We start from the raw sequence: 72,089 nt of genomic DNA, 5'->3' as shown, positions 1-72,089 counted from the left end.
CTGATGTACTATCATCTCTTCTTTTTCACACAGTGATAACTCATTTTTGATTTTCTAATTTTTTTATGTTTTTGATTTTTCAATTTTTTTATTTTTGATTTTTAAGAAAAGCAGTAAACTATTTACAAAATTCTTATGAAAAACCAGTTATTCAGGATTCCTCATCCCGTTGAGTTCGACTAAATGTTCAAAGCGAGCCTTGTCAAATGTTTTAGTATAAAGATCTGCCAGGTTATCTTCAATGTCGACTCGATGTAATTCAATTAGTCTCTTTTCAGCACAATCCCGTATAAAATGATGACGTATGTCAATATGTTTTGTACGACTGTGTTTCACGGGATTATTAGTTATTGAAATAGTGTCATTATTGTCTATCATAATAGGAGTACGAGTGAAATCCAAACTGTAATCACGCATCTGCTGTTGTATCCAGAGAACCTGGGAGCAGCAGCTACCCGCAGCAATATATTCAGCTTCACACGTAGAGGTAGACACACAAGATTGCTTCTTGCATTGCAAGACACAATCCTGCCTCCTAAGAACTGACAACCACCTGTTATAGACTTTCTGTTCGACTTGCATCCTCCAAAGTCTGAATCAGTGTAAGCAACAAAATTCAGATCACTATCAGCTGGATACCACAACCCAAGTTTAGGTTTCCCCTTCAAGTAACGAAGAATCCGCTTCACTGCTTTCATGTGTGACTCTTTTGGATTAGCCTGATATCTGGCACACAACCATACGGCAAACATGATGTCGGGTCTTGAAGCAGTCAAGTACATTAGAGAACCAATCATTGCCCTGTATTGAGTTGGATCAACGTCTTCAGTACTTTCATGATCTGGGCCAAGATTGTGATTTTCGCAAATGGGTGTGTTGAAAGTAGAGCAATCATTCATTTTGAACCGACTCAAAATGTCATACACATACTTTGTTTGATGAATAAACATCCCATCCTCCTTCTGTTCAACTTGTAATCCCAGAAAGTAAGACAGCTCACCCATAGCACTCATTTCGAACTTGCTCTTCATCACCTGCTCGAATTCTTTACACATGTTTTCATCTGATGACCCAAAGATGATGTCATCCACGTATAGCTGTACCAGCAGAAAATCTTCCTTCTTCCTCTTGATGAAAAGTGTACTGTCAATCTGACCTCTTTCAAAACCATTCTTGAGCAGATGTGTTGACAGTGTCTCGTACCACGCCCTGGGAGCTTGATGTAATCCATACAAAGCCTTATCAAGTTTGTACACCCGATCTGGATAATCTAGATCAGCGAACCCATCTGGTTGTGAGACATACACCACTTCTTGGACTTTCCCGTAAAGAAATGCACTCTTCACGTCTAGTTGGTAAACTTTGAAGCCCTTGAATGTTGCGAAAGCTAGAAACAAACGAATTGCCTCCAACCTTGCCACTGGTGCAAACATTTCATTGTAATCAATCCCTTCTTGCTGAGTGAAACCTTTGACCACCAATCGAGCCTTGTTTCGCGTGACTATTCTTCTTTCATCCTTCTTGCACCTAAAAACCCATTTAGTGCCAATTTCTCTTTCACCTTTAGGAAGGTCAACCAACTCCCAAACCTTCAACTTCGCAAACTGGGCCAATTCCTCTTGCATTGCTTCAACCCATGAATTGTCTTTAAGAGCCATATGAATGTTCTGCGGCTCCTCTTGGGAAATAAAGCAACTATACAAGCACTCGTTCACAATCCCAGTCTTCTCAATCGACACAAATAAACCTGTATTCGCTGCTATGCTTCTTCTCGTCTGAACACCTGCAGTAGGATCTCCAAGTATCATATGAACTGGATGATCTCTATTTGCTCGTGTAGTAGCAACAGCATCGACTTCTAAGTTGTCACCCAGGTTAGATCCAACCTCCCCCTGAATGTTCTGATTAGCAAACGGATTAATGAAGTCCTCCCCCTGATTTGGTTCAGGTTCACTATCGCTTGAATCAGTATAAGCAGCACCTTGGGAAGATTCCGGAGCGTCTGTCATATCAACATTCGATTTAGGCATGAACTCGCCTTCATTGTCTTCACCAATCACTGTTTGAATCAGCTGAGACTCATCTGCAACAGAAAACTCAGGAATATTAAATGATTTAAAAGTGCTTTCATAATCATATAATATAGCTGGTCCATTCGTTGATTGTTGAGGTTTGTAAGAAGTAATTTCCACATTAAACACAACCTCAATTTTACCAGTTTTTAGATTAAAAACCCTTTTATTTGGTGCGCCAGGTACGTAACCTAGAAAGTAGCCTTCGTCAGCCACCTCACCGAATTTTTGTTTATCTTTATTTCGCACAATGGTGCAGGGTAATCCAAATGGTTCAAAGCCTTTTAAGTTTGGTTTCTTGTTAAACATCAACTCATGAAAAGTTTTGTTAAAACGTTTAACAGTTAAAACTTTGTTTAGGACGTAGCAAGCTGTATTCACAGCTTCTCCCCAGAAAAGAACTAGTAGCTTAGAATCTGAAAGCATCGTCCTAGCGGCTTCAATCAAGGTCCTGTTTTTCCTCTCAGCGACTCTATTCTGTTGAGGCGTATAAGGAGCAGAATATTGATGTTCAATTCCCTTGCGAAGACAATAGAGATCCAGAATACGATTCTTGAACTCCGTGCCATTATCACTCCTTATCCTCTTGATCTTTGCATCATGGACATTTTCCAATTTTGTAAAAAGATCTATCAACATCTCTGCTGTCTCATCTTTTGTACCTAAAAAGAAAACCCATGAATAACGTGAGTAATCATCAGTGACAACTAAACAATAGTATTTTCCACCTATGCTCCTCACGTTCACTGGACCGAATAAATCCATGTGAAGTAATTCATAAGGGGCATCTATGGAATTTACTGTTTTTGATTTGTGAGGTTTCTTGTGTTGTTTTCCCTTTTGACATGGAAGACATTTGTCTTCTACTTGAAACCTCTGCATTGGAACCCCTTTCACTAGCTCATGTTTAACAAGGTAATTCATTTTTCGATAGTGAATATGGGCCATGCGTCTGTGCCACAACATTGATTCGGCTTCAGATGCTTTTGATAGTAAACACGCCACCACCGCAGTCGGATCCTTAGCACCCATGTCCATGGCATAAGTGTCATTTCTCCTTGGCGCTCGCATCACTATCCAATCATCTGGTATCTCCAAACCTGGTTTCAACACTAATGCTTCACTCTTGGTAAAATGGACCGAGTGTCCCTTGTCGCAGACTTGTGACACGCTCATAAGATTGTGTTTAAGCTGCTCCACATAGTTCACTTTATCCAGTGTGATCTTCCCATTGGTCACTTTTCCTCGTCCTGTAATTCTACCACCTTTAGCACCCGCAAAATTCACATATCCACCATCATAATCTTCAAACTCAGTCAACAATCTCGCATCCCCCGTCATGTGCCTGGAGCAGCCACTATCAACATACCATAAGTTGATAATCCTCCTTAGCAGCTCCTTCACACACCAACCAGAAAATTAGTTAGATTGGGGGACCCAAGCCTTAATGGTCTTGGGTCGTCCAAATTCACCAACTATTGGAACATCCATTCAATATCCATTACTCCTAACTGGAGTCTTGGATCTCAGACCTGTTGATGGAATTTGATTTTGATTTCCACTAGGTCTTTGGTCCTGAGGGTTCCTATATGTGTTTGGACTATTTGACCTTTGAAAATTTTGATTTTGATACCTTGAATTTTGATTCCAAGAAGCATTATTATTGTAATTTCTAAAGCCATTGTTATAAAAAGTTCGATCGCCATTATTTTGGTATTGATTTTGATATTGACCTTGACTTCTGAAATTATTTGAATTATTATTGTTCATTCTTGGTGAACAGCTTCTAGGTCTCTCAAATCTGCCTGGTGGAGATCTAGGCTGAAATCTTGGTTGATTTCTTTGAAAACGATGAACTTGAGGAGTTCCTTTTTCAACCTTATCTACACCAACAGCAACATCCCTCTGGTTGCTTGGGAGCAGCTTTCTTTGGAGAATTTGCAACTTTCTCCTCATTGTCACCTTTCTTCTCAGGTGACTTCTCTCTCTTCTTTTCACTCACTTGTGCTTCATTCTTTTTATTAGGACAGCAGCTAGCTACATGTCCCTTGGTGTGACATTTTGTAAGTGCCGTTTAACGGATCTTTCAATGATATCAAACAATCACCAAGTTTGTGCGGAATCCAAACTTAGTGAGATTCAAGAAATAAAACGAAAACCAACAAGAAATATGAACAACGAAGAACAAACCAGAATCACTTTCAAACTTGCACACGATTCTATTACTATTAACTAGCAAAACCGTCTGGTACAAGTTCCTACTCCACCAATCTCCTCTCTCTCTCTAGAGGAATTTTGTGACTATCAAGATCCAACCCAAAAACAAGTAGAAATCTTGTTTATATACCTAGGCAAGCCCACTTCCCACATGGGCTCCCCTTGGGCCTGCTTGGCCCACATGGCCTAAAGCTTGGCCCAAGTGACCTTTAAAGGTTCAAAACCTAATACTGACTAACCCTGTAAAGCCCAGTTCGTAACCATAGTCCGTTGTATTAATTTGATGCGTCAGTCTCACACTTTAGGGCCTAACAATCTCCCCCTAGACTGATGCCATCAAATTGACTTCATAACTTGAATTCAGCAACGTCTTCAACGAAATCTATGGTTGCCTCTAAGCTGCAGATGTTGTGGAAGTTCTTGACTTCTGAACTCTCAGCACTGGGTCTCTTTCTTCAGATTCTGTGGTTAGCTTCATATCAGGATCACGATCAGCATTTGCTTGAAATATCTTTGTCAAAAAGAATGTGAGAGGAGGATTCTCAGCAGCTCTTTTCTTCTTCAATCTTTGTCTTTCAAGCAGGTTCACGGTACTTCTTCAAATGCACTTTCACTGTCAGACGGCGTTCCGTATCTGGTTCTTCTGACTCAGGTACATCTTGTTGTTGTGATGCTTTGGACTTCTTCAGCAACTAACAGCATCTCATTCTTCATCAACCCCTGTTCTTGATTGAAACCAAGTTCTGCACATGCTCACAAACTCATAAGCAAACATTTCTTATGCAACAGGGAGAGTACCACATGAACACTTGGTACATGAAATTTCACAATTTAAATTCTTTTAACTTTTGATGATCAGTCAAATCTTCAAGAACGGTTACATTTTTAATTTTTAAGAGAAACAAATAAACACACTATTTTTGGATTTTTGAATTTTTCTATTTTTTTTTAATTTTTAATTTCAAGAACTAAAACAAATAAAAACTCAAAATATAAACAACTACCAAAATATACAATTACAATTGCAATGGGATCAAAATTCGTTCTCAGGCAGACTAAGGAACACTTTTCAGTACGAGCCTAATCAAACTGGTCTATGCGATTGCCAATATGTTTGTCCACTTAAACTTTAACGCTCAACTTTTAATTTTCAACTTCGTGATATGCTTAAGGTGATATTATACTATTATACCCGTGTGTCCCATTCCAAGGCATACCCCCGCGATCAAGGTAAGCACAACGATTCATCGTAACAGGTGAGTATACTGATGTCATCCTTTAAGATATCCTGACTGTGCAGTCTGCATGTAATCTGATTTATCATGTTTTGACTTCTTAACAATGAACACCCAAATAAATACTAATCAAATCCCGGAAATATAAACAGCACACACTATCATGCAAGTATCTTCCCTACCACATATTTCACAAGTCCAATCCAGATTTCTGAAATCTTAACTGGGAATAGGTTGAGAAGAGAACAGAATAGATCTTAAGCAGAGATGGTATAATATACAGATCAAATGATTTTTTCTCAATTTGATATAGGTTTCTTGGGGTTTCTTTTGGGCACTAGAGGGCCTCTTTCGGGTGTATTAGATCTATAGCGCGACAACGTACAGCTAGGTCAGCATGTATCTGGATGCAGCAGAAGCTGTCGTTGCCTAGCACCTCCAGGTCAGCATATATCTGGATGCAGCAGAGGAGGTACACGACTTTTTCAGAGAAGATTTCAGAATTAGATCAAAATTGTGTGTATCGGGAAACATACAGACATTCAAATAGATATGAGCTAATTCCAAGTGACTTTCTTTCCTGGGGTCATGTACAATTTTAGTTCTAAGCAGAAGGACAACCAAGATATCCCCGGATGATTCAACAATATAAAGACCCGAAACCTCAGATGTTGGCTATCTATCAATGCAAGATTTAAGACCATAAAATCATACACCGTTGGTATGTTACCCACATGGTACATAGTTCGTTATGTTTATATCACTTAGTATCTTTTATCATGTTGAGCGTCAAGCCTATCAACATATCGCAGTAGATCCTAGTCTTTTCAGCTATGGCACCTTACATGTGTTAGTCAAACCCTTTAACACGAACATTTATTTCACTTCCCATATCATGCAATTTTTCTTTTTGGCTTTTTCATTTTTCTAATGTTTTTGTATTTTTCTCATTTTCTCCCCCTAAACTGTATATATGTCTCTCTCTCCCCCTAAATTTGTGCATAAATCTTGGATTTTTGCGCAAATTTACCCTTTACAAGAGAAAGGACACTCTATATACAAGGTATATAAACTAAGAAAAAGAGAGAAAAATATTTTTGTTTAACCGTTCTGTCATCAGATTGAAGACTAATCAAAATCAAATCAAAGTACTGAATTTAAACGGTACCTTTTGCTGATCATTTCTTACTTCTCTAATCTCCTCCAAAGGAAACATATCATCTGTAAAAAAAAAAAAAAAATTGAACTTTTTGCAACAGTGAAATGTTACCCGTTTTATCTCTGGAACAACCGCTATCAACATTCCAGAGATTGTCAACAGCTCCTCCTTGGTTGTTCCTGAAAATTAAGGAGATTAGTAAGACATGGGTACCCAGGCCATCGTGGTCCTGGGATTTCCTGAAGCATCAAAATAAGATACTTCTTTTAAACACAAGTCCCCTTTTGTTTCAAGGATTGGAGACGTTGCTGCTTTGAATTTGGGTTTCCAAATTTGTTTCGGCTTAACAAACGTGTTTGTTGCCTTCGGTTGAGCAACTTTAACTGGTTCAGGTTTGTGAGTTTTGAAAACAGATTTTTGTTCCTGAACAGCTTTGCGTTTGTTTTTAGCAGCGTTCCAATCCCCATCAGAAGGTTTAACCTTGGGATTCACATTCTTCATTGCCTTAGGTGAAGATACCTTCATTGGCTTAGAATGGTAGTTGCCCTTTGGTGTAACCCTCTGATTTTGCATATAGTAGGGTACGTAGGGACGATTTGTGCAGTTCCGAGCAATGTGACCAGCAATGCCACAATTGAAACATGTCTGTCTCTTCACGTAGAAAGCATTCTGATCAGCTCGTGTAGCTCTTGCAGGCCCTGAAGGATGAACCGATCCTTTTTGTGCTTGTTTTTGTTGCACATTTCTTGCAGACGACGATGAATTTGGATGCCTATACTTGTCGTTTGCCGGGGCCTTCTGTGGTGGAGATTTCTTTTGATTCTTCTTGTTTTGATGAGACTGCAAGTTTTGTTCAGAAATCTCACCAGCCTTTCCAAAAACTTTGTTAGCACAGTCAAATGCATATTTTTCACATTTGCCATTAGTGACTGGCTTAACAAAAGTATTTTTCACATTGCGGGCCTTTTGAGGACTATTGCTGCCCGTTGAGGACTGTGGAGAGCCTGCTTGTCTTTGATGTTTAGGCTTCTTCTTTCCGCGTCCTTTACTTGCTTGCTTCGGCTCTTGTTGCTTGATCTGAGCCTTTTCGTCACTAACAGAAGGTTTAGACTGTTCAGCTTGCGCATTTGGAGCCTTAGTCACGTCAATCTTCACTTCTTCCTTCATGTCATCAGCTTTGACAGAGTCGGAGAATTCTGGTTTATCAGATGAAACACCAGAAACTTTAGTAGAAACTTCAGCTGAATCATTAGACAAATTATCAGCACAAGACGGTTCTGCACATGACACCCTTGAGCTGAATTCACTAGAATTAACTGATTCCAATTTCTCAGAATCAGCTGCTTCAGGTGATTCGCATTTGGAATCTGATGCTTCAGCTGGCTCATCCGTTTCGGTTGCCGATTCAGTCTCTGTTACGCAAGCATCAACGTTTTCGCCCAAATCATTAGACCTGAAATTAATCATAGAGTGAAAAAATGAGCCAAAAATGTCATATGAAAACTCCTGTTTAACCGAATCTTCTGGGGAACTTGATGCTTGTTCATCTCCAACAACACCTTCAACTTTAACTTCATCTGCAGGGGAAGACGAAGCATTAGGATCAAAAGTATCCTTTGAAACAAGATTTACCGAAGGAGTCGCTCCTTTATCAACAGGTCTGCTGTTGATTGATGACTTATCAGTTTTAGGACCGTAAGCCATCTTGTTCTCATTCATCAATTCCTCCTCAGTCATGGGTAAGTATGTGTAATTGTCATTGTAAGGAGGAGGAACTTGATTAAAACCCAAACCACGCCCTTTATTTTCCTTGTATGCAAGTTGCTGATCACACAAGTTCTTGACCAGTTTGCTGAAAGAATCAAATTTCTTAATGTTAAGTTCGTTAATCTGGTATCTTTCTCTGATATCTTCCAGTTCTTTAGTCAAGATGCATACTTTCTCCTGTGCCTCCAAGAAATGGGCTGTTTTTACACTCACATCATCCTTTAGTTTGATGATGTCTTTTCGCTGAGCTTCAATCTTTTCTTTATAAAGTTTTTCGTTTTTTGATAAAGAAAAGTTTTTATTTTTGATATCCTGATAATCTTGAATTAGCTCAGCGTTGTGTATTCTATAAACTTCAACTCTTTGTCTACACTCAGGAGTACAGAAAACCGAAAGTGTATCTTCAACAGTCATTTCTTGAAACCACGGGTTTGTGAAATACGAATGCCATGATTTCAGCGGGTGGTTGATACGTTTGTTCTTCTCCTCAAAACACAAACCAAACAAGAATCCGTGTACTCGCCGACACAAACCTTTGCACACGAATGAATCTGCTTTCTAAACCGCGTCTCAAAAACCTGTCAAACCGAATTCACCACCAAACAAACAAAAATTTTTTTTTTTAATTAATATATAATTTTTTATTTATTTATTATTATTATTTTTAAAGAATACCAATTTTTTAATAAAGTACACTAATAACAATTATTATTATTATTATTATTATTATTATTATTATTATTATTATTATTATTATTATAATCCAATGATTATGTAATGATGATTTAATGATTATCAATAATATTATAATTAATATATTAATAATGAAACCTAACAGAAGTTTGGTATGTCTTCTTCTTCGTCCAACAGTCACCGAAACCAAAACCAAAACCAGTTCCAAATAAACAGTCGACTGTATTCTTCTTCGTTACTCAATGACAGAATGAAGATGGCGAAGGTTGTTCCGTTGGTCGCCGGAGGTGAAGAATATGACCTTGTTCCGTTGGATGTGATGACGATGGTGGCGGATGACGATGACGGTGCGGTGGTGCGGTTCAAGAAGAACGGATGATGATGATAATGAACAGAAACGACGGATGATAATGATGTCTAACACACGACTCAAAAACTCGAAAACAGATGATGATAATGAACAAGATCTGATGATGTGTAGGTTGCGACTCGGAATGGTGAGTCGGAACGGTGTTTGCGAGTCGTTATTGGAGTTGGTGCGATGATGAAGGTGATGGTTATGGTTGTGATTATGGTGAACAATGATGGTGAACAATGATGACCGGTTCAAATGGAGTTTGATCGGAGACGTTGAGATGTTCGGTTATTGTCTCGAAACAATCAGAGGGTTGCGTGTTCGTTTCACGTCAGGTTCACCAGAGATGTTTGATGATGATGATATAGAGCAGTTGATGAAGACGGTGGTAGATCGGAGTACGGTGTCGGTGTGCGGGATCGGTTGCGGAGTGGTGTTGATTGATGATGCTGCCGGAGATGATGATCAGTGATGATGCGTCACGGTGGTGAACGGAGATGATATATCGTGGCCGTTGATGGTGACTGTTATCGTGAAGGTAACCGATGATGATGAAACTTTTGGTAGTTCAGGTGATGAAGTGGTGAGCAGACGATGATGAGAGGTGGTGGTTCAGTGTTTGTTGATGGTGATGATAACCGGAGATGATTTCGAAACTGAGTTGCAAATAGAAACGCGGTTGCGACTCGAGATTGCGAGTCGGAAACGGCTCGAGTCCAGACAAAAGCTGAAGAAGCCTGAAGTGGTTTGACGATGATGATCGGAGATGAGGTGCAGGTTTTGACGGTTGCGACTCGGAATGACGGTTGCGACTCGAGATGAACGATGATAATGAAGTTGGTGGTTGCGACTCGGAGCAGTGTTTGTCGAAACCGTGGAAGATGAATTGAGGTTGCGACTTGTGGTTGCGACTCACTGCTGAGAAGATGACCGTTGAATGTGATCTTGTGGTTGCGACTCAGAACGTGATAACTCGAAATCGGAGGAGTTGTATTTTATAACAATAATATATGGAAAGCTCAATCAACTCAATAACTACCCACTGAAACTTAGGGAATTTTTGAAAAATCAGAATATTTTTAGAGTAAATAAAAGATTACACCTAATCTTTTAACAACTTTTTCAAAAATCAAGGTACCAAAATATACTAAATTTTGATAAATTTTCAAAGAACACAACGAAGAACACGAAGAACGCGATGAACGAAAATTCGAAATCTTGAATATTTGATATCACACCGAGCCTAGAAATAGGTTCTAAAGGCTCTAATACCACTTGTAAGTCCCGTTTAACGGATCTTTCAGTGATATCAAACAATCACCAAGTTTGTGCGGAATCCAAACTTAGTGAGATTCAAGAAATAAAACGAAAACCAACAAGAAATATGAACAACGAAGAACAAACCGGAATCACTTTCAAACTTGCACACGATTCTATTACTATTAACTAGCAAAACCGTCTGGTACAAGTTCCTACTCCACCAATCGCCTCTCTCTCTCTAGAGGAATTTTGTGACTATCAAGATCCAACCCTAAAACAAGTAGAAATCTTGTTTATATACCTAGGCAAGCCCACTTCCCACATGGGCTCCCCTTGGGCCTGCTTGGCCCACATGGCCTAAAGCTTGGCCCAAGTGACCTGTAAAGGTTCAAAACCTAATACTGACTAACCCTGTAAAGCCCAGTTCGTAACCATAGTCCGTTGTATTAATTTGATGCGTCAGTCTCACACTTTAGGGCCTAACACATTTGAACCACGATCTCTTTTCGAAGACCTCTTATCTGAAGCCTTTGAACTAGATTCGGGTTGTGATGATGATGCCTTAGAAGGATTTGGCTCAGTTTGCTTAATTTCAAAATTTTCTTTGTTTTTGTGTTTAGCAAACTCTACATTCGATTCATTTTCAATAACAGCTGTTTCGTTTTTCATGTCACTTCCTTGAATAAAATTAATCCTTTTAACAAAAGTTGAATTTTTATTCTTAGGATGTGAAGTTTTCTTTTTCAAAATAGGTTTGCTGTTATTATCCTTCTTAGCATCTTCATTCTCAGACTCATCACCTTGACTTGCTGTGGAACTACTTGGTGCTGTTGACATAAATTTGGTTAGCTCATCTTCATCAGGTAGGAATAAATAATCATGACTAAGAGGAGGTGGGACTTCATTAAATCCCTTGAATCCCAAACTACTCTTGTCATTACTCTTCTTTAACCCACCCATCATGTGTTTCATAACAAAAGTAGAGTCCCTGAATTGACCTAATTTCTTTTCAAGTTCAACAATTTTGAGTTGTGCATCTGACAACTCTTTGCACTTTTCAGAAATCTCTTTTGTTTTCTCAGCCATCATTTCATGAGCTAAGTCTATGACTTGAAGTTTTTCATTTAATTTGCAAGTTACGGCTTCAATTTCACTTTCATAACCTTTTATCTTCTTCAAGTATGACGTTTCATTTCTTTTAGCAAAAAAAATTTGATTCTTTAATGTTAGACATCTCACTTACCAAACTTTTGTTTTGTGTGGACAACCTGTCAACTTCACCCTGTAGTTCACGACATTTTAAACACACAGAATTAGTTTTTACCTCTCCTGTTTGTTTATCAAGGTTGGCCATTAGAGCCGCAAGCTGAGCTTCCATTCTCTTGTATTTTGCATCCTTTTCTTCAGCTTCCTTTTCATGGTCAGACTTTTTCTTTTCTTCTTCAGCATCTGTTGTCTGATCAACCTTCTTTTCTTCAGCTTTATTCTCCATCTTCACCTCAGCATCCACTTTCACTTCAGCATCTCCCAAAGTAACTTCAACATCTTCAACTGGCACGATCTCTGCCATGAATGCCTAAGTGGAATTCTCATTATCTTCAAGATAAATACTCCAATCATATGAACCTTCTCGTGCTGTAGAGATCAAAGCTTTTGAGATAGTGTTGTTTGATGCATTCCTGTTGTTTGAACTCTAACTTGAAGTCTCTTGCTTTTGTTTTTGACATTCCCTAGCGAAATGCCCATAACTTTGACAGTTAAAGCACCTCACTTTCGTCTTGTCGAAACCAACACTTCGCCTTCCTTCCTGTTCTATTCATAAACCTCTTCACTCGCCTAGAAATCATGGCCATTTGCCATTGCAAATCCATCTCTTCCAAGTCATCAGGGTCAATCTGATCATAATCTTCATCTAAAGTGGCAGGATCAGAAATCTTCCCCTGAATGTAGTTCTCATAAGAAGCAACAAATGAAGCAAGTAGAGCAAGATGTTCTTCAGCAGACTTCACACTCATAGGCATTGACTTTGCACTACTACTCTGCTTAGAAGTTGAGGTTCTCTTGGTTCCTATTGATCCTCCTGAAGCAGCTACAAAACAAACATCACCATCCCCATTCACTGTGACCTGCTCATTCTCACAAGATAGAAACGCAGTAGCAGAGTCGCTAGAAACGTTGTGAGATGAAGAAGGTGTAAGCCCATTGTAAACCCCTGGATCTTGAACCTGATCATATCCAGTGTCTTTCTTCTTCATATTGAGCTCATAGGCTCTCAGCTTGCCAACGACTTCTTCAAGCTCTTTTGTCTCATAATCAGCTTTTCCCTTGATCATGAGAGTGTAGATATCCCACTTGGTAGGTAAGGCATCGAGCAGCTTGTCATTCTTCTCTATGTCAGTATAGCAATCGATCTCATAATTTTCCATTTCTGACATCAGATGGTAGTAACGAGTGATGATGTCCTCAAGTGACTCATGTTTCATGTACTTGAAAACAGCAAACTGCTTCTTCAGTAGATCAATCCTGTTCTTCTTGACATCAGCATTTCCCGCGTATCTCTTCTCTAATGCATCCCACATATCTTTTGAATTTGTGTACTTCTTGAAAGTATGCTTGATGCTATCAGGTAAGGACATTTTGATTGCGGCCAAGGCTCTCTTTTTAGCCTCATACATCTTTTTATCATTATCTTGCATGTTCACATAGGCTGTTCTACGTGGTCTGCCCTCAAAGTCGTGTGTAGGGTTTGTGTACCCATCTTCGATACATATCCACATGCGAGTATCCTGATATTCAATGAAGGATTGAAAATGATCCTTCCATGTCAGATAATTTTCCACCTTCATCATCTTCGGCGGTTTGTTGGTAGTGCCAACCTCATGCTCCATTCTCAACAGCTCATTCAAACTCGACATGTTCGACATTTTTAACGTAACAGACTGATAAAACCGTACAAAATATTTCCAAAAACAGTGGTTACCAAATTACACCGTTAGAATCATCTCGAAAATACGAATCTAATGATATATAATGTCAAAAACCGAATTCGGGATTTTCCAGTAGATTGAGCAGCAGAGCTTTAGTTCTTCAACAGTCTTTGACTAGATCAGCAGTTGTAGGCCAGCAGTTTGCATGATCAGCGGATAGGAGGTCAGCAGATGTTGAAACCACTTTCAAGGGGAGAGATTTGCATGCATAACATCTGCTTATTCTGGATCCACTGCTCTGATCCAGTTTTGGCTTTTATTATCTGTTCCTTTGGCAGGGTTCAATCCCAACATATTTCTTCCAAAAACGAAATGCCACAAAATGGCATTCTTGTTTGTGAAATTTTTGATGTGTGGGGACTCGATTTCATGGGACCCTTCCCACTGTCAAAAGGAAACAAATATATACTTGTGGCGGTCGATTACTTGTCTAAATGGGCCGAGGCTAAGGCACTTCCAACAAATGATGGAAGAGTCGTGGTAAGATTTCTGAAAAAATTATTCTCTCATTTTGGAACACCTAAAGCATTAATAAGTGATAGAGGTACCCATTTTTGTAATCATCAACTTGAAAAAATCTTAACAAGATATGGGGTCTATCACCGGGTCCCAACAGCATATCACCCTCAAACAAACGGACAAGCCGAAGTGACTAATAGAGGTTTAAAACGAATACTTGAAAAAACCGTAGGATTAAATAAAAAGGAATGGGCCGATAAATTAGATGATGCTTTATGGGCTTTTCGAACTGCTTATAAAACAACAATATGTACAACCCCATATAAGCTCGTCTATGGAAAAAGTTGTCATTTGCCGGTAGAAATAGCTCACAAGGCCTACTGGGCAATCAAAAATGTAAACTTAGATTTAGAATTTGCCGGTAAAAATCGATTCTGTCAAATAAATGAATTAGACGAATTAAGGAATTATGCATACTCTAACTCTGAAATTTATAAGGAAAGAATGAAAAATTTACATGACAAACACATTAAGCCTAATAAATTTCGAGTAGGAGATCAAGTTCTATTGTTTAATTCACGGCTTCAATTATTTCCGGGTAAACTAAAATCTAGGTGGTCAGGACCTTTTTCCATCACCCATATTTTTTCTCACGGTGCAGTAGAAATTAAATCTCGAAATGGAATTCCATTCAAAGTCAATGGCCAACGGCTGAAACTCTATCAAGGATTCATTGAGGATGAGGAGGAAGAAATCTCGCTTCAAACGGTCGACGAGTAAAAACATCAACATCATACCTGGTAAGTTACGAACAAGCGGATGAACATCGAAACTGGTAAGTCTTCTAACCGAGTTTTGGGAAAACAGGGCACTCACCCGAGCACAAAAAAAAACTTTGCCCGGCACGGGGCCGTGTCCGCGCAACTGTCGGGATAAAACCCCTTTTTTCATAACAGTTACATCATTCCACACGCCCCGTTTCCCCAAAAACTCTCTGGCTCAGGCGATTTTTCGCAGAATTCCGACGTTCCCTCTCGTTCTAACAACATCAATGTATGATTCTATCACCATTAGTAGTTAGATTAGTTACTTGCATGTAGTTAAAACATCAAAAATTTGGGGAAAAATCTAGGGTTCTTGAAGTTCATCCGGATCAAACCTTAAATTTTTGCATAAATCTGTTAGCATTAGTTTAGATTAGTGTTATGGGAAGTAAATCTACTTGTATTGCTCATAGATTTGCCCGATTTCTCACAAAAACCCCAAACCCTTGTTTGAACCGAAAAAGATAAAATTGAAGGGGTAAACGGTTTGTTTTGGAAAAAAACGGCACTTGGGGTTTCATTTTCGGGGGAAACCGCACGTACTTAACCAAAAATTTTCAAGTTTTCGGGACCGGGTCGAAAAATGGAATTTTTGAGTAACAGACGCCTGGACACGGGGTCGTGCCCGCTGAGCACGGGGCCGTGTCCAGCCCACTGTTTTCAGTTTTCTCCGAAAATTTCACCGTTTCGTGCTAACATTTTGGTATATTCTTTCAGATGTCGAAGAAGTTCACAAGGTTCAACGCCAATGAGCTCGATGCTAGAGCAAGATACGACGTACTTCAAACAAGACCGGAAGAATACCCGAGACAAGCATGTATGGACTTGTTAGCACTGGTGAACCAACTTGACCGGTTCAACAACCTCGTTACTGGCCCGCTAAGGATTGCCCTTACCACTCGACTTCGCTCCGTCCATGAGTGCACTATGGAGTTCTATAACACCTTCACGTTCAATTCAAGGTGCGACCCTTTCGACAACGATGGGGTGGCATTCCGATGTGGTGGAACGAAGTACTTAATCTCAATGGCACAATTTGGGGCAATAGTTGGGCTGTATACGGAGGAAGATTCGAGTAATGAAGAAAACACCGGAGGGGTGCGAGATTTGGGTGAGAACGAACGCCAAGCCGCGTGGGCTCAGATTGGTGAAGGGCACTACAACCCAAGCAGCACAAAGAGTACCAAGTTGAGGGACCCACTCTACCTATACATCCATAGGGTCCCTCGGTTACTCTCTTAGCCAAAGGCATGATAGCGATGGCATTGTTGGGCTGAGAGATTTGATAGTCCTTCACTGCATTCACACCCGAAGACCCCTCGATGTTCCTTATCTCCTGCTCCGAAACATGCATTGGAACCGGCTTGCTAGTGCACCAACCCCTATCTTCTTCGGGGGATGGATATACCGTCTCTTCAAGCACTTCGTGAACATACCTAGGTCTTTCAAAAGGAGCCCATTGTCGGGAAGAGTGGATGTACACATCTGCCGCTCCATGAACCTAATGTATGAGGCGGAAGACGGGTCGGTTAGCTTCCAGAGGATGCAAGGGCATGCATAGAACCCACAAGAGGCGCTAGTCCTTCATGCTCCACAGTTTCAACAACCTCCCCATTACCAGTACCAGCCTCACGGTGATCCGGGCCAATCCTCCTCACAAGGAGGTGGTTTTCCGAACTTTCAAAGTTTACATGATCTGTTGCAGGAAAACCTTATGTGCACCAGGAACACCTACAACCTCACCAACAACACATACAACCGGGTCGGAGCCATTGAAAGAAACATCTCCGATATCCAAGATGACATCGGGAACATCCGGGATTACATGGCGGGGCATGGAGGAGGAGGTGATGATGAGGATGAAGACATGGACTAGGCGGGTGGAGTAGGAGCAGGAGCAGCTGGTTGGTGATCCCACAGGTTAACCCCCTTTTTCTATCGAACAATTTACGGCCTGCGTGCCGAGTGTTGAACAATTTACTTTCCCTAACTCTTTTTTTTTTTTTTTTTTGCATTTGTTTTTAACTTTGTGACATGGATGTTGAACTTGGTAATCTAGGATGTTTGCTATTGTTTGGTGTGGTGTTGATTGATAAAACAGGTACATATGAGGCTTAGAGTACTAAACATTAGTACTACTAAAGCCGAGACAGGAAAACCGGAGCCAGAAACCTGTTTTTCACCTTTGCAGATTGTCTACACGGGGTCGTGTCCGGCCGACACGCCCACGTGCCCATTTCCCCAAACCTGCTGTTTGTTTATTTCTGCACATTTTTGCCAGACACGAGGCCGTGTCCAGCCAACACGCCCACGTGTCCACCCTCTGTAAGTTTTCGTTACTGGCACCTGAACATGGGGTCGTGTCTACCCGACACGGGGCCGTGCCCAGGCGCCCAGTAACATAAAAATTTTGCTTTTTAACACCCTTTACACATTCAATCAACCTAAAAACTTATTTTTGGGACACATTGAGGACAATGTGTAATTTAAATGTGGGGGGGGGGGGGATGCTAAAACTTTGAATCTTGCAAGTTCTAATTAACAAGCCTTACACAAAACTCTATTGGAACCGCTAATCACCCTAAATTTTTTCAAAAATTTTCATTTTCTTTTTCTTTTTCTTTTTGCTTGTCTAGGTTTAATTTGGGAATTTCAAGTTCTAACAAGGTTATATTTTTACAAATTTACAACCGATAGCGTCGTGATAAAAAGAACCAAAACAAGAAAATTATGAAACGGCATGACAAGCTTAGTTAAAATTTGATTATATATACTTGATCACATAAAAACCCATTCCCACAAAAGTGAGTTTTGAGCCTTTATTGAGCATACAAATACATATCTTTACACTAAATGCTCATTTTTCGTTTCTTGTGTGAATAGCCGTTTGGTTCTTACGACTCTAGAACTTGCCACGACAACGCATTCCCGGTCCTTACCAACTTAAACCCGAGTAAGTAAATGATGGAGGCATTAGGACTAACACTTTTTCTTTCTATACCATTATTTTTCTTTTTTTTACCACCTACCCAAAATCCCCCTAGTTAACCCCTTTGAGCCTAAACCTTTTCATTTCTTAACCCAAAACAAACACCCTTTTTACCCACCTAAACCCTTTTTCATTTTAACCATTTCTTTTAGTAACAAAGCTCGGTTTTTCTTATGACTTTATGAACTAAAAAAAATAATGATGAAACCAAATAAACAAACAAGTTTATCAAAAATAACTTTGTCTGAAAGGAATGGTTCATCAAAATAAAATAAATTGTCAAAAATAAAAAGTCTTTCAAAAACCGACGCTTTTTACGTTTTTCGCCCTTTTACTAACCACTAACCCAACCACCCACCTTTAGCCCAAGCCTAACCCTTTACTCAAAAAGTCCTCTTGATATTTACAAAGGTATATAGTTAAAAAGGAGGAGGATTGATTGCTTGGCAAGCTTATGGTAGGAGTAAGTTCCATGCCGCACTCGAGTGATTCACTAAAAATACACCTTCGGCCGAGTGTTGAGTAATCCCCCATGAGGTATGTGAACTTGTATATAAATGGAATTTTAAAGAGGCATGTTATGCCCTAATAAGTAATTTATCTTATGAAACGTTTTTAATAAATCATGACGAATAGGATTGTAAATAAATAAAAATAAAACTTAATAAAGAATCTTGGAAGTCCCGACACTCTATGACAAGCCCAAAAACCTTCTCCTCTACCCATTCCATTTGGGAGTGAAAAAGCCACATTATAAAGAGTTTTGCTTGAGGACAAGCAAAGATTCAAGTGTGGGGGTATTTGATGTGCACAAAATGCAACATATAAATTACATCAATTATGGCATAAAACTAACCCTTTTTTAGTACTAATGTTGGAAAAATTGTGCTTTTGTCTTCCTTTTGTATTTTCAGGATTAAATGAGCTCAAATAAACAAAAGAAGCAAAAGGGCAGCTAAATCTAACATAAATACAAGAAAAGGGACAAACGTGGCATGTCCGGCCTCCCGACAGCATCTTCCCAAGTAAAACAAGGAAACAGAAGGCTGAACACGCCCCGTGCTCAATGAGCACGGGGGCGTGCCCAAGTGTCAGCAGAAAAGACAAAATGGTAGAAGCTTCCATCGCCCACCAAGGGGTCGTGCTCAGCGAACACGGGGCCGTGGTCAACTATAAGATTCGCGGAATCCAGGCAAATCTTGATAGTACAGATATGCTTCTGCACACGGGGTCGTGCTCAGCGGACACGGGGGCGTGGTCAACTAATGCAGACAAACTGCATTTAATGAAGAAAGAGAGGAGGATGGACACGGGGCCGTGCCCGAGCTTTTGTTCAGCCTATAGATAGGAGTGCTTGGAGCACTTGCAACTCATCCCTTGGCACACCACCTCTCTCACACTTTACCCACCACCCACGACCATTACAACACCATCATCCACCACCATCATCCATTGTCCATCATAGAGTGTGTGAGTCGTCTCGGGATCCAAGATTGATCGTAAGAGTTCTTAGCAATCAAAGGCCATGTTTGCCTAAGTCTCTTACATCACTTGGTGAAGACAAGTGTTTAGTGTAATACTTTTTATTTTTAATCTTTCACACTTTTTAATTGGTTATGTATTAATGAATTTAATAACTAGTTTCTTATGTTGAAGGTGATTCTTCCTTATCGTTTGTCCGTGGTGTCTTGGCATTATTTTACTGTCTATATAAAATAAAAGATTTTCACCATTCATATCTCCACGGTCTATATGGAGGTATGTTGGCTACCTGGTCGGGGTTAAGGGAACGGTTTGGTAAGAGTCTTCCCATTGTTCAGTGTATAGATCCTGCAAAGGACCTGGGTTAAATTTAGTAGGACCTCCTTCAATACCCAACGGTATTGGATGGCGGGTGTCCAAACTCTTTGATCCCCTCATAAGTTAAACTACTATTAAAACTTTAACTCGGCTACTTAGGACTGTATCCTTGCTGACTCAGACTACTTAGCCGAGGGTAACGTCGCCTTCAAAAGAGGGGCCTACCACATTATGCATTAATAACTTAATTAATTATCTTTCAATAATCCGACCCTTTAGGATTGTATCCTTGCTGACTCAAACTACTGGGTTGAGGGTAACCTCACCTTCAAAAGAGGGGCCTACTACAATAACTAAGATAATCTCTTAAACAAGTGCAAAAGTGCGAAAATAATCAAAGGTTACACTACACACGAGTCGGATCCAAGTGATTCATCTTGTCTATCTGTTTTTTACTTTTATTTTAGTTTTTAGCATTTTAGTTAGTTTTATTTTTCTAGTTTAAAACCTTTTTCTAACTTTTTGATTTGATTAGACGTTGAGGATAAACTGGTACTAAAAGCTCTTGTGTCCTTGGACGACCTCGGAATCTTACCAACACTATACTACGTCCACGATGGGTGCACTTGCCCACATGTGTGTTTAGTGTTAGTAAATATCGTGTTTATAAATTTAAAACTTGGCTAAAAAGTGTAAAAAGGGCTTAAAATATACACCTAAATTATATTACACTTCGCACACATCAGTGTGTATTACGAATTGCCTTGGGCAGTCAACCCGCAATCATTGGTATCGATAGGTTCATGTCGATAACTAACATGCCTCATTTTACACTGTGTACGTGCTGGTTATGCGTAACGATTTCGAACTCTATTATATCTATTAAACGTGTATGCTCACCTTTACACTATGTGTATTGACTTTTACTTTAACGTATGTGACAGGTGCTTAGGATGTTTATATGCTTGGCTTGCTGTGAAATCGAGGCTAGGAAAGGTCTAGAAACGAATAAACAATTGTCTGTATTAGAAATCTGAGTTGTCGGAACAGAACAATTTGACTAGATCTTATCTGTAATAATTATGTTATCTTTTATGACATGGTATTGGACATGTTGCTTTAAGTAATTGGTAATTATAGTTGTTATGGAAACTTCTGGACAATCTGTTTCACTCAGTGCCACGCCCCGATGTTTCCGCCATCAGTTGGGGTGTGACATAGATGGTGCCAGTGTTGGTCGGCCTTGTGTTGAGGTCCCTAGCACCATCTCTATCTGTCGATGTGGTGGTCGAGGATTTGTGTCATGGTTGCGTAACTTACCAAAAACCTTATTGCTGGTGCATGGTGTCGATTAAATCTTTATCTAATTCATCAAATTTTTGGTGGTTATGGTTGGTTTGGGTTTGTCGTTTGTATCAACTTATATATGTCTTATGGCTGTGATGAATTCATACGTATGACTGTAAATTGGATGTTGATGTTGACTTGGCATGGCAGGTATGGATTTTGTTTTTTGTGGGTTTTTTTGTGCTTTCTGTACTTTGAGAACATGAACATTGTACCCGAGAAAATTAAATAGGCCATGATGTTAATGATATAAGAAAAATCGTCTATCTTTGTTGTTTTGGCGTGGCAATCTAATGATTTGCAGCCACGATGAGGTATTATATCTGGGCCTACGAATACACATCTAACCAAATCAGATGTGTTCATATGTGAAGTTCATTGTCGATGATATTGATGTTGGTGCTTCTCTTTGAAGAGATTCATTTGGATTTATTTCTTTCCATCAGTTTTGTTGGTTTATGTTATAGACACTTTTGGGGTTTTTGCTATGGTTATGTTGAATTAATCAGTTTAACGTGTTTTAGTTATTGTTGTACTCATATTTTTTTATTTCTTAAAGGTTGGGTTGTAGTTTTGTTGATGTTTTGTTTCTATATGCTGTTGTTCTTGTATGAACTTATCATATGCACGCTAACAAAAAAATTGTAATTTGTTTTGGTAAATCTCTTTTATAGCATCATCAAATTGTTATCTTATCATGGTTATTCATGATAGACATGTGCAATTCCACCAGACATATAGGGGAATGCAAGCTGGTCAGTTCCAACGCCCGATGGCTGCTATGCCTGAAATTGAAGATGAAGGAAACCATAGATTCGTCATTTTCATCCATATGGCCACTGTTAGTTTTCTCTTCTCTTAACTTAACTGTGTCCGCTTCATTCGTATTAATTATTCAGTTATTCGGTTCGATTTGGTTAATAACTTGTCTTATTCGGGTTGGTTTTCGACTTTTCGGTTATGACAGAACAAACTGAAAACCGAATAAACTGAAAACCAGAGCCGAACTTTCCATATTCGGTATTCAGTTTGGTTAAGAATTTACCGTGTTCAGTTTGGTTCCATTAATAAGTTATTATATTTGGTTTGGTTTTTGGTTAAGACACAGGAAAATTTAAAACCGAATAAACTAAAAACCGAATAGAGGAAGTGATGAACACCCCTAAACTTGAGTTTCACATTTAAACATGATGCTTCATGATACTTTAAGGTTTATTACATTAAAATGTCACCAACTTGTACGTTTTGTTAGTTGTAATGAACTAAATATCTTGCAAGTTCGCTTATTTATTTTTACTTTGGCCAGTTCACTTTTTTAGGGATCAAGGTAATTAGGATTCCTTGACATTATAGATCTTTGAATTATAAGGTGTGTGCAGATCAGGTGTAAAGGTACCTACTACAAACATTTGCAAGATGGAAAAGAGGATTCTTCTAGGATGTGTCTCATGGTAGGCACATTGTTCGCAACATTGTTTCACAGGTGGAACTGAACCACTTCTTTATTATGGTTATTATTTGATGTGATTTTAGATCACTTTGTTACAACTTAATTTTTAGTAAAAAACTAGGGTTAAAGATCCGCCCGCGTTGCGGCGCGGGTACATCGTAAACATTGAATAGATTAGTCCAAACATTATATGATGCATTAACCATATGAAAACACGCATTTCGACGTATCTAGTTGAACTCAGTGTAACCTGTATAAGCATTGTCATTGGATCAAACGTAAAGTAAATGAAATTCATATCGAACAATAACTTGAATTTATACGAAAACGTACATAAAAATATGCACGTAAAAATGGTTTCTTTGAACGAAAACGTACATAAAAATATGCACGTAAAAATGGTTTCGTTAAACAAAAACGTATTATATTTGACCTGACTCGTCTATAAAAAAAGTTTACGTCGGAATGTAAAAGAAATCATATTTATACATACCCGTACATAAAATATGCACGTAAAAAATAGTTTTTAAGTAAAGGAAGTATAGGGGTAAACCGAAACAAAATATTAGTAAAAAAATTAATAGGTTAAAACCGTTCGTAAAACCGTGCCAAGTAGCACCAATGCAACAACGACATCGACTCTCAACATCGTAAAAATAAAATAGATAAAATGGTAAAAATTACACTGAACGAAAAGGAGACTAAAATTGTTGAACCACACACACCCGTTACAGCGTGTTAATGCGAAGAAATTAACCGGAAACGTAAAACGTAGAAAATAATAACTTAGTTGATCTAGGACCCGCCCATTGCGGCGAAGTTTTCAAAAGGGAAAAAATGGACGCGTTGCGACGGGTCTGTTAAATATGGGAAAATAGAGCAAAAACGTTGAAATTCACATGCACGTCACTACATGTTAACTCGCAAAATTTAGAACGAAACGTAAAACGAAAAACTTGCGAAAGATAAAAAGTATGGGGACCAAACTTGTAAATAATAAAGTGTTGTGTTAAATTCAAAAGATGAAAAGTTTGAGTTAAAAGTAAAAATTCAAATGGGTTAAAATGAAAAAGATAAAACTTTAAGGTTGAAAGTGGAAAATCAAGTAATGGGTTAAAATTTAGAAGATAAAAGTTTAAGGTAGAAAGTGGAAAATCAAAATTTTTTTTGAAAAAACCCCAAAGCATATGGTACAAGTGATGATGCATAAGAAAGTTGTAAATTTATATATGGGATAATATTTACTAGAACAGCCCCGTTTTTTCAGGGTATTTGCAAACAACCAATGCTACTTTGTGGTGATGGAAAACAAACACAAAGTTCAACGCGTTTTATGACTTACCTCGGTTCTTACACGCGTCTTGACCCAACCCCCGTGTATTCAGCTGGTACCCTCCTTTTGTGGCATTAGTTCTAGCGGGTGTGTTGTATTTGTAACAGTTTAGAAGTTATGTATTTGTACAAATTTAGTTTAATTTAAACACATTTGTACAACACGTTTTTTTGGAGTTTGCAAGTGCCTATACCGTCACGAATGAGCCAAACCAAATCAAACTCCCGTGAACCTCAGGCGCAGCGCGCCAGATTGCTACCACTAGTTAATATCTATTAATAGAGCTAGGGAAATGAACAGTGTTTTCAAAACGTGGTTTAGTCTTATTGATGCATTTGGGCGGTTATCACACCCATAGACACGTGTACTTTTTTGCCCCGTCATCAACTTTTTAAAACAGTTCTAAATATAAAGAACTAGAAGAGATAAGAGGGTGGGCGGTGCTCCGGTCACCATGGTGGTGGCTGTGGTGGTTCTTTGCCCCCATCAACCCTTTTAAAACCGTCTTGTTTACATAAAACATCAAGGAAAGAATTGTTTTAAGAATAAAAAAGAAAAGGATGAGTTATTTTATTGTTTTCAAATGCTAAAGAAATAGAAAGTTGAATTAAATAACCTTGAATTAAATCCAAGGCTTAGCGTAGATAAAGAAAAGGATTTCATTTTTTTAAAGTTACTATCTGGGTTTGCAAACTTGCAATTGGGCCCTAAGGGATGGCTAAGATATGAGCCTTGGCCCAATCGGTTGAAAAGAGGAGGAAGTCGACTTACAATTGGGCCCTGAGCAAGAGAGAGCCGAGAGATGAAGAGTTTTTGTATTTTTTAGTTTTTTTTTTTTAAGGATCAACAAAATATTTTATTACTTACTAAAGGCTAGAGAGATTACTAGCCACATATTCCATAGTGAAATTACAGCAATACAACATACCGCTACACCAAAATATGAGCATTCAAGATTACCAACCCACTTTGTGCACATTGAACCCATGCCATACATCAGTACAGCATGCACCTACACCAAAATATGAGCATTTAAGATTACCAGCCCACTTTGTGCACATTGAACCCATGCCATACATTCCAGTCGAGTCCAACCTGTTTTGATCTAGCCTTGACCCATAGAAAGCTTAAAGCCTTTACGTCTCCTACTACCTTCTGCAACGACCAACGAGTCTGGTTAAAAACCAAATCGTTCCGAGCTTTCCATACACACCACATCACCGATAAGAACACAGCATGCACCGCTTTTTTTGACTTCGGCGACGCCCCCACAAAGTTATGACCCTCCAATATATCTTTTAATCCAAACGCAAAAATAGGTGGAACCTTAAGCCACATAGAGACCGCTTGCCATAGAGCCTGAGCAAAGCCACACGAAACGAACAAATGCTCAGCCGTTTCGTTTGACTCACCACATATTGGACATAAGGTGGAGCCCACCAAAATGTTGCGACGCGTCAAAGCACATTTGGTTGGAAGTCTCTCCATTTCAGCCCACCACGCTAAGATCTCTACCTTCTTCGGCACCCAATTATTACGTTTCAGAACGTATGGCAACAGAATATGCTGCTGCCTTTTCAGAGCAGATTTAATACTCTGCACTGAAAAGTAATCTGCCCCGTCTAAGGTCCACATCCACTGGTCTGGCCCACTCGTCAAATTCGGCTGATCTAGTAGAGTCAAAAGCTGCTGAAAGTCACCCGTTTCATCACCTTCCGAAGGCCTCCTTTTCCAATCCCAAACCCATTCCGACCCAGCCGCGCAAACCCGGTCCCTAACTGTAGCAAATTTATGTTTCTCTAATCTAAACAGAGGAGGGAATAGCATGTATAACGGTTCTTCGGTGACCCATCTATCCAGCCAAAACAAAATGTTCATGCCGTTACCAACCCTCCCTTTGAAGGACCTTCGGATATCCACTCCCCTCCTTTCCACCTCGTCGTTTGCCTTAGCCACTTGTTTCCACGGTCCGGGTGATGAAAGCTTGATAGGAATAAAGTTCCAATCTCTAGAGTTATGATGTATAGCCCATATAACTCTCCTCCATAGCCCATTTTCGTCAATTTTATATCGCCACCACCATTTGGCCAACATGGCCAAATTCGCATCCCGTAACGACCCGAACCCGAGTCCACCATACTCAACCGGTGCGATTACCCTTTGCCACGCCACCCAATTTAATTTTGCCTTTTCGTCCGATCCGCCCCAAAAGAACACACGCCTCAACCGATCCAAAGTTTCTAATACATTTTCAGGAGCTCTGTATAAAGAAAAGAAATAGGTGGGCAAGGAATTTAGTACCGACTTGATGAGAGTCACCCGACCCCCAAAAGACAATTGTTTCGCCTTCCAAATCGATAATCTATTCTTGAAGGTCTCGACAACCGAATCCCAATTCCTACCAATATTCATATTTGCACCCACTATCAACCCCAAATACTTACACGGAAATGTCCCCACCTTACACTTTAATTCGTTAGCCATTGCATGAACTTCATTCTCCCCGACCCCAATTCCAAAAAGACTACATTTCGCCATGTTGACTTTTAAACCTGAGACTAGATAAAAACATCTCAATAACCTCCTTAAGTTCTTTGCATTTGTAGTGGACCACTCCCCAAGGAACACGACATCATCCGCATACACAAGATGAGACAAGTTTGGCCCGGAGCTCCCACATTGAATCCCACGGAACAAACCCACCGAAGTCGCCCTTTTCATAATCCCATGTGTAAAGCGAGAGTTAGTGACAAACGAACTCGTTTGTAGGAGAGCCATTTATCAAAACCGAAGCACGTGCCGAGGTTTACACATTTATCATAACTTTGCATTTATAAGTCCTGTTAAATTACGATTTTATCCTCTGTTTAAAATTACGATATTACCCCAGCTCCAAATTAAATTTATACTTTGCCTCCCGGCATAAATCTACGATTTTGCCCTCTGTTAAAAAATACGCTTTTGCTCGCCCTCGGTAAAAAGATTACGCTTTTACCCTCAGCTAAAATAACGTTTTTGCCCCAGTTCAAAATAAATCTGCCTCCCGGCATAAATCTACGATTTTGCCCTCTTTAAAAAATACGCTTTTGCTCGCCCTCGGTAAAAAAATCACGCTTTTACCCTCAGCTAAAATAACGTTTTTGCCCTAGTTCAAAATAAAATTTTGTTTTTACCCCCGATTTTAAATTACGATTTTACACCAGGTTATTATTTTATACATACTTTAAAATTACGGCTTTGTCCACTGTTTAAAATTACATATTTGCTCCCAGTTCAAAATAAATTTATGCTTTTACCCACAGCTAAAACTTATGAACTTCCCCTCGGTTCAAAATTACGGTATCACCCTCAATTCAAACTTACATTTTTGCCCCCATTGCAAAATAAAAAAATGGTTTTCCCTAAGCTAAAAATTAGGATTTCACCCTCGAAAAAAAAAATTGAATTTTCCCCCAAGTAAAAATAAAAAATTGACTTTGCCCCCAGCTAAAAATCGTGTCAAAAAACTGCCTAACATTCTTTTTACTATTTCTTTCTAGGAAAACTATAGTACTGTTATTTTAATTGGTTGAGAATTATTCGGCCATCGCCCCACAACGCGGGCGGGGCATCACCTAGTTACATATACATTGATACATACATACATACTAAATACTTGATTAAACAAGTATTTAACTGATTACCGTATATTTTATTTCATGTTTTAAGGAGTTTAATGTTATTTTTATCATTCTGTAAAAATTAACTCGCCATAATATTGCTCAGCAATATGTTATTTGCCTTGACTCACAAGGTTATTTAAATTTTGTAAGATACGCGCGGTATTGCGCAGTACTCGTTTAAAATCACAAAGTAGTGTTTTAAGCATTTTATTAAATTTTCCTCAATATGATTAAAAATAGCATTTCAATCATAACGGAATATTTTTAGAATTTTAACATTAACCGAGCTGTCACCAACGTTCGTTTCACATTTTGTTTGTGAAACGATAAGCTTATATATTGTTTTTACCAACATAATTCCTATGGTTTGCACAAAATAATATACTTAGGTACTAATAGTTTAAAATCACCTTCTAGGGTATTAACTTTTCGTTTTGTAACATTTGGAGGTATTAACTTCTAGGGTATTAACATAGTTAGTCCCTATGGTTTGCACAATAATAAAATACTTCGGTACTAATAGTTTAACAAACAATTAACGTTAATGCCTCCAAACATCACGATCATGGGTTATCTTAGAACAGTTGTAACAACGTCAATAACTACGGCCATTACAGCGGCACTCACCCTTAACTCCATTTCACCATCTTCATCCTCATCACACAATAATCACAACTTCACAAAACCCTTTTTCAATCAACCCTTTTCATCGCCAAATCGTTTCGGCCTCATCAAGAATCTCACCAGCCCCTCCTGCTCTTCACATGGACACTAAACAGGCTCCAAAGGTTGCAACTTTTTGCTTCAATTTGAACAATTGAATTGGGTTCAATATGGGTTTTGGTTTTAATTTGTGGGTTTTTGTTCTCTTGCAGCTTGATGCGGAATTGCCGGAAGTTATGGTGCGTTTTTTGTTAAAACTAGTGTTTTTCAATGACGCGCGTTGCGCGAAAGGCATTGGTGTTTTCGACCGACATCATCCTGCAACTCTTCTTTTAACTGTTTCACTTCTTGCAAAGACTGAACGTAGACCCTAACTCTTGTTTCACCACTTAATCACTGTAAAAATTACAGGATTCATGTTTGGGGCATGGGTTGACACGTGGACTTCGAGCCTCCCCGCTGGTGAGTGACGTGTTGGGTCGGTTAAGACAAAAAAAGCCTAAAGCGTTAGGTAGATTTCGAACAGGGCGAGTGACGTGCTGTCGTGGGCACAATCAAATTTTATCCCAAAAACAACTATAGATAGTGGTAAGAGGGTATCGAACTCAGGGAGTATGTGGAAAGTATGTCGATTGTATAGCTTTGTAATTAAACTACAATTACCTAAAATGCAGAAATTAAAATTCAAGATTTGATTGTTTTGGTTTTAATAACTAAAATTAACTAATTAAATTGCAAATCAAAGACCGTAGTTTGTAAACAGATTAGGAACAAGCGACCATCCTAAATTTCCAGTTTGCTTTGGACAATTGTGTTTAAATTCACTAGAAAGAATCACATAGACATGATTCGTGTGTAATTGTTTGTTGTGATAAAAGGGAACTAAGTACTCGGATTATGACAATGCGAGGTTGTTACCCGATAACCAATTGACTAATATCCAACCCTAAACCCTCCCGTGATATCTCGATTGTCAACGACACCAAGAACGTACGGTTTAGAATATGAGTATAACATCAATAAACAATTTACAATCAAACATCCACACACCATAATAAACAAACAAACATTGCAAGTCTATTATTCTAGAAATACGAATCCAAACACAAAAGTCTTAAACAAACCTTCAATTCAGGATGATCACCATGAGTTTAGCCACACATAGCTTGGTGAATCATCATAGCATAAAGTTTAATGTTCATACGGATCGACAACACAAACGAAATGTTTAGATAATGTTTACAACCAAGCAAGATCACCAAAATCGCCCCTAGCAAGCTCCAAAAACGTCCAATGATGAGAATGATGAAAAGACACCATCAAAACTCACTTAATGTGGCAGTTACACAAATTCCGTCAGTTCCACCGTAAATTACGGTATCACCGTAATTTACGGTGAGTTTTAAATTGTTACGGTATGAAGAGACTGCTTTACGGTGGAAGCCAAATGAATTTCAGGTCCACCGTAAATTACGGTGGGACCGTAATTTACGGTGGCAGCATGAGTTTTATGTTTTGTTCATCTTTTGCTCCGCATCTCAACCCGTTCGACTCGAAAGCTTCCAAAGCTGCACTTTTCCTCCATTTGAGCCGCTAAACCGTACCTGAGACATAGACAACAGTAGTTATCTAATTCAAGATAATTACATACATAAATGAGGGATAAACTTGTCTTTTAGCATCGCAAAGGGTTGTCCAATGGACCACCCGTCAGCGAGCTTGTCAAACGGCTTCTGCTCCTTGCCCCGGAACTCGATGTTGGCCACCGCCACCCGGTTTTCGTGACTTATATCACCACGCGGGACGCTATCGCAGTAGGCTTTAAAACGGTCGAGCTTCGGTCGTAGCTCGCGCCACTTGTGTTGGCACGCGTTTAAATTGTGCCGGTCGTTCCCCACGTTGTGCCGATAGCTAGCGAAAGCTTCCGACCAGTAACGGGTCTCACCGGGTTGGCGGCCCTTCATCGTGTTGTGCCGTTATCAAGTGTGGGTAGCGGGTTCGGGTAGGTGGAGTGAAGGGTTGGGGTAGCGATGTGGACAGGAGGTGGAGTTGGGGGGTTTTATAGTGACTTGGGTGAACCGTTTGGCCAAGCCAAACGGTTATTTTTTAAAATTTTAACCTAGCCGCTATGGCCTAGGCAACCAAGCCAATGAGAGCTGGCCACGGAGGAGCTAGCGTCAAACGGTTATTTTTTAAAATTTAAACCTAGCCTGTATGGCCTAGCCAACCCAGCCAATGAGAGCCGGCCACGGAGGACCGCTAGGCATGCCCAACGCCCGGGCTGAAACTCCCGCCCAAGGGCGATGCCGAAACCCAAACCCACCCGGGGTGGTGACTTGGGCATTTGTACCCAAACTACGGCCCAACCCTCGCCCCATACCTCATAGTCTAATAAATGAATATAAGGTATTGCTCAATATTAAAATTTTAACCTAGCCGCTATGGCCTAGTCAACCAAGCCAATGAGAGCCGGCCACGGAGGACCTAGCGCCAAACGGTTATTTTTTAAAATTTAAACCTAGCCGCTATGGCCTAGCCAACCCACCCAATGAGAGCCGGCCACGGAGGACCGCTAGGCATGCCCAACGCCCGGGCTGAAACTCCCGCCCAAGGGGCGACGCCGCCACGGAGGACCTAGCGCCAAACGGTTATTTTTTTAAAATTTAAACCTAGCCGCTATGGCCTAGCCAACCCAGCCAATGAGAGCCGGCCACGGAGGACCGCTAGGCATGCCCAACGCCCGGGCTGAAACTTTCGCCCAAGGGGCGACGCCGAAACCCAAACCCACCCGGGGTGGTGACTTGGGCATTTGTACCCAAACCACGGCCCAACTCTCGCCCCATACCTCATAGTCTAACAAATGAATATAAGGTATTGCTCAATATTAAAATTTTAACCTAGCCGCTATGGCCTAGCCAACCAAGCCAATGAGAGCCGGCCACGGAGGAGCTAGCGCCAAACGGTTATTTTTTAAAATTTAAACCTAGCCGCTATGGCCTAGCCAACCCAGCCAATGAGAGCCGACCACAGAGGACCGCTAGGCATGCCAACGCCCGGGCTGAAATCCCGCCCAAGGGGCGATGCCGAAACCCAAACCCACCCAGGGTGGTGACTTAGGCATTTGTATCCAAACCATGGGCCAACCCTCGCCCTATACCTCATAGTCTAATAAATAAATATAAGGTATATCACTTAATAAATAAAGAATTAAAATGAAAACTGAATGATACTGTTCATTCAGTTTTCATAAAAATGAAAATGAAAACTGAATGATACTGTTCATTCAGTTTTCATTTTATCATATAGTAATAATTATTGTTTTTCTGTTGGGTTTTTGATTGTAATAATCTTATGATTTCTAGATCCACTCGATCGTACTTTTATACAATAGAATCAATTTTAATGATTAATGAAAAGATTGAAAAAGGAGAAGATGATGTTGAATTGGTGGAATTACGGTTTTAGGTCTAAAGATTGAAGATGGAGAAGATGGTGTGGATGTAGTTGAAGACAAGTAGAGAGAGAACATGCACCTGTTGTTTATTTGGTGAATTGACTGAAGCACCTCAATGTGAGGGGCACGTGACCCACTTTTTAACCATGGTAATGGATGGAGTTAGTAGCAGGGACCAAACTAGTTAGATAAAAGGACGTTGGGGGTTTAGATGGTAAAAGATTACTTTGTAGGCTAAAAGGGTAAAAGTGATATAATGATAGGGGCCAAAATCGTAATTTACTCTTTGAGATACTATGACTTTCTAAGGGGACTGGAGGTGGAGATTGTTTTCTCCGTGATGGACCCTTACAACGAGTGATGAATTCAAACTCCCCACCGCCACTGATGTTTTCAACGCGTTATGGCAAGAGTCAGTGATGTTTTCAACGTGTTATGGGATTTTAGTGATGGAACATGTGAGGGGGTGTGAGGGTTTATTGAGGGTGTTGTGAGTGATGACCAATGGCACTAAAAAAGGTTGTGAGTGATGGAAAAATGGTTGATGAAATGGCGAAACTTGATTGGGTGCTTGTGAGTGATGGAATTCTATCACTAGTGACCACCCCCACTCCCCTAATACATATATAACATGTTTTTAACGAAAGAAACGATGGAAATCATATTTCAACAAACTTTGATGATAGGACGTGTAAGATCTTCATAATTATTAATTTTAAATCAAATACATATGTACAATGAAGAAAATGATGCTGAAAATGAACAATCATTGCCCTAAGATTCAGACAAACAAAATCAAGAACAAGAATATCGTAAACCTTTTAAACTAGTAATTACAATATCCATGTAACTTGGATCAAGCCGCGGCGCAGCCTGGGGGGTTAAGTTCGCCTTCATAAACCGGGTTCACGTTATGGCATTGTTGAATTGCTTTGCCTGCAGGACCATCATATGTCAAATTGATGTCAGAAATGTGCACATTCTCACATCCGTTATTAGCCTTGCTGCATCTAAGCTTCACAACTTCTGGCGTATTCGAAGTTCCCTTAACATTCTTGATGTAAACATTGTGAACCTTAACCTTCGATGGAGTCTGAATGATTCCCATAAGATCAATATGAACCAAGTTAGAAGCATGCATGCATGGTTGGATAAGACATTTTGGAGATTTTTTAAGAATTTTTGGAACCATGGGATAAACATATTTTAATTGTATTTTAGCCGTGATCGACAAATCAGAAATGAAAGGTCAATTATGTAAGAAATGTAAGTTAGTGAGGCTTAGTTTTAAATTTTGACATCTTAGCTAAAATATAAACACTTTACTTTAAACTAAAAACAATTGACATAAATATATTATTTTAAAATAAAAATAATAATATTTCAATATTGTTTGTCAGCAAAAAGTTATTAATACAAATATATTATTTGTAAAAAATAATAATATAGAATATAGAAAGTTAGTTGTAAAAAAGAATTAATATAAAAGTTACATGTAAATGGTTTTTTTAACAACAAATTTCTTTTTAATCTTTATCGTCTTTGAGACTTGAATCGAAGACGTCCCTCTCCCAAACTAGACGTTTAAAGGCTTTGTTTTTACTAATAGACCACCACCTCATTGGTACGTAAATGGTTGAGTTATTTCTTTTAAAAAAAACAAAAGTCAAACGACTATTTAGTAATTTAAAAAAGTCAAGCCTTTAATGGTTAAATAAAATGGTTGTTTTCTGAAAATATTTGGATGCATGCATGCAAATTGCAAGACTTACATCTTTTTTGCATTCATTATGAGGGCAATATTCTTGCTCAATGATAATAGGGTTGTTAACTTTCTCCATAGTAAGATCTTCAAAATGCATTTCAGTAACCTCTCCAGGCTGCGAATCAGGCCATGTTTTAATCCGAACACCGTTCTCCGTCTCGACAAACGAGCAGTTCTTCACGTAAACCCCGATCACCGGCTTCTCACCCGTGTTTCTACCCAAACTTCCAACACTAATACCATGTCCCGGACCACATTTCACTCCCTCTATGTTCAAGTTTTCACATCCGTCGCCAATCGACACACAATCATCACCCGTTTCAATAATGGAATTCTTAATTGTGATGTTTTTAGACCACCCGATGTGGATTCCATCCGTGTTGGGGCTCTCTGCTGGTGCGCTTATGTGGAAGTTATCAAACGTTACATTCGTACATGTCATCAAATTTACGTGAAAGTTTTTGCTATCCTTTGTAGTTATTCCCGTTATCAAAGAATCCTTGACGAAATTAAAGCTAAGATTCTGGGTTAGTTAAACAATAATGGTCGTTAGTTCATGAATTTTTTTCAAACTCAACTTTAATAAATTGCACAATATATGTGTATATATATATGTACATACATATTGAAGGGATGAGCCTTTTTTGGCAGTTGATTTCGGGTCATTTATTGCCCATGCCATAGCTGCTCCAACACCATCTACCATACCCGAACCTAATACAATATAAATTATTATGTTAAGTAATTTTTATAATTAAGGATCTTTACAACCATATGCTTGAAGAGGGTTCTAAATAGTACAGGTGTTTTTTTTTTTTTTTTTTTTTTTTTTTTTTTTTTTGTGCTAGAACACTCATAATGAAATACTTCATTAATTTTCCATCTGATTTTTTCTTTAAAATAAGAAAATAATTGAAATCTAACATAATTTGTTTATATAATGTAAGTCATGTGGAAGTTATATAACTTACATGTGTGTAGATAAATGATTAAAAAAACATATGAACAAAATCCAACATATATGAATGATTGATAAAAAAAATGAAACAATTTAGATATTTTTTTTTATTTTTTAATAATTAATTCACCATATTAATTTTATACCTGATAATGTCAAGCCTGTTACGTAGCTAAATGTAATCCATTGGACACCTTTTGGGATGACCACAGGATCTTCTGGACCTATCAAAGTTCCATCGATTTTAACCTCGATTGGTGCCTTACATGGTCCCTTAAACTCGACCACGTTCAATAGAAATCGACCTTTTGGAACGATCAATTGGCTTGGTTCGGTTGCAGCACATGCCTTGGTCCATGCACCATTAAGAGCCTAGAAACCAAAAATTTTAGATTCTGATACATTTGCTAGAAAGAAACATGATGTTGTTTAATCATTTACCTCACTAATCTCCCCATCCGGCTTTGCCCCCAATTTCGTGATATCGAAAACTTCAGCCTGCACGATGGCTATGAACATGAAAATGGCGAAAACTAGACATGATTTGGATCTCATTGTGACTAGATTTTTGGCTTTGATCAATTGAATGATCAAATCTTCAAAAAGATATTTTAATGTATTTGTGATCTTGTAGATTATCTAATAATAGAACCAAATTTGTATGAAACACCCGATTTCTTGGTGTTTGTACGTAATGTTGTTTTGTTATAAAATCAAAAGAGAAGGTGGTTGCTTCTATATAGGCGAGTAAGAAATGGGCTCGACCACATATTTCGCGTATGTATTATTAGAAATTAGTTTTTGTTGAGTTAAATTTCATTTTAGTCCCTGCGGTTTGAGTCGTTTTGACAGTTTAGTCCAAGGGTTTCATTTTTCGTCTGTGGGTCCAAAAAGATTTCACCGTTGCCATTTTAGTCCAGTGGGTTAACTTCATCCATTTCTTTCTATTAACGAGAAGGGCAATTCGGTCATTTTTAATGTAATTATGTTAACCAGAAGCGCAATTTGGCCATATAAAATGACTGAATTGCCCTTCTCATTAACAGAAAAAATGGATGAAGTTAACCCAGTTGACTAAAATGGCAACGGTGAAATCTTTTTGTACCCACAGAAGAAAAATAAAACCTTTGGACGAAACTAGCAAAATGGACCAAACCACAGGGACTAAAATGAGAACTCTAGTTTTTGTTTTTTTACCTCTTAATTAAGGTGTGCTTTTCATTTGATTTTTATTTATTCACGTGATTTGTTAAATATATATAATATAAAATTAATTTCTTTTAGTCAAAACATACGACTGGAAATATCACGGGAGGCTATTTTCTTCTGTTAATGGTTATTAAAATAATATTTGAATAAATATTCAGGATTTTTGTTATTTACCAATAACATTTGTAAAGTTTTTATGTATAGTTTAATTGAAATGTGTTTATATTAAATTAAAAAGTATATAGTAAAATAAGTTCATACGAAATGTGTTTATATTAAATTAAAAATTAAAAAGTATATAGTAAAATAAGTTCATACAACGTAACCGTTCAAAAAAAAAAAAAAAAAAAAAAACGTAAGCGTATAAAGTAAATTCTAAATGAAGAAATAAAAGTTTGAAAAACAGAAAATTTGTGGTGGCACTTAATTTCTTAATTTCTGGATCACGATAATTGCAGTATGAAGTCATCCTTTGAATTCGGTCTAAATTGCAATATTTTTTCGATCTCCATGACGAATAAACTGAAACTTGTGGACTAAAAATTGAGACTTGTAGTAATAGAATTACATTTTTTTTAAAACATATATGTACGGTATTATTCGAATTGGTCTCTCCTTCAATGGCGGAACATAACAAGACAAAGGGGTTGTGGACATGAGGGCCTTCAATGGCGGAATATAAAATGGTTTTAATTATTATTTTGAAATGATTTGGATAAAATAATATAATTTTTAATCTTTAAATTACAAATTTTGAAGAAGGAAATACATAAAATGATAAATTGGTAAGTTGATTGATTAAATCGGTTAATGATGTTTTCGAATGATCAAATATAGTCTTGTAAGTGCTTACCAAACTAAAATTACGATTCTTGACCGTTATTGATGCAAGTGAACTGTCGGTTTTTGGCCGCTCTCGCATCTCCTTCTCTCTCTATCTGTTTGGGTGTGAAAATGAATTGTGGCAACCAAATTGTAAAGGCAGCATTCAACTGCCTGTTATAAGACATGTGAGAAAACTCATGCAGAAGCCACTGTTTATTTTGTTCATCTTTTAATATTTAGGTTAATGGATCCGGTTGCAAATTAGCATATGAAAAAATCAATAGTAAACTGTGTAAATATGACCGAATGGATTAAAATAGTTGGTTTTAGATAGTTAGGATTGGAGTTGTTGGTTTTAGATTAGTTAGGATTAGAGTTATCATGTAAACGATTGAATTGGTCATAAGGTCATACTATGCCAAATGCCTTAAAAGATCACATCAACTCAAGTGTGTTGAATCACTTGGGTGTACTGGCAACTCCTGCACTTCATCGGGGGGAGCCTCAACGAGTAAAGAAAGTTGTGTGATAGAAGTGGTTGCACTGGTGTATCACTGGTTGAGAATTACAAGCACTCGCTCGATGAGTTCATGACAGAACAAAACCCATGACTCATACTAATAAGCTATAACAGAATGGGTGGCCCTCGAGCAAAGAAGGACGCTTCGCGAGGCCTCTAAGAATGATCCCATTACAATAGGGTCACTCAAGTGCAATGTATTGAGTATGTGCATGTAAAATGTATATATACGTTATAGTCTTGACTACATGTTACTTTAATTACCCAATTCCCTACTTTTATAAGCTACTTACATGTTTATTAAATAATCATTCTGAGGGAATCAATTTAATAGAATTTATTTTTAACAGACTTTTGAAAATACTATATAGTAATTCACCACTTATTTTTGTAAAATATTTAATTCCTCATGACATCCACCTATCGGTTATCCTATCAATTTGCACCTACTAGAACTCTTTATCACATTTCATATATTAAACCTACAGTTCTACATTTGCACCTACTAGAACTCTTTATCACATTTCATATTAAACCTACAGTCCTACATATGTGTATTATTCAAACGCACATGTGTATCAACACGCATATATTATATAAAAACAATTATAGCTTCTACAAAATTTCTATATACATAGATATCTATAGTGTTCAATTTAGAATCCAATATAAATGCGTATTTTCTGCTACACACTATGTCCATTTATTTTCAACATTCCATTTATATCGATAGTGATTCGACAACTTGCGTATTTTGTGAAGAGGAAGTAGAGACATGTGAGCATCTGTTTACGGCTTGTCCTTTCGCGAATCGTATTTGGATGGCCCTAAGTGATTGGTGCAACATTCCCCCCTATATGTTTTTACATTTAGAGATCTAATGGAAGCACATAGTTTTCTTAACTAATTAAGCTCAAAAGGAAAGGATCATCCACGGCCTCATCATGGTAACATGTTGGTGTATCTGGAAAGATAGGAATGAGATGGTATTCGAAAGTAAAAGGGTTTCGTCTCAAGACATTATGGGGGAAGTCAAATCGAGAAGCTATGTGTGGTTGAAGAATAGGTCTACGTTCAGATTCATACAATGGGAGGACTGGTGTAAATATACATTGTACATGTTGTAATTGTCTGGTTCCTTGCCTGTTTGGATCGGGGGTGTGTCTTGTATTGGCTTCTTGCCCTTTTAGGTCGGTGTTGTTTGTTTTAATGAAGTTAATTTTCAAAAAAAAAAAAAAAAAAAAACTATGGAAATAATATATTTTGTACAACAATACAGACAAAAGTTACAATTAAAGAGCACAATAATTAATAAATTAATGATTTTGCTAAACATATTAATTAATTAATTATTAATTAATTAATTAATTAACTAACTAGGATTGCGACCCGCCGCAATGCGGCGGAGATTCTTTAGTTATAACTAAGTCGATCTAGCACCCGCACGTTATATTAAACCTGTTAAACAGGGAAAAATAGACGATGTAAAACGTTCACCCACACACGCACGTTGCGTCGTGTTAACTCGCAAAATTTAGAACGAAACGTCATCATCATCATCATTATACTTAGTATATCCCACCAATAGCAAAGCTAAGGTAGGGTCTGAGGAGGGTGAGATGTAGACAGCCTTACCTCTATCCCGTAGAAATAGAGAGGCTGCTTCCAATGAGACCCCCGGCTCGATAGTAGTTTTGCATCAAGCCTTGGACATAAGTCACATAACACTCAGCAATTGAGACAAACTCCTATTAGTGCATGTACCCCTTTGTCTTTCGGCTATCAACGCCACCACATGATGCATGATTAACCATCCCTCTCTTTTAACGTTATTTTCACGAAATTAGTAAAATAACATTTATCAACTTTTGTTAATAGTGATTTACAATTTTATAAGCATAGAGTTTTGAAAGTAGTAAATAACTTTTGTCTTTTGTCTCATAATTTTGTTTTTTTACTTAATAATTTCATTTACACAACTTTTGTCTTTTGTCACCCTACAATTTTAAGAAAAAAATATTTTGTTTTTTAACAAATTTACATTACAACCCTTTAACTTTAATAAAGTTATCAATACTCTATGCACTTTAACCTACAATGGTTATCAATGGCGTCTAGCTTTCATTTTTCTTATATAAAATTACGTATGTTACAATATCTTTTATTTGCTATACAGATACTATAATAAAACGAACCAATAAAGTTATATTATCATCGCAACACGCGAGTTCATGAACTAGTATTAATTTTAATATATAAAACAAAATAACATAACATGTGTGCAACTCCATAATAAAGGTCCACTGATTCAAATATGAAACTATTTTTGCTATTGGGAACTTTAGTTTTCAGTTATCCTTTTATGTATATTTGTTTTTCTGTAAATATATTGAAGAACATAAAAAAATCGATTCAGAAAACATCATATATCACAACTAAAAATTGTTTTACAGGAATTTATGTAAATATATAAACGGAATAAAGTTATCTTACAAAACGTTCTAAATTTAGAAAGGTATAAAGATACAATGAATTACAAAATATTATACGAATCACAAATATAACACAATATTATTAAAAAAAGACACAATGAATGAAAAAAAAACACAATGATAAATACTAAAAAACACAATGCTAAATAAAAAGATACATTGATCTAAATAAAATCTAAAATCTAAGATCGTGGAGTTTGAAGAAACGGTTTTAATATCATTAGAATGATACTCTTCCTATAACTTCTTTTTTTTTAGAGATTATGTATTTTTAACCTTTCCGTATATGAACATACAATACATTTGGTTACATCTACACATACATATGCATAATAATAGTACTAATTTTAGATGTTTTTGATTAATCATTTTGAAGCTTCAATTTCTTAAGGACATGTTTTTTCTATTAAAAAAAACACCAAATTTTATCACAATTCCAAAAGAATTAAAAAGTTAAATAGACATGGTAAATACAAAAGTATTAAAAAGTTAAATAGACATGTATACATACAAAAACATTGTGAAGTTGCATGTACACCACCTGCGTGTCAGGTGACTGTTTCTTTCTTTTCTTTTTCTGCTTTATGTATATATTATAGTTATCATTGTGTCAAACTACTAAGAAAAACTTTTACAGTTCAATTGTTTGTAGTTGTTTGTATGAACATTCAAATATAGTGAGTTTCTCGGGTTCGAAGCCCTTCATGTGAAAGACATTTTTTTATTACCTACTACCAAATAAAAGTTTAAGTAAATTGTTTCATTTATTATTTTTTTGTCTTTGTCTAATATTCTTAATAATATTTTCCGTGATTTATTCCTTCTTCTTTTTTCACTTTTATGTTGTTTTCTCTGCTTCTAAATTTGTAATTTTTATAACCAAATCTTTTAAAACAAATACCTTTTTTAACATACCTTCTTCTTCCTACAATGTAGCGCAGATTAGAGATGAGCATTTTGTACCGGGTACCGAATCGGTACCGAACCGTACCGTATCGGGTATATTCGGTACCGGTATCGGTACCTGTTCCCATTTTCCCTATTTTTTGGTGCAGGTACCGGTACGGTACCGGTATTTACGGGTAAAACACCGGTAAGTACCGGTACCATTTTTCTCTGTTTTTTGGTACCGGTACTTTCGGTACCGGTTCGGTACCGAACGGGTACCGTGCTCATCCCTAGCGCGGATTGAACCTTACTAGACGTAATGTGTTTCTTTATGTGTGGATATTGTTTTTGTCATGGCACAACCTTTTTTTTTTGTTTTTTCTTTCGGTTAGTATATCGAGTTTCTGTACCGTATTAATTCCGTTACAAAACAAAACGAATCGATAAAGTTCGAAATCCCCGCCGCATAGCGCGGGGAATTTCACTAGTGTAAATACATTTACGAAATAATAACCAAATTCTGATATTCTTCCAATCCATAATTTTATTTTTAACTAAGGCTCAATTTATTTTCATTATTGTTTCATTATTTTGATTTTTTTTATTTTTTTCATAAATGTTATATTTTTTCTAAAAATAAAAGGCTTGAATGAAACCTAGTAATTATTAATTTAGGGATTATTGGATTTTAGTAATCCTAAGTTTCACTTGTTGGTTGATAATAATAACTTTAAAAATTCTCTCCAACGATCTCAACTTGTAAGAATTTGGCCCCCATTGATCCTTTTATAACATATAAGAATTTGGCATCGTTAATAGATTCATGTGCACCTGCGGCGTCCTTAATTGAATTAAGTGCACTGCAGTTTGAAAATGATCGATGGGAGCCAAATTCTTACAAGTTAGGATTGTTATAGGGTATTTTTAAAGTTAAGCTTATTATCAACCAACAGGTAAAACTTAAGATTATAAAAATCTAAGAGCATTCTCATTCAAACCATCAAAATCTGTGTGGGGGGTTTTTAAAATATAAGAAGTATAAAAAGTGGTTGTGAGTGGAAGAGAGAGAAAATGTTACTGTTCATCTGTATATTTGGGGGGACACTGTTCACCCCCTATACTTTTTTAATATATATTGAAAGTGGTTGTGAGTGGAGGAGAGAAAAAATGTAATATATATTGAAAAGGAGAGAGAAAAAGTATTTGTTTTTAGTGGAAATATATTGATATAGAAGTTATTTTTTAGTGGAATGTATGTATATTTTTAGTGGATTGGATGTGAATGCTCTAATAACCCTTTATTTAGCTTTGAATGCAACAATTATAACACTTGATTATTATCTAGGGAACTGTTTTCTTCATTGTTATCTCATGCTCCATGTTAAACTTGAAAAAGAACTCCACACTAATCAATAATCATATATATAACTAGTTATTCTATTCTATATCCTACATTTATAAAGGGCATGTACAGTAACTTACCTTTTTTTTTTTTTTTTTGTCTTTTTTTTTTGCTTTTGTCTTTTTTCATCTTTTAAATTTTTTTGTCTTTTTCGTTTTTTATGCCTTTCAATTTTTAGTGTTAAAAACTTTGTATTCAAGTTTTACGTGTTTATTTTTATGTATATATTGGTATAAATTCAAATTAATTCACGTTTAGACGTAACTTTTTCTCAGAAATGAGTTATCTCAAATATAATATGTTTTTTATACTTATTATTATATACGTTTTTCAGTTGGTCTACGTTTTGACGCAATTTTTTTCCTGAAAATGAGTAGGGTTAAATATAATACATTTTCTTGCTTATTTTTATGTATGTTTTCAGTTGTTCTACGTTTTGACGTAAATTTTGTTCGGAAATGAGTTAGGTCAAATATAATACGTTTTCACTAGACAGTATAAATTTGAGTCACTTTATGTTCCGACACCACTGCAACGCGTCGTAAATGTTTTCTTATGTGCTTATTTTTATACACGTGTTAGTATAAATTCAATTGGATTACATTTTGACGTAAATTACAATTAACAAGTTGTGTGAATAGTGTTTTCATCCTATTTGCTTTTTTGTTTCTTTCTTGAATTTTTCTTTGGACTTTATTATTTTTATTTTTATTTTTTTACTTTTCTTTATATTTAGTGTTTTAGTTTAAGGTACTTTTTCATTAAAGTTATATTTAAGATAGAGTTTATAATTCTATCGAGAATTAATTTAAAATTTTATTTTTATGGTTTTCACTCGATAAAAACATGTTTTATATTCTTTTAAGCATATATTTCTTTTGGTTTCCATGCGGAACCAAGATAGATATCGACCGAAACTCCGTTGCATAAATAATCATATATATAACTAGTTATTTTTTATATATATCAAGCAAGTAAATGATTCAATTACAATAGAGAGACAAGTAGGCGAACAACAAGTTGCGTCGTGACTTCCATTTCCATCCCTATGTTCAGTTTAGATCACTTAATATAAAACAAAAATACTTTTAATTTCATAATAACGAATTGAATGTCCATATAAAACAAAAATACTTTTAATTTCATAATAACGAACTGAATGTCCGTGGCTAATCCAGTTTTGCGACAAATGAATATTTTACGACTACTTTTAGGGCGATGTTTCGGTCTCAAGTTTTACAAATGTTTTTAGGGACCGATTTTGACCATTGATTATTTTGTGACAGATGTTAGCAACCGATATGTCGGTCTCATATTATGTGAACATTTAATAGTTTGAGAAAGATCTAATTCACACACACCAACCTCCAAGGTTTGTGGCTTGCCTTCAGGAGCCTTTATATGGCTTTAAACAAACTCCTCTGCACTGTAACAGTGATTCGACACCTGTATGGACATTACTGGATTTTAGAACAATTGTTATGCATCGTAGAAATGGTTCTTATGTTATTTAACGTTTACTAGACAAGACATCTTGTGTGTCGTTCAACATGTTTGTTTATATATGCATGTTTCAAGAGAATCATACTTTAATTCCCTCAAGTGTATTCTACGTTATATTATATATATGCATTATTCACTTTTGGTCTTTAGTGAAATGTAGATGTCGATTTGGGAATTTTTCTGAATACTCATCAATCCACCTATGGATAACTTATGAAATTAGGAGATAACTTTCTATTTTGGCCTTCTAAGGGACATCTTATTATCCGTTCTAGTTTTAGAAGCTAGATATCACCAAGTTACTAGATGTTTTCATTGAGAAATGTTGGATGCACAATCTACTATATGAGCTTCATTGTCATTTACTTTGTGCGTCAATTGCGTATTGTGACAACGTTAGTAACGTCTAGCTGTCATCTTACCCAGTGCAACATCAAGGCACCAAATGTATTGATATTGACACTCATTTTTCTTCCGAGAATCTATTGTGACAAAGTCAGTACAATATATCTATCAATTAACCTTATACAATATCAACAAACCAAACATACTAAGATTGTCGTTTACTTTGTTTGGAAAAAGTGACGATGGGTTGGTTTTGCATTCTTCATGTTCCATATGTTGGCATCTTCACAAGGGTTCGCCATCATCCATGTTTAGAATGTTTTTTTGCACTAGCTTGAATGTCAGTCTTCCTCTATTTCAAATTGTTCCGCGCCATCTCAAGCACAATTCAATTTTTACATTCGGCCACACCATTTTGTTGTGGTGTGTATGGTGCTCTCTATTTTAGACTTATCCCATTGTCATGAAACAAAATCATTATACATGTGTGAGCATAACTCTTATTCTGGGTTAGTTCCTAAAGTTACAACTCGATTTGCTGCTTAATTCATAGTTTGGGGTAATTCGCCTAGAACTAGACCTGGGTTTAATTATCGCTGCTTGATTCACTGTTTCGGGTCATTTTGGTGGAAAATCAATAAAAATCATTTCTGGGTTTCAATGAATAAACTGTGAACATAGGTTTTGGCCTCTGGGTTTCAATGAAAATCAGTACACATCAACTATGGGTTCAAGGAAAAAACAATGGTTTTTTGTCGAATCAATGGTTTCTTAAAAATAACTTATGTGGATATATGTTGTTTGCTTTTTGTTTGAGTTTGCTAATGCCCTTATTTGTTTATAGAAGAAATTATTTGTTGTTACCATAGTATATTACTATGGATGAATTCGCAGCTTTCAATTTCTATAAGAATTTGTTAATGTCAAGATTTTTGTTTTGTTTTATCGGATAAATTATTTTTTGAATCAATCAAAGATCGTAGAAATTAAGAGGAGACAAGAACGACAAATGGGCTTTTTGGTGATGTTCTAACATTTCGTTGGAATGTTTAGAAATCCTCCACCCTAGTGAAGGAAAGTTAAATCCTCCATATAATTTTTGATGATTTTTTTTCCAGTTCCAATTTAATTCCTTTAAATTCCACGAACTAAATGACCCGTAAACTTATCAAAACTTTTTTATTTCTTTTGTGAGAAATAAAGCCAAATAGAAGAAAATACTCATTACCTCCAAAAGAGAATCTCATAAACACTTAGGGGCTGTTTGGCAACTTCTGAATGGTTAAGTACTAAACCAGTAAGAGGTCTGAACCATTAAGAGCCAGTATAATGCTTAACCGTACAGAGGCAAATGTCTGACCGATTTAGATTAGAGGACTTAACCATTCAGACTCAGTATAATACTTAACCATTTAGAGGCAAATGACTGAACCATTCAGACATTTGCTCGCGAAACAAACAGTCTGAACCATTAAATGCTGAACCAGTAAAAAGTCTAACCATTAAGAACCTCATTAAAAGGTAAACAAACAGCCCCCTTAAATAGGTTGTCAGGGCCCACCCTAACGAGGGACAGGGTGAGCGACCATCTAAAGCCCACTCTCTCAGAGGATTCGAAGTTTTTTTATATTTTATATCTATATACAGTATTACTTTTGAGAAAAATGCCCGGATAGTCCCTGTGGTTTCGCATTTTTTCACCTATAGTCCCCAACTTTCTAAAATTACCTGAATAGTCCTCAACTTTTCATTTTTTGTTCCCGGATAGTCCCTGGGTCTAACTTCAGTTTGTTTTCTCTGTTAAGTGGGTGTGAAATGACCAATTTACCCTTTCCTTTAAAAGGCCAAACCACAGGGACTATCCGGGGCATCTTCTTCATTTTTAGAGAAAAACCCCACCACCACACTTCATCTTCAACCTCCACCCACCATCACACTCCTCCACCCTCCACCATCACCATCGACAATATGTCATCATCATCGACAATATCATCATCTGAGAAGTAAATAAAAATGAACTGAAAAGGGCTCACTGGAGCCTCACTGCGGAATCCCACCGGCGACGTCGTCAACCATCATCATCGACAATATCATCATCTGTCATCCGTACAATGTCGTTGCCGGCTCCGCCGGAGCTCCTCCGTGATCCGACACACCTGGCCGATCGGAGGTAAAAAGGAAAGAATTATGTATTATCATTTCGATGTTCAAAACCAGGTGACGGTCATAGCAAAGAATTATGTATTATCATGATTTGCTTATTTTTCCTATAAACATCGGCTGTCTACCGGTGATCGGAAAGCATTGGCGACTGCTTTTTCCTACCAGTAACCCGCCACCACACCATTCCTATGTTCGCACACACCATATGCATATGGGTTTCATCTGGTTTCCGAGATCCTCTGATCATATAAAATATAATGAAAAAGAATCACATTTCTTATAAATCAAGAATCCTGTCGTTGTTCGCTGGTGTTTTTGTTGGTGCCGCATTGAGTTTCAATTATTTATGGGCTTCATTTACAACTATCCATTATAACTGGGTTCGCTAGAAAAATGATCTGGTAACCCTACCTAATTTCTTCAATGAGGTACCTAATTTCTTCAATGAGGTCAGCCGATTATCCCCTTTTAATTTTCTTTTGTGCTTTGATTATGTTCTTAATTTGAACTTTCGACTGTTGTATGCATTTCCCCCTTGGTTGATGATATGTTCGTCTAATAGATTCAATTTTGACTTTTGAGGTCAATGGTAGTTGTACCTGATTCAAAATTATATAATATTGTTACGAAGTTAACTATTAAAAACTTGCGTTTAATTTTCTTTTGTACCTGATTCGAAATTATATAATATTGTTACGAGGTCGATGCGGCGACTGATGTGTCGACCGTTGTATGCATTTCCCCCTTTTCAGTTCATTTTTATTTACTTCTGATGATGATGACATATTGTCGATGGTGATGGTGGAGGGTGGAGGAGGGTGATGGTGGGTGGAGGTTGAAGATGAAGTGTGGTGATGGGGTTTTTCTCTAAAAATGAAGAAGATGCCCCAGATAGTCCCTGTGGTTTGGCCTTTTAAAGGAAAGGGTAAATTGGTCATTTCACACCCACTTAACAGAGAAAACAAACTGAAATTAGACCCAGGGACTATCCGGGAACAAAAAATGAAAAGTTAGGGACTATTCAGGTAATTTTAGAAAGTTGGGGACTATAGGTGAAAAAATACGAAACCACAGGGACTATCCGGGCATTTTTCTCATTACTTTTTTTCCTGATAAAAGCATGTTATTAAATTCAAAAACAATTTTAAGTTAAAAATTCAAATCCAATAAATTTAAAAACCGAATAAACACATTAGGTAACCCAATAGCCCATTTAAACTAGAAAGTCAAACCCAATCACTTAACGGACTTTACCCAATTAGTCAACTAACCATTGGGAAGCCCAAAAATAAACTCATTGCCAACAAAAAAACAAAAAAAATGTGTCTAGATGGACAGAGTGACCGAATTTTTTAAGAGCCCATATTTTATCCTCACCCGAAAGTCTTGGCATTCTATGAGACGGTCTTGCGTATTGTGGCCCTATACCATAATGTTAGAATATATACGTATAAAGTAGGTTTGTATTTTGCCAAAAGTGCATATATTATTAAATAACAAGATCCTTTAAACAGGCAAACAAACAACTAGAAAACTAAACAAATAAAAAAAAGGACCGCACGTTTATTTTGCAACAAACGATCCTAAAACTTGGACTCCAATTGACCCATTCTTATTCTAACTGATCGATTGCTGCAAACGGTCACTTTATACAGCTACCTTCAACTTTGAGTTACACTTCAAAAGACTTTGCACAGCCTGGTGGAACAAGTTGGCCGGTATAAACCGGCTTCACATGTTGGCATTCTTGAATTGCTTTGCCTGCAGGACCATCATATTTCAAATTAATGTCAGAAATCTGCACATTCTCACATCCTTTACCAGCCTTGCTGCATCTCAGCTTCACAACTTCCGGCGAGTTCGAAGTTCCCTTAACATTCTTGATGAAAACATCACGAATCTTAACCATCGATGGACTCTGTATGATCATCCACACACAAGAAAAAATAATCAATTAGATGTATTAGTAAAAAAGAGTGTGTGTAATTAGTTAATTTGTTATATTGTGTTATGATTTTTGTGTGCTTATTCATGCAATAGTATTATGCAAAAGAGTTAGATAGCTTTGTATGCATGCATGCATGCAACGCTACCAAACATCATCATCATCATACTCCGTAAATCCCACCAATAGTAAAGCAAAGGTAGGTCTAAGGAGGGTAAGATGTAGACAGCCTTACCTCTACCCCGTAGGAATAGAGAGGTTACTTCCAGTGAGACCCCCGGCTCGATAGTAGTTTTGCATCAAGCCTTGGACATAAGGCACATAACACTCAACAATCGGGACAAAGACCGATTAGTGCATGTACCATTTTGTCTTTCAGCTATCAACGCCACCACATGATTCATGATTAACCGTCCTCAGTTTTTTACGTTGTTTTCACCAAATTAGTAAAATAACGTTAAAATTAGTGCACTTTCACTTTTGCCCTCGATGGCCCCCACATATATGCATTATATGCACATACCGCAACAGATGAGTATTATCGATGGAAAATCAGCGACGAAATCTTTTACAAAAAGAAATATATTTTGTTTTTTAAATCCCTCAATAACTTGTGCTAGAAAGTCCATCGGTGATCCATCACTAAAATAAGTTGGATCGTCAATGATACTCATTTGTTTAGTCGGGATATATACTTACATCTTTTTTGCATTCGATATGAGGGCAATAATCTTGCTGAATGAAAACAGGGTTGTCAACTTTCTCCATGGTAAGATCTTCAAAATGAATATCGGAAACATCTAATGGATGTGAATGGGGCCATGTTTTAATCCAAACACCGTTCTGTGTGGACGAAAACGAGCAGTTCTTCACGAAAACTCCTGCCACCGGTTTCTCACCAGTGTTTCTACCCAAACCTCCAATGCTAATACCCTTGCCCGGACCACATTTCACTCCCTCAATGTGCACGTTTAAACTTCCATCGCGAACTGAGATACAATCATCACCGGTTCCTATAACACAATTCTTGATATTGATGTTTTTCGACCACCCGACATGGATTCCAATCGTGTTGGGGCTCTCTCCAGGTGCGCTAACACGGAAATTTTCAAACGTAACATTCGTACATTGCACCACATTCGCGTGGTAATTCTTGCTATCCTTTGAAGTTATTCCGCTAATCGAAGAATCTTTGAGGAAGTTAAAGAAAAGATTCTGCCTCAGTTAAACACATTATAATGGTTGTTAGTTCATGAATTCATTCAAATTTAACTACACATGTATAACAAACAAACATACCCAATAAAATCTCACTCGCAGCACATCTATTAGTAGTGTCTATGAAGGTGGGATAACTCTATATGTATCCAAAGGGATAGAGAGATTGCTCGACGGTCATTATAAAGTATTTAGTGTCAGTATACAATTAAGGGGTCTAACTCATGTTTTTTTTTAAAAAAAATCATAATTATTTAAATAAAATCCAACAAATTATTATTATTATTTTTTATTATTTATTATTTTTTGTTCACCCTGACCTCGGTTTAAAAGCTTTTTTTTTTTTTTTTTAACACGAAGAGAGCATAGTAATCTAGATAACATAAAAATATAAAAAAAATTACTCGTAAAGATATGCATACATATTGAAGGGGTGAGCCTTTTTCAACGGTTGTTTTTGGGTCGTCCGTTGACCATGACATGGACCCTCCAACACCATCTAACGTACCAGAACCTGAAACAAATATATTATGGTCATGTAAATATCAAGCCAAATTAAATGCCAATGACATAAACTATATTTTATAAAAATCTATACATTGATATACTTTTGTACCTGTTACTTTCAAGCCAGTGATATAGCTAAATGTGATCCATTGGGATCCTTTTGGAATGACCACAGGATCTTCAGGAGCTATTAAAGTTCCATCGATTTTAACCTCGACAGGAGATTTGCATGGTCCGTTAAACTCGATCACATTCAAGCAAAATCGGCCTTTGGGAATGAGCAGTTGGCTCGGTTGAGGTGCCGAACATGCAGCGGCCCATGCATCAGCCAGGGCCTAGAAACATATTATTTAAGAAACTGACAAATTTTCAAGAAACATGGTGGTGTTTGATTGTTTACCTTACTAATCTCCCCGTCCGGCTTAGCACCGTATTTTTTTGTAATGTCGAAAACTTCAGCCTGCGCGATGGCTATGAACATAAAAATGGCGAAAACCAGACATGATTTGAATTCCATTGTGATTGTGACTAGATTTTTGGGTTTGAATTGAATGTTTAGATATGCAAAAATGTGTTTGGTGGTATTTATGATGTTGAAGACATTCTAAAATTAGAACAAAATTTGTATGTAATACCGTATTTCTTGGTGTTTGTGTGAATTCACCAAAATGGTGGTGTTTTAGATTATTGAAAGATATGGTGCGGAAGAAAGGGGCTCGGACCACATATTTAGTGTATGCAAATTTTCAAATGTGGTTTTTTTTTTTTACTTTTTAAGGCGTCACTTTTGTGTAATATTTTGATTTATTAATTGTGTGTGTGTGTGTGTGTTTGTGTCTATTTTGACTTTGCAACTAAGTTTTGATTGTTTAGCAGTAAGTTTCCTTCAGTTGTCATCTGAATTGTGATAGGTTGCCATAGTTTATGTATGTAACAGTAGTATTTCTGATACACTTTAGATGGAAGGAATTCCATCATGGTTTCCAAATTATACTTTCAAAAATGAAAAAGCCAAAGATATAAAAAAAACAAAACTTATAAACTATATTATGGTTTACACAAACATTAGTGTCGAATCCCCAAACTCCGCCTGGAGGTTAATGAGACTCGTCAACGCTCCGATGGGCCTTCCTTTTAACCTACAAAACAGAACACTGTATAGCCTCGTCACGGAGTGCCCCGAAGGGGGGATCCGTGACCAAGCACCAACGTGAGAATAAGAAAACTTGCCAGAAATATGGAGTTATTCCGACGAGCTGGAGTCGCCGGAATATCCTGGTGTGAATCCTACACTCAGTGTATTTAATGTGATTCGAAAAATGTCCGAAGTTATGGTGCTTGTGTGATTAAATGTTTAAGGTATTGAATGCATACCATGAATGATCATGACAGTGTCTTATATATAGCAAGATTGTCATATCAAGCTGTTGAGATCCCTTAATCGACCCAACGGTCTCCTATGTGCCAACTCATATTTCTGACCACATGAATTACGTGCCACCTTCTTGCTGGAGGAATGGTTCTCGCCATTAATGAGGTAAGTACTTACCTTGTACTTTACCGGCCGTTTGTTTCTCTCTTTTATTGCAGGTCATTAATGATCCTGCAGAGAAGACGATCCGGAGGTTCTCTACCTTTCCCGCCTTTTTCACATGTAGCCCATCAGGAATAACAATTGGGCCTCCTAAGAGAGCCCAGTAAGACTAGCCCAGCCGCTATCGACAATTAGTTAAAAGGTGAAAGTGATTGGCATTCATATGGATCAAAAGCTGGTCATTAATACATTTACTTATACACAACTAACTAAACTGTGGAGTTGGTTTTCGGGTTACCGAAATACGTTTATCCGAATTTGGAATTTCTAGAACCAAAATCCGAATTCAAATATTTTAGGTTTTGGATTTGGAAAACTTTATCAAAAGCAGGTCATGAATACATTTACTTTTCACAAATCTTCCATAAAACCCTTCCTCAATTCGTAGTTCATTAAAAACTTAGTCGAACGCCCGGTTCCATTATTCGTCTGTCCATATATCTTGTTCATCTGTTGAAAGAGGAGGAGTGTTTGACAGTGGAGGGTTAGCATGTGGAGGGTTTGCAGGTAAACGGTTTGAAGGTGCAAAGTTTAACACTGTGTTCCAGAGTTTACTAATGGAAGGAGAGGAAAAGAAACTAAAAATATTTTGTGTTCCAGAGTTTCATTTAAGGAAGGAAAAGAAAGGAAAATAAAACATGTCGTGTTCCCCAGTTTCATTTAAGGAAGGAAAAGATAGGAAATGAAAAGAAAACTAGGCTAAATTCTTTAATTTTTCTTTCCTTTCGATTTGGGAGGAAATGGTGGGAAAGACATCTTTTTTCTTCCTTTCTCATCCTTTCCTTTCTCACCTTTACTTTCTTTTCTTATCCCTCGTTAAGTTAACTCGGGAACAGAGCGTAAGTGTCGATGGTTTGAGTGACTTGTAAGTGGAGGGTTTGAAGGTGCAGGGTTTAAACGTCTAGGGTTTGAAGGTCCTATTGGTACCATTGGAAATTGATTACCACTACCCATATTTCAAATGTTTGAATGTAGGGCATGTTTGGTTAAGCTTTTTGAAACAACTTATTAACTTATTGGCTTTTTGAAAAGTCATAAGCTCCAAAATGATGTTTATGAGGGTGTATGTGAGAGGAAAAAACCAATAAGTCAAAAAGTCACTCCGTAGTGAGTTTTTCAAAAAACCAATAAGTCAATAAGTTGTTTCAAAAAAGCTTAGCCAAACCTGCCCGTAGTCCTTAGAATGAAATGTGAATGGAGAAGTGCAAGTGATGGTTGGAAAACTAAGAGAATATATAGGCACTGGAATCAAATGTTTGAAGACCGTGGGGTGTAGGTTTGGGTTTGGGGCGTGGGAACCAAATTAACCAACGCCGCTTTAGCCACACCGGACCATCTTGGGTAGCGGCATTGCCCCTCTGGCGTGGCTATGAAGCCTGGCGAGGGGTGGGTTGGGGCGCAGACGTGGATGGCTGGGATTGGCTAAATTCATGTGACCGTTGGGCTAGCCGTTGACCAACGTCTTTTTTATAAAAAGATATTCTTTAACTTTTATTCTAAATAAATCAAACAATTCTTACTATTTTTACTATCCAAATATTCAAAAACCACCTCCCATCACCCAAAAAAATTTATACAATGAATTCTTCAAGTTCAAGCGATTCGTCAGATAGTTATGAATCGCCATCCTCATCGAACGATGGGGCAGAAATATTATTATCAAGAGTGGCGACACTCCTGAAAGCTATCGTTGAAGATTCAGAAGAAGGGACTTCCCAACCCCAATCCAAACGGAGGAAGTATATCGTTCGTGAACGCGAAACCGTTAACGATTTGCTGGTAAGTGATTATTTGTCACCCGAACCAACGTATGATGCAGGAATGTTTAGGGTTTTCGTATGAGTAAAAATTTACTTTTAAAAATATCAAAGGCTTTAGAGGATAATTGCGATTTTTTCCGACAAAGACCAGATGCACGTGGTAATTTAGGATTTACCACGTGGCAAAAGGTTATGGCCGCCCTAAGACAATTGGCTTACGGGAATAGTTCCGACATAATGGATGAGTATTTAAAAATGTCGGGACGGGTGGCTAGGAAAGTCTTCACAATTTTTGTGCTTATATCATTGAACTATATATGAAAAGATATTTGAGAAAACTGACATTTACTAATATGCAACAACTTTTGGAACATCACGCTAAATATCATGGTCTCCCCGGGATGATAGGTAGTTTAGACTATAAGAAATGGGAGTGGGAACTTTGTCCAACTGCATGGGAAGGCTCTCACACGAGCGGATATCATGGAATGCCGACTACAATGCTTGAAGCTGTTGCATCACAAGATCTTTAGATATGGCATGCATTCTTTGGTATGCCAGGTTCACATAACAATATAAACATTATTCATCACTCGCCCCTTTTCAATGATCTGATAAATGGTGTTGGACCTAAAGGAACATTTTTTGTAAATGATGTTGAATACATTCATGGGTACTATCTTGTTGATGGAATTTACCCTAGGTGGACTATTTTTGTGAAATCTTTTTCAAGAGATGGAATCCTAGATCCTAAAAGAGTAAAGTTTAACAAAGTTAAGATGACGGCACACAAAGACATCAAGCGAGCATTTGGTGTTTTGGAGAAAAGGTGGCACATTTTGAGCATGCCTTGTCGATTGTATCAAAAAGATCAAATAAGAAACGTGATGTACGCGTGCATCATATGACATAATATGATTTTAGAAGATGAAGGTCGGGCAATAGTTGAATATTATCCCGAGGAGACCTAATCAAATAACAAAGACATTAGTGACGAACAGAGAATGCAAAACCAAAATCTAATCGAGTCACGACAAATAAATGCACATCTTCGAGCTAATTTGGTACAACATGTTCCAACACTTCCTAGATTTGACAACACTGAAGACGAAGACGAAGATGAAGATGATTGATTTTTTTTTTGTAATGTAATGTATTTTTTGTAGTAGTTATTTAATATTAATTAAATAGGTGTTTTTAAAATTAATATATTAAATTCTATGATTAAAATAAAAAAGCTGTCAAATGTCAACCCACGCCAGCTAGCCCACGCCCCCTCCACACCCCACTTTTTTTTGGTGGCCTAGTGTAACACCTCGAAAATTCACGTCCTATAATATGTTGACACGTGTCATATGCTTAAAACGTGTGAAAGAATATTATAAAAGGACTAAAGTTGACAAACATGGAAAGTATGTGGATATACGTATTCTAAGTGTCAACTGTGAATAAATATAATGTACATTAACCCTACATGATGCTCATACCTTCAAACGAATAAATCATGGATCATACGAAGCTAAAAGTGAGATATTTCAAACTACAGGGACTAAATGTGTCAACATGTTTAAATTATACCTCTGAGTGACCTTTTAACAAACCCAAAGTTTTGTAACCGATAATTATGCTCACTAGAATACACGATTTAAATTTCGTAAAGTTTCGTTATCGTATGAGAAAGTTATGATCAAATTCGTGTGCGAAGAGTTAAAACGTAAACGCTGAAAGTTAGGACTTTTCGGGTAACAATAAAGTTACCCGGGGACTTAACAAAGTGGGTATATGTTTTAAGGCCCTTGTAGATCAATTTCGAGGGTTTACAATGCAAGAATCAAGTGCCTAATCGAATTTTGAAGAGCCAAGGATCAAATCGCAAAAAAAAAATCAAAAGTGCTGATCAGACTAGGCCTAGCGTGACGCGACGGGGGGGTAGCGTCACGCGACGGGTGCCCAGCTCCGAAATTTTTGGGTTTTGCCTGCTGAAGTGCAACCTGATCGATTTTGTCCGATTTTCCACCTTTCTCTTGACCCCTAGACACCCCCTAAGCACTAGCAACAAGTGTTGATTAGTTGTGGGCACTAGTAGAACCATGTGTCAACAAATTGTGGTGAAAATTCCACTATATAAAGCCCATGATATGCAACATTGGCCTTCACACCTTCATTCAAGCAATCTGGTCATTTCTGGAGCTCAAGTCTGCTCTCAAGTGATCACATTTCGTGCATAGGAGTCTTGTAAGTTGACTTAACCTTTCTTGATTAAGTTTTAGCTTAGTTATTAGCTAAAAGTCAAACCGTCGTAATTACGGTTCGACTTCGAGATTAATAAGTAATGGCTCAGTCAATTCTCGAATCAAAAGTAGATATAAGATGGTATTTATGTGGGTAATAAAACCTCAAAAGGGTTTCCCCTGATCATCACTCTAACCAGGTCAAAAGTCGGGTCAAACCTTTACTTAAAAAGTCAACAGGAAGTCTAAAATGCCATTTATGCATAATTAACATTGTAGATCATATACAACCTGTTGGATCATTGTTATAACTTAGTAATAAGTGTAAGAACATGTCTAAACATGTTCAACCCGACAAATTCATGTTTAGACCCGGTTCGGAACCGAAAGTCATATAGTTTGACTTTCACTTTGACTTTCAGTTCTGACCCGTTTAGGCATATTTTAGAAATACCTCAGAGCTTTAATTGGACTAGGTTACATGTTAGAACAACCCTCTGTGATTATACACCTTGGTTCATTAGTTATCCAATTAATATGCATGTTTCCGTTAATTGCTCATATGTTGACCGTTATGCCCTTATTACCTTAAAACGTGGTTTATGAAAATGTAAAAGTGTAGAAACCTTATTTACTGATATATAGACTTGTATGCAAAGTTTGACATCAGTTTGACTTGTAGATTAAGAGTTATGCTCATTATCGCAAAATTAATGCTTTATGATAATAAAATGGCGTAATTAGCGTATAGCCTAGTTAAACATACTTTTTGGTATCACATCTTTTACCCACTGATGTAATATATTATTTTGGGATTTTATAGATTTTTAATCAATTTTAGGCTGAGCATAACTCATAGTCGCAGGCTTAATCCGGTAATTGTCGGTTTTGCCCTTATGGGCCATAAAATGAGTTTTACTTATCTAAACGACTCCAAACCTTTTGCTACTGATCACATATGATAAATAAATTATTTTAAGCCATCTGGAAAAATAAAAATATCAGATTTTAGTATCGAACCCGGAAATGGCCTTAATCGCCTTAATTAGCGTTTTTAACGCATAGTATGTTTTAAAATCATATTGCACATACCCGGGTTGATACCTACTGATATAAGAGGCAAATTATAATATTTCAACAGTAAGCAAAGGTTGATAAACTCAGACTTCAGTTTTGAGCTTTTCGGCTTATGTGAAATTACCAAAATACCCCTACGGGGCCTAGTTTGGTTAAAAATAATAAGTTTCACATACATGCTTTAGTCTACTGATATAACATATTAAATTGAGTATGTTTACTGTTTACATCAGACCTGTAACTCAGTTAAACATCTAAACTCTTTTACAACCTTTAAAATGACCAAACTACCCCTACGGGGCATAGTTTGTGTTTAAATTCGTCTCGGGCATAATGAAAGACATCCTACTGATGTTACAACATATTTGAAGCATATTAACCTAGGAAAACTGTATATGGCTCTTACGGATACCCGTTACGCTTATTTCGCGTTCGGTTCGGTTTATGTAACAAGTTTACATAAATTGGCCGAAACGAGTCAAACCTTAACGGTTTTATCTCAAAATCCAGAATGTGAATAATAAACCCATATTAAGCAAGTCTTCAAACTTGTCGGGTCTAAATCACATTCTATCCGGTCTTCGCTTAATCGTGCGTACGAACCGTATCTTGAAACTAGCCGGTCTAAGCTTAAGCTTAATAAAAGACCCGTTAGAATTCTAATAGATTATTATAAACCTTCGTTCCAGATTAGGAGAACCAGTAAAAGCTACGTGCATTTTGCTTATTGTGATTAATACTTGCATCAGGTAAATACTTTTAACTTATTTTCCCTATACGGGCTTGGGTTACGGTATATAGCATGCCGCTTGATCGAGCATCAAATCTCCACCGTTAAAGTGGGTAGTTGAATAATTTGATCGGCTTGTTTAAACAGTCTTTTTACTTTACAGCCTTTGGGGGGTTAATGACCATGTCCCGGATATCCTTGGCATCATCTTACGAGATGGCCACGGCCTGAGCACGGGGTGTAGGCGTACACCGTCCGTGTATAACTCTATGATGTGGTGTGTCTATTGATCTTTAACCCGGACAAGATTCGGGCTACTGAACGCATAAGTAACATGTAATTCGTTCACAAGATTATAATATTAAATAATTCTCCCAAGTTAAACAAAAATGTTTATGCCACGTGCATTCAACTAAATTTTCAATCATTTTACAAAATGAGTCAGTTGATTGTATTTACCAGTGTAAACTGACGTATTTTCCCAAAAAGATTAAATGCAGGTACTAAGCGAAATGGGCTGGGATTTCTCCTAAGCATCAGTAGAAGTCTCGCAAACTTAAGATGCCTGAAGTCTGTTGAACCATAAATATAATTTTGTTTCGATCCTACTGTGGATAAACATCCGGATATTGTGACTTTGATTACAATAAATAGATTCGGTTGTATCATATTTTAATTTGCTTCCGCTGTGCATTATTATGTTGTGTTGTTTGACTATTACGTTGCCAACCACGTCACGATACTCCCCCACCGGGCCCACCGGTGACACATGGAAATCGGGGTGTGACAGGTTGGTATCAGAGCCAACACTGAGTGAATTAAACACTAGCCTTTTTGTGTTTAATCTCAGTTACACAATTGCACAATTCTAAACTTCGAGTCTAGACCTACAACATAGGACAAATCCCACTTTATTTGTAGTATCCTTTATTTTGCTTATCTTTTGTTTTGTTATCTCATGCCATATTGACAGGAATTATCAAAATGCCGCCAAGATTCTTCAGGAGAAGAGGAAGGGGTAAGGGGCCAATCACCGCCCCCAATAATAATGAAGCTGGACCCTCGAATGCGCGAGCTCCATCTACCACGGAGAGTGACGCTCCCCGGCAGAACCGGAGGAACCTCTTTGAGCCGGCCAGACGGTCGGTCTCACACAGTTCAACACCTCCTAACCCTTATGGGCCATAACCAGATTATGAGCCCCACAACCCTCAACCTTGATACATACCATTACAGCGATCCTTATCGCACAACTCCTTCGGTGACCCTACACCAGTTTTTAGGGGCCGGTTTAACCCGGCAAACTTCCTGGAAGAACCAGGGAATTTTAACCCATTAGGTCCAGAAGATCATTTCTCTGGAGATCATGCGGACGACATGGACGAGGATACGGACCCTGTCGAGCCTGCCAGTGGCACACCAAACCACCCGATAGAGATCTCGGATGGGTCTTCTTTCCACGGATCACCCTATGTTGGTCCAGATAGCTTTCAAGCTATGTTTACCAGGCACGAATGGTACTTTACGCCTCCTCGCCATGCATCACCTCAGCAGCAGCAACAACAGCAACAAGATCCCTCTAAGGATCCAAGGTTCGTGGCAGTCACGCCACCACCTCCTCCACCACCAGTTCAACCGGCACCCCCGCAACCACCAAGGCGTAGGAGAACCGGAGCGCGCATATCTGTGCGAACAGGAGACTTTCATTTTAGTTCTCCGCTCCAATCAAGTGGCAGCCACTACCCGCCACATCAAGAAGATCCACAAATGGGTGGGCCCTCACACCCAGTTGCACCACAACCACCGCCTATGGGTTTTGATAACCCAATTCCGGCATACACGGGTTCCATGGCATACAACCCGTTTGAGCAGCCAGTACACACCAACTACAATTACGCCAAAGCCGATCCGTACGTGGTAGCGGCTAACTATAACACCCAAGGACCCTATGGAGATCCATGGGGAGTAGGGTACCCAACTCATGGGTACTAGATACCTGCAAGACCTATTATACGGACACAATCGCAACCACCAAGGTTCTCTACGCCTGAGCGTGAAGAAATTCCGCAAAGGTTGGACTATGTAGAGCGAGAATTTCACAGGGAGCGAAGGGAGCGACAAACGTTCTTCCAAGGATTGACAAGCTTGATCAAAGGAAAGAGCAAGAAGGACCACTGAGTCCTTCCAAGTATTGTTGAGCCCCTGCGTGGGCCAGTCTTGTAGTATAAACCCCTGCGTGGGTATGTTTTGTTAATAAACCCCTGCGAGGGTATTTTAATTGTGTAAATCCCTGCGTGGACTATTATATTGTTAAAGCCCCTGCGTGGGTATGTTTTGTTATTAAGCCCCTGCGTGGGTACGTGTGTTATTAAACCCCTGTGAGGGTAAGTACTTGTTTAAACACCTGCGTGGGTAAGTTGCTATTGGAAAAGACCCATTTAGGGCAACATGTAATATTGTAATAAAGCAATGAATAATTGTTTTATAAATTTCATGTTGCTATTATATGCATAACTAGTGCATATGAAATAAATGAATCAAAGATCATTCCTTTTAAATTAACCTGCCTATGTAATTATTTAATTAAGAGTCTTAAAGTGTGAAACCTAGCCTCGTGGCAAATATAAGCCCGGGCCAAGATGGTAAGACCTGTTTAAAAGATTCAAATCCCTGTTAACATCTTAAAACATGTTAACACTCCTGGCAGAAGTGATTCGTTAAAATCACATGTCATTCTTATATGTATAAGGATTCTTTAGAAGATTCCAAACCCAATTATATGATCTCTGAATCATGGGTTGAGATCATCAATTAAGATGGTCATATTTCACCATACGTGGTAATATGATGCCTACAGGCCCAGCTCACTTCCATATGAGCCATAAGGCAGAGGTAGCTATGACTCCCTGTCTGATGAGGGTAATGAACTTGGTTCAAACCTTAAAAGTCTTGATTCTCTGAAATCATAGCTTATAATTCAAATTGTCCATGTGACTAAGCCTTATGTGCTAATATATATTGTTATTGTTTATAATTAGGATAAATTTTTATTGAAATCCTAAATTAATACGATTAATAAGTTAACCAAGTATGGTCTCTGATTACCATGGTTAACGAGTTACCTTAAGGGGTAATTCCTTAAAAACTCCCAAATAAAATATTGTCCTTGTTTTCTGCAACAGTTCAATTCAAATGGCTGACTCAAATGAAATAAATAGCCATCCAGTGGAGCAAAATGAGAACGGCCAGATTACGTTAACGGGTGCTGAATTAAAAGCGATCATAGACGGCGCTATTACACAGGCTTTGGAAAGGCAATATGAGGAATACAGTGGTACTCGAAGTAGGACCCACTCTGCACCACATTCAAAGCCCAAGACACATTCTGAGGCTCAGAGCAAGCCTCCTCCCAAAAAGAATGGACCCAAGAAAGATGGTGATGACCGTCAGTCCACCAACCATCAAAGTGTCCCATCTCAACAATTAGTACTGCATCAAGAGCCCCGTAACAAGGGTTGCACCTATAAGTACTTCGTGTCTTGCAAGCCCAGGGATTTTACTGGGGAAAAGGGGGCCGTCGACTGTATGACTTGGCTGGACGAGATGGACACGGTGGTAGATATCAGCGGGTGCGCTGAAACGGATGTAGTTAAGTTTGTGTCACAATCCTTCAAGGGTGAAGCGTTACCATGGTGGGGATCTCTGATTGAGGCCACCGGAAAAATCCCATTGTATAATATGTCGTGGGATCAATTTGTCGCCCTAATCAAGGATAACTACTGCCCTCAACATGAGGTGGAGAAGATAGAATCTGACTTTCTATCGTTGGTGATGACGAACCTAGACTGTCAAGCTTACCTGACAAGCTTCAATATGCTGTCCCGGTTGGTTCCTTACCTGGTAACCCCGGAGCCAAAAATAATCGCTCGCTTTATCGGAGGTTTAGCCCCGGAAATCAAGGCAAGCGTAAAAGCTTCTCGGCCAGCTACCTTCCGGTCTGTAGCTGACATTTCCTTATCCCTCACTCTGGATGCGGTCAGGCAGAGATCGCTGAGGAATAAGGAGGCCGAGAAAAGGAAGCGTGAAGACGATGGTTCGCGAAAGTCGAACAAGAAGCACCATGGGAGCGGTGACAACAAGAAAGGGTCGGAGTCGAGGAAGGATGGGCATAATTCTGGTGAAAAGCCCAAGTGTAAAATTTGCAAGAAGCAGCACTATGGAAAGTGCAGACTGGATTCAAACTCTCAGACTCAGTCAAAACCCTTTGCTTGTGGAATTTGCAAGTCCACGGATCACAAAACCCTGGATTGCAAAAAGATAAAAGACGCAACGTGCTACCGTTGCAATGAAAAGGGGCACATCAAGACCAACTGCCCAAAGTACAACAAGAAGCCTGAGGAGGTTAAGAAGACTAATGCTAGAGTCTTCAAAATGGACGCGAAAGAGGCTGTGCAAGACGATAATGTCATAACAGGTACCTTCCTTGTAAATGATGTCTTTGCAAGAGTACTTTTTGATTCAGGCGCAGATAAGTATTTCGTAGATCATAAATTTTGTGAATTGCTAAAATTACCTGTCAAAGCCTTAAAAGTGAATTATGAGGTAGAGTTAGCAGATGGAACCATAGAGACCGTCTCAACTATGTTAGATGGATGTGTTATATCCATTAAGAACCATTCTTTTCCTCTGTCTCTACTTCCGTTTAAGTTGGCTGGTTTTGACATAGTGCTGGGTATGGACTGGTTATCTCACAACCAGGCCCAAATTGTATGCAGCAAAAAGCAGGTAGTGATAAAGACTCCGTCTAGCGAATCACTTACCATTCGGGGAGATACCCAGTATGGGCTGCCTGAGCAGGTGACTATGCTCAAGGCTTCAAAAGGTTTAAAGAAGGGTTGTGTCATCTACATGGCACAAGTAATTATTAATGATCTTAAACCAAAGATAGAGGACATCCCTGTTATTTCTGAATTCCCGAAAGTTTTTCCGGAAGAACTACCTGGTTTGCCACCAGATAGGCAAGTGGAGTTCAGGATTGATATCATCCCCGGAACAGCACCAGTTGCCAGGGCACCTTATAGGTTGGCACCCACCGAGATGAAAGAGTTGAGGACACAGCTAGACGAATTGTTAGCCAAAGGTTTCATCAAACCTAGTTCGTCTCCTTGGGGAGCGCCAGTTCTGTTCGTAAAGAAGAAGGATGGGTCGATGCGTCTGTGCATCGACTATCGTGAGCTTAATAAGGTCACGATCAAGAATAGATATCCTTTGCCTAGGATCGACGACTTGTTCGATCAGTTACAAGGAGCTAGTTATTTCTCGAAGATTGATTTGAGATCAGGCTACCATCAGCTGAAGGTTAGAGATGAAGACGTGCATAAAACAGCATTTAGAACTCGTTATGGTCATTACGAGTTCCTAGTGATGCCTTTTGGGCTCACTAATGCACCGGCTGCATTCATGGATCTCATGAACCGCGTTTGCAAGCCATATTTGGATAAATTCATTATCGTCTTCATCGACGACATTCTCATTTACTCTAAGAACCAAGCCGATCATGAGAAACATCTTCGATGTATTCTCAAACTTTTACATCACGAGAAACTCTATGCCAAATTCTCCAAGTGTGAATTTTGGCTTCGAGAGGTCCAATTCCTTGGACATGTGGTCAGTGAGCGGGGTATCCAGGTGGATCCCGCTAAAGTTGAAGCGGTTATGAATTGGAAAGAGCCGAAGACGCCTACAGAGATTCGTAGCTTCCTGGGATTGGCAGGATATTACAGGCGTTTCATTGAAAATTTCTCAAGGATTGCTGCACCCTTAACTTCCTTGACTAAGAAAATGGAAAAGTTCGTTTGGGGCCTTAAGCAGCAAGAGTCCTTTGGGATTCTGAAGCAAAAGTTGAGCAACGCTCCTGTACTGACATTACCTGAAGGCACTGAAGAATTCGTAGTTTACTGCGATGCTTCACACACCGGCATGGGGTGTGTGCTTGTGCAGAAGGGCAAGGTTATTGCCTATGCATCACGACAGTTAAAGGTGCATGAAAAGAATTACACCACCCATGATTTGGAATTGGGTGCCGTTGTGTTCGCACTGAAATTATGGAGGCATTGTCTTTATGGAATCAAGTTCGTGATCTATTCTGATCACAAGAGCCTCCAACATCTGTTTAATCAAAAAGAATTAAACATGAGGCAACGCCGTTGGATGGAGACCTTGAATGATTATGATTGTGAAATCAGATACCATCCCGGCAAGGCGAATGTAGTCGCCGATGCCTTGAGTCGTAAGGAAAGGGTGAAACCCATCCGAATCAATGCCAAGAGCATTGAAGTGAAGAACAATTTGATAGAAAGGTTGTTAGCTGCACAAAAAGAAGCTGTGTTGGAAGCTAACTATCCGAATGAAAAGTTAGGAGTGACTGAGGAGCAGTTAACTCTTAGCAAGGATGGAATTTTACGATTGAATGGGCGAATATGGGTTCCAATTTATGGAGGACTTCGTGATGTTATCCTCCAGGAAGCCCATAATTCTAAATATTCCGTTCACCCTGGAGCTGATAAGATGTACCAAGATCTAAAGGCAAATTATTGGTGGATAGGCTTGAAAAAGTCTGTAGCCGCCCATGTAGCCAAATGCTTGACTTGTGCGTAAGTCAAAGCTGAGCATCAAAAGCCATCAGGCTTGCTACAACAGCCTCAACTTCCCGAGTGGAAGTGGGAGTGCGTAACTATGGATTTTATTACCAAGTTACCCAAGACAAGGAAAGGAAATGATACGATATGGGTTATAGTCGATAGACTGACTAAGTCAGCACATTTCTTACCCATCAAGGAGACTTATAGCTCCGATATGTTAGCCCAACTGTACGTTGATAAGATTGTAGCCTTGCATGGCATACCTGTATCTATTATCTCTGACAGAGATACTAGATACACATCGCAGTTTTGGAAAAGTTTCCAACAATCTTTGGGCACGCGTTTAAATTTTAGTACGGCTTATCATCCCCAGACTGACGGTCAGAGTGAGCGTACTATTCAAACGTTGGAAGATATGCTACGTGCATGTGCAATCGATTTAGGTGGTAGTTGGGATAAGAACTTACCATTGATCGAATTCTCCTACAACAATAGCTACCACACCAGCATTAAGGTTGCGCCTTTTGAGGCATTATATGGTAGAAAGTGTAGATCGCCAGTATGTTGGGCGGAAGTTGGAGATGTCCAGTTATCAGGACCAGATATAGTGTTCGAAACAACGGATAAGATTGTCCAGATTCGTGACCGTCTCAAAGCTGCCCGGGATAGGCAGAAGAGTTACGCTGATCCAAGGCGTAAGGATTTTCACTTCGAAGTAGGTGACAAAGTCCTACTTAAAGTGTCACCCTGGAAGGGAGTGATGCGGTTTGGTAAGAAAGGCAAGCTAAGCCCGAGATACATAGGACCTTTCGAGGTTATCGAACGTGTCGGGTCAGTTGCCTATAAGCTAAACTTACCTGAAGAGCTCAGTGGAATTCACAATGTGTTCCACATCTGCAATCTGAAAAAGTGTTTCGTTGACGAATCACTGGTTATACCACACACAGATGTACACATTGACGAAAGCTTGAAATTTGTGGAAAAACCTTTGTCGATTGAAGATCGACAGGTAAAGAAGCTTCGAAGAAAGCATGTACCTATAGTAAAGGTCAAATGGGATGCCCGTAGAGGTCCGAATACACGTGGGAGGTTGAATCCACGATGAAAGAAAAATACCCTTATTTATTTCAGTAAATCTCGGGTCGAGATTTATTTTAAGGGGGTGAGGATGTAACACCTCGAAAATTCACGTCCTATAATATGTTGACACGTGTCATATGCTTAAAACGTGTGAAAGAATATTATAAAAGGACTAAAGTTGACAAACATGGAAAGTATGTGGATATACGTATTCTAAGTGTCAACTGTGAATAAATATAATGTACATTAACCCTACATGATACTCATACCTTCAAACGAATAAATCATGGATCATACGAAGCTAAAAGTGAGATATTTCAAACTACAGGGACTAAATGTGTCAACATGTTTAAATTATACCTCTGAGTGACCTTTTAACAAACCCAAAGTTTTGTAACCGATAATTATGCTCACTAGAACACACGATTTAAATTTCGTAAAGTTTCGTTATCGTATGAGAAAGTTATGATCAAATTCGTGTGCGAAGAGTTAAAACGTAAACGCTGAAAGTTAGGAATTTTCGGGTAACAATAAAGTTACCCGGGGACTTAACAAAGTGGGTATATGTTTTAAGGCCCTTGTAGATCAATTTCGAGGGTTTACAATGCAAGAATCAAGTGCCTAATCGAATTTTGAAGAGCCAAGGATCAAATCGCAAAAAAAATCAAAAGTGCTGATCAGACTAGGCCTAGCGTGACGCGACGGGGGGTAGCGTCACGCGACGGGTGCCCAGCTCCGAAATTTTTAGGTTTTGCCTGCTGAAGTGCAACCTGATCGATTTTGTCCGATTTTCCACCTTTCTCTTGACCCCTAGACACCCCCTAAGCACTAGCAACAAGTGTTGATCAGTTGTGGGCACTAGTAGAACCATGTGTCAACAAATTGTGGTGAAAATTCCACTATATAAAGCCCATGATATGCAACATTGGCCTTCACACATTCATTCAAGCAATCTGGTCATTTCTGGAGCTCAAGTCTGCTCTCAAGTGATCACATTTCGTGCATAGGACTCTTGTAAGTTGACTTAACCTTTCTTAATTAAGTTTTAGCTTAGTTACTAGCTAAAAGTCAAACCGTCGTAATTACGGTTTGACTTCGAGATTAATAAGTAATGGCTCAGTCAATTCTCGAATCAAAAGTAGATATAAGATGGTATTTATGTGGGTAATAAAACCTCAAAAGGGTTTCCCCTGATCATCACTCTAACCAGGTCAAAAGTCGGGTCAAACCTTTACTTAAAAAGTCAACAGGAAGTCTAAAATGCCATTTATGCATAATTAACATTGTAGATCATATACAACCTGTTGGATCATTGTTATAACTTAGTAATAAGTGTAAGAACATGTCTAAACATGTTCAACCTGACAAATTCCTGTTTAGACCCGGTTCGGAACCGAAAGTCACATAGTTTGACTTTCACTTTGACTTTCAGTTCTGACCCGTTTAGGCATATTTTAGAAATACCTCAGAGCTTTAATTGGACTAGGTTACATGTTAAAACAACCCTCTGTGATTATACACCTTGGTTCATTAGTTATCCAATTAATATGCATGTTTCCGTTAATTGCTCATATGTTGACCGTTATGCCCTTATTACCTTAAAACGTGGTTTATGAATATGTAAAAGTGTAGAAACCTTAGTTACTGATATATAGACTTGTATGCAAAGTTTGACATCAGTTTGACTTGTAGATTAAGAGTTATGCTCATTATCGCAAAATTAATGCTTTATGATAATAAAATGGCGTAATTAGCGTATAGCCTAGTTAAACATACTTTTTGGTATCAAATCTTTTACCCACTGATGTAATATATTATTTTGGGAATTTTAAAGATTTTTAATCAATTTTAGGCTGAGCATAACTCATAGTCGCAGGCTTAATCCGGTAATTGTCGGTTTTGCCCTTTTGGGCCATAAAATGAGTTATACTTATCTAAACGACTCCAAACCTTTTGCTACTGATCACATATGATAAATAAATTATTTTAAGCCTTCTGGAAAAATAAAAATATCAGATTTTAGTATCGAACCCGGAAATGGCCTTAATCGCCTTAATTAGCGTTTTTAACGCATAGTATGTTTTAAAATCATATTGGACATACCCGGGTTGATACCTACTGATATAAGAGGCAAATTATATTATTTTAACAGTAAGCAAAGGTTGATAAACTCAGACTTCAGTTTTGAGCTTTTCGGCTTATGTGAAATTACCAAAATACCCCTACGGGGCCTAGTTTGGTTAAAAATGATAAGTTTCACATACGTGCTTTAGTCTACTGATATAACATATTAAATTGAGTATGTTTACTGTTTACATCAGACCTGTAACTCAGTTAAACATCTAAACTCTTTTACAACCTTTAAAATGACCAAACTACCCCTACGGGGCATAGTTTGTGTTTAAATTCGTCTCGGGCATAATGAAAAACATCATACTGATGTTACAACATATTTGAAGCATATTAACCTAGGAAACCTGTATATGGCTCTTACGGATACCCGTTACGCTTATTTCGCGTTCGGTTCGGTTTATGTAACAAGTTTACATAAATTGGCCGAAACGGGTCAAACCTTAACGGTTTTATCTCAAAATCCAGAATGTGAATAATAAACCCATATTAAGCAAGTCTTCAAACTTGTCGGGTCTAAATCACATTCTATCCGGTCTTCGCTTAATCGTGCGTACGAACCGTGTCACACCCCCAAAATCCAACCGCGGAGTACCACCGCTTGGGGGCGGGACTGACCAGGATCAAGCCATCAATCATATCAAACATATCATTTAATAAGAAAAGTAATCGATGTAAATCATCATGACATGATTGATGTTCCAAAACCAAACATCGTTTAAATAGCGGAAGCATAGTATATAATCTCAAAATAGTTTTAAGTTCAGATAAAGTTCATGATCCATATCCCACAACGACCTGCTCCTCCCTGTGCAAGCTCCAAGTGTACCTAAGGTCCTGCAAGGCATGCAGCAAATAATCAACAAACTAGTTGAGCGAGTTCACAGAAAGTAAGTTCATAACATAGTGTATAAGTATAGCTAGTGGGGGCTTCCCATACTAGTGTGTACTAAAGGTGGGGGCTTCCCAAACCTTGTGTTCATATTACTGGTGGGGGCTTCCCATGTTTATCCTGGCTAATGAGGGCTTCTCATTAACGGTACTTACTAGACTAACTTCCGACCATGTGTTCTTCTTTACCGTGAACAGGAAAAAAAACGTACAGGGTCACGTAGGCTTTACGTGACGTGCCCTTCCCCGAGGACAGTGGTACGCGTGGGGGGCTACGTAGGTTTTACGCAGCGTGGCCTTCCGACCTGGAAGCCAGTAGATGGTATTGGGTTACGTAGGCTTTACGTAACGTGTCCTCCCGACCCGGGAGACAAATGGCAAATACTGGGTTACGTAGGCTTTACGTAACGTGTCCTGACTACCTGAGGACGATGGTCTATAGTCTAGAGAATGCGTAAGTACGAGTAATCATTCCATATTCAACATATCCAACCCAATTCCCAACCCGGGAATCCCATGCCTTGGCTGTGTGAACTCACCTTGGTTTGCTCGGCAGATACACAAAGAGTACAGTTAAGCTAGTAAATGGTCAACCACGTCCTATCATGGTTATTATACAAGTCAGGTTCGTATATAGCACGTATATTGTATCACGTATAATCATGGCAAACACGTACATGTATCATCAATCCGATAAACAATCTAAGTGTTCGGTCCAATCATTACCCGGCCCAATGACAATAAGCAGCCCAATATCATAACAGTCATAAGATTGGGCCCGTGACAGTGTAGGCCCAAAACAGTGTTTGTGTATAGCCGGTCTCGAGTCGCAACCGGCGATCTCGAGTCGCAACCGGAGATTTCGAGTCGCAACAGCTGGTTACGAGTCGCAATGGTGATCTCGGTTCGTCATGGTCCGGTTACGAGTCGCAACGGGACTCGCAACCATGGTCTCGGCTTGTGCTGTCTGTGGTCTCGAGTCGAGACTGTGAGGTTTCGACTCGCAATCTGAGTAGCAACCGTGTGTGTAACTGGTTTCCATAATTCCTGCATTGACTTATCCGTGATTCTAGCAAACATCTAAGGCAGTTTCGAAATCAGATCAATCACAGAAATTTATCAACAGTTTCATATCAACAATAGATCATGTTCATAGCAATTTCATATTATTAAGAACAGTAACAATCCATTCAAACCACATGCAATCGGAATACCACACAAGCCTTATACCGAATCCTTAACTATCATGCATCCTAGCCGATTAACAACATATTCTCGGCAATTCAATCAGTAATCAGCCCATGAACATCATTAACTTATGAACCGTATCATCATACTAACATGCCACTTAAAACACATGTGCAAATAGAATCATCACAGCCGGTTACAAACATCAATACGGATCAAATAACAAATCACTCATGCAACCTATTACGTATGTAATCATGATCACTATTTACAGAAGTCGATTCACAAGAACACAATCAACATACACACAAACAATTTCAAACATGACAAGTACTAACCGAATTAGAGAAGGAAAGAGGGTGATCCGAATTGTGGAGGCTCTTGCCGTCGGGTTCCAAACAAACGAGAGGGAGATAGAGAGCAAGTAGGGTTGTGTGTGTTTGTGTTGCAAAACAATAAACAAAACCCTTAAACTCGGTTTTGTGTTGCGAGTGGGGGAGTGGGCCGAGCCCATCCGGTTATCTAATGGAGTCCGATTTCGAAGTGTGGCCCAAAGGGCTTGTGTGACCGGTTATAATGTGCAATCGGGTTTTAGTGTGTGGTTTGGGTTCGTGTACACACAACATACATACACACATAAGGCACATAACATCATAACATTCAATAGCATCAAAGTTTGTAAAATCATAACACGTTCACGTATGTTACACAATGATAGGTCTAAAGTTCGAGTTGTCACATTATCCCCAACTAATTGGAAATTTCGTCCCGAAATTTGGTATGCACTCACTGAGGAAGCTAGGTAAACTGTATTGTTCACTGATTTTCCTGGGGTGTCACATCCTCCCCCCGTTGATCTGGAATTTCGTCCCGAAATTCCGAAGTAGTAGCTTCAGTCTCAGTAGTGGTTGCATTGTTCCCGAATAACTGGGGGTACTTTTCTGTCATCCTGTCTTCGCGTTCCCAGGTGTACTCTGGGCCACGTTTGGAGTTCCAACGAACTCGAACAAGAGGGATTCTCTTGTGTTTGAGGACCTTCACATCCCGGTCCGTGATTTCAACTGGTTCCTCGACGAACTGCAACCGCTCGTCGATAGTGAGTTCCTTAAAAGGAATGATGAGGTTTTCATCTGATAGGCACTTCTTTAAGTTCGATACATGAAAGACATTGTGAACTGCCCCGAGTTCAGCTGGTAGGTTCAACTTGTAGGCTACTTTGCCAATCTTTTCTATGATTTCGAATGGTCCGACGTACCGCGGATTTAGTTTGCCCCGTTTGCCAAAACGAACCACACCCTTCCAGGGTGAGACTTTCAATAAAACCCGGTCCCCGACCTCAAATTCCAATGGCTTTCTACGCTTGTCCGCGTAGGCTTTCTGACGGTCGCGTGCTGCCGCCATGCGTTGTCGTATCTGTGCGATCTTTTCTGTGGCGTCCACTACAATCTCTGGACCCGTGATTTGACTATCTCCCACCTCTGCCCAACAGAGAGGTGACCGGCATTTACGCCCGTACAATGCCTCGAATGGAGCGGCTTGAATGCTGGTGTGATAGCTATTATTATACGAGAATTCCACCAAAGGGAGGTGCTTTTCCCAGCCGTTGCCGAAGTCTATAACGCATGCCCGAAGCATGTCTTCAAGAGTTTGAATCGTTCGCTCAGACTGCCCATCCGTCTGAGGGTGATAAGCTGTGCTCATGTCTAATCGTGAGCCAAAAGATTTATGCATCGCTTGCCATAGCTCTGACGTGAATCGTGCGTCGCGATCCGAAATGATAGATGTGGGCACCCCGTGCCTTGAAACAACTTCTTTAAGATAGACGTCTGCGAGTGTGGAGAACTTATCCGTTTCCTTTATAGGTAGGAAGTGTGCAGACTTAGTGAGTCGATCCACGATCACCCATATCGTATCGTTCCCACGCTGGGATCTAGGTAAGCCTGTAACAAAATCCATGGAAATTTCTTCCCATTTCCATTGCGGTATCTTAGGCTGCTGAAGTAGACCAGCTGGCTTCTGATATTCAACCTTGACTCTCGCACAGGTCAAACATTTTCCAACGTACGTAGCGATGTGGGCCTTCATGCTAGGCCACCAATAAGTAGTGCTGATGTCGTGGTACATTTTATCCGACCCTGGATGTACCGAGTAGCGAGACTTGTGTGCTTCGTCCATTACAAGTTCGCGTAGACCGCCATAAAGTGGGACCCAAATACGCCCCGTTACATAGTAGGCGCCGTCTGCCTTCTGTTCCATCTATTGTCGTGAGCCGCGTAAGGCTTCAGCCTTGACGTTTTCGGGCTAGAGTGCTTCTGTCTGAGCAGCTCGTATCTGTGCTGGAAGGCTTGACTGAATCGTAAGCTGTAGCGCTCGCACGCGCCGAGGTAAAGTGTTATTCCGACTGAGGGCATCAGCCACAACATTGGCTTTGCCTGGATGATACTTGATAGCGCATTCGTAATCGTTAAGTAACTCGACCCATCGTCGTTGACGCATGTTCAAATCCTTCTGCTTAAGGATATGCTCGAGACTCCTGTGATCGGTGTAAATCGTGCACCTGGTACCGTACAGGTAGTGTCGCCATATCTTAAGCGCGAAAACAACAGCTCCCAGCTCTAGATCGTGCGTCGTGTAGTTTCGTTCATGAACCTTGAGTTGGCGAGAGGCATAAGCGATAACCTTGTCGCGCTGCATTAACACACATCCAAGTCCCCGAATGGATGCATCACAATAAACCACGAAGTCGTCTGTGCCCTCTGGCAATGAGAGGATAGGTGCGCTGCAAAGTCTATCCTTTAGGTGCTGAAAAGCAGTCTCCTGGGGCTCTCCCCAGCGATAGGTAACACCCTTCTGTGTCAGTAGCGTAAGCGGCTGAGCAATCTTCGAAAAGTCTCTAATAAACCGTCTGTAGTAGCCTGCCAGACCCAAGAATTGGCGTATTTCTGTCGGCGTACGCGGTGCAGGCCAGTTTCTGATCGAATCTACCTTGGATGGATCGACATGGATCCCATCCTTGTTCACCACATGGCCTAAGAAGTGGACTTCACGAAGCCAGAAGTCGCATTTAGAAAGCTTGGCGTACAACTGTTCCTTCCGAAGGAGTTCCAAAATAAGGCGAAGATGCTGTTCGTGTTCCTCCTGACTCTTGGAGTAAATCAGAATGTCGTCGATGAATACTATGACGAACTTGTCAAGGTAGGGTTTGCACACCCTATTCATAAGATCCATAAATACAGCAGGCGCGTTCGTTAACCCAAACGGCATGACAAGAAACTCGTAGTGGCCATAACGAGTTCTGAAG

At 38.6% G+C, this 72,089-nt stretch overlaps 3 protein-coding genes across 5 annotated transcripts; 1 reads left to right on the top strand and 2 right to left on the bottom strand.

The window, feature by feature from the left end:
• The first annotated feature begins 21,126 nt into the window (after window positions 1-21,126).
• Window positions 21,127-24,119, top strand: LOC110927971. Of its 3 annotated transcripts, none has more exons than XR_004889781.1 (4): window positions 21,127-21,314; window positions 21,898-22,005; window positions 22,544-22,647; window positions 23,882-24,119. XR_004889781.1 is itself a non-coding variant. In XM_022171259.1 (4 exons), the coding sequence occupies exons 1-4, from the start codon at window positions 21,244-21,246 to the stop codon at window positions 23,949-23,951; spliced, it is 372 nt and encodes a 123-aa protein (XP_022026951.1). In that variant the 5' UTR covers window positions 21,127-21,243; the 3' UTR covers window positions 23,952-24,119. The 3 variants fall into 3 exon arrangements, 2 of the variants coding, with proteins under 2 accessions (XP_022026951.1, XP_035844324.1); XM_022171259.1 differs by having other exon boundaries at window positions 21,879-22,005; XM_035988431.1 differs by lacking the exon at window positions 21,127-21,314 and adding an exon at window positions 21,359-21,478 and having other exon boundaries at window positions 21,879-22,005.
• An 8,354-nt stretch (window positions 24,120-32,473) lies between these two features.
• Window positions 32,474-35,139, bottom strand: LOC110929628 (exopolygalacturonase). Its single transcript, XM_022172784.2, has 5 exons — window positions 34,891-35,139; window positions 34,596-34,821; window positions 34,114-34,205; window positions 33,499-34,014; window positions 32,474-32,819 (listed from the first exon to the last, which is right to left on the bottom strand). Exons 1-5 carry the CDS (start codon window positions 35,002-35,004, stop codon window positions 32,583-32,585), a joined length of 1,185 nt encoding a protein of 394 aa, XP_022028476.1. The 5' UTR covers window positions 35,005-35,139; the 3' UTR covers window positions 32,474-32,582.
• Window positions 35,140-47,302: 12,163 nt separating this feature from the next.
• On the bottom strand, window positions 47,303-50,757 carry LOC110929627 (exopolygalacturonase). The gene is made up of 5 exons (XM_035988153.1): window positions 49,867-50,757; window positions 49,576-49,801; window positions 49,364-49,473; window positions 48,441-48,956; window positions 47,303-47,714 (listed from the first exon to the last, which is right to left on the bottom strand). The coding sequence occupies exons 1-5, from the start codon at window positions 49,981-49,983 to the stop codon at window positions 47,469-47,471; spliced, it is 1,215 nt and encodes a 404-aa protein (XP_035844046.1). The 5' UTR covers window positions 49,984-50,757; the 3' UTR covers window positions 47,303-47,468.
• Between the last annotated feature and the right edge of the window lie 21,332 nt (window positions 50,758-72,089).

This window comes from Helianthus annuus, chromosome 3 (genome assembly GCF_002127325.2).
Source record: "Helianthus annuus cultivar XRQ/B chromosome 3, HanXRQr2.0-SUNRISE, whole genome shotgun sequence".
Taxonomy (NCBI): domain Eukaryota; kingdom Viridiplantae; phylum Streptophyta; class Magnoliopsida; order Asterales; family Asteraceae; genus Helianthus; species Helianthus annuus.
Note: the sequence above shows the minus strand (reverse complement) of the source record. Positions and strands in the feature narration are given on the sequence as shown.

Bases quoted from the DNA above. Each gene is read 5' to 3' on its own strand.
- LOC110927971 (XM_022171259.1), top strand. From the start codon at position 21,244: ATGTCTTATGGCTGTGATGAATTCATACGTATGACTGTAAATTGGATG. The intron at 21,315-21,878 runs GTATGGATTTTG...TATTCATGATAG, and splicing joins ATGTTGACTTGGCATGGCAG to ACATGTGCAATTCCACCAGA. The intron at 22,648-23,881 runs GTGGAACTGAAC...CCGTTTTTTCAG, and splicing joins TTCGCAACATTGTTTCACAG to GGTATTTGCAAACAACCAAT.
- LOC110929628 (XM_022172784.2), bottom strand. From the start codon at position 35,004: ATGAGATCCAAATCATGTCTAGTTTTCGCCATTTTCATGTTCATAGCC. The intron at 34,015-34,113 runs GTATGTACATAT...TAACTAACCCAG, and splicing joins AAGGCTCATCCCTTCAATAT to AATCTTAGCTTTAATTTCGT. The intron at 32,820-33,498 runs GTAAGTCTTGCA...GGAATCATTCAG, and splicing joins ATAATGAATGCAAAAAAGAT to ACTCCATCGAAGGTTAAGGT.
- LOC110929627 (XM_035988153.1), bottom strand. From the start codon at position 49,983: ATGGAATTCAAATCATGTCTGGTTTTCGCCATTTTTATGTTCATAGCC. The intron at 49,474-49,575 runs GTACAAAAGTAT...TATTTGTTTCAG, and splicing joins CACTGGCTTGAAAGTAACAG to GTTCTGGTACGTTAGATGGT. The intron at 47,715-48,440 runs GTAAGTATATAT...ATGATCATACAG, and splicing joins ATATCGAATGCAAAAAAGAT to AGTCCATCGATGGTTAAGAT.